Raw genomic sequence first — 72,089 nt, forward strand, 5'->3', positions numbered from 1 at the left:
TTATAGTGTATATTTAATTTTTTTATTATAATTTATTGTATATTCAATTTTTTTATAATAATCTATTGTATATTCAATTTTTTTTTATTGTAATCAATAAAGTTTTACATTATTCTTTACCCTCACATTTTTCTCTACTATTCAATTATAGTCAACTTTAATATAATTTTTTTTTCAGATCATGGCTTTAAACCCAGGACTTGTTGATCCCGATGTTTTGTACGACCAGTCCATTCATCGATCATATGTTGTATGGCGAGATCGTACTACTGGAGAAATGTCTTGCAGGTGTCGAGAGGCAGTTCTCCAGCGCACTATCGCGCCCCACCCTCGAATACTATCGCTCATGCGCACATCTGGATTCTATGAGGTTGCCAAATTATGATTTATTCAGTTGGATTGGCATAAATAACTAACAAGTTAGGTAAAAAAAAAAACTTCAATATTCAAATTTGCATATTTTAGATAATAATTTGGGGACATAATAAATCAAATCAACACTCAAAACCTTCACATGCAAATCTATAAATAAGACTGTATTATTGATATAAAGAACAGAAATTTTAATCACAGTAGTGAGGTCAATAGTTTAAAAGATTTTACAATAATGATCTTGGATTCCTTTTGTACATTTGGTACCAAGATTTTGATGGAATTTTTTTTTTCTTTTTTTTTAAAAAAATTATAAATAATAAAAAAATATTTTTAGAAATTGTTTTTATAAAATGGAAAATTAAAAAAAAAAAAAAAGAAAGAAAGAAAGAAAGAAGAAGGTGGAATGTGTAATAATAAAAAGAAGAAAAAAAGGAAAATTTGTACAGATCTCTCGCTCTCGCTCTCTCAAATCTCACTCTCTCATAATCTTGCTCTCTCTCTTACTCTTCCCTCTTTCGTTCTCTCCCAATACAAAATTATTTTTAACACATCAAATAATTATGAGTGTTATGAGGAAGGTATCCGGAATGAGGAAGGTATCCGGAAGGTCTCCAGAATGAGGAAGGTCTTTCGTTCTCTCCACATCAAATAATTATGAGGATGGTCTCCGGAATGATAATTAAATAGACTCAATAATAATTTTAGGCAAGGTTGAGGGTTCAAAGTTCAACGTGCAAATGTAAAGGGAAAGGGAAAGGTTGAGGGTTCAAAATTCGACCCATCTAGGTCGAATTTTCAACTCTCGACTTATTTAAAAAAAAAACAACAACAACAATATTTTTATAAATAGTTTGAAAACAACAATATTTTCCTAAATAGTTTCTAAAAGGACAATATATCCTTTTAATTTTCCCTCTATTAGACATTCTTTAAAATTAGAGATTGATTAGACATTTATTTAAGTCTATAGACCAAATAGATAGAAAATCTCAAAGTTCAAAAACTTAACTTGTAATTTAGCATATAATATAAGATGTTACTTTACATAGCATTTACTTGGTAACTAAAGATATATTCAATTCCACTCTTGTTAAAATGAGACATTAAAGTAGAATATGAACTACAAATCTTTTGGTCATTAACACATATTGTATATCAATTAAACATGCTCGCTTTGCCGAGAAATTGGTATTTTACTAATAATTACTTGTGGGTGTTATTTCATTAAAAAAAAATCTTTTTTTTTTTTTTTTGAAAAAAGGTTTTTGTAATTTATGATATTAGATTATTGTTGTGTAAATATAGAAATCTCACTCTAAGCTTTTTCTATATCTCAAGTATGACCCACTCCAAGCATATGGTTAGGTGGCTAAATATATTCATGTCTTCTCTTTTAAATTGTAAATTTCAATCCTTTAAATGGAATGCGCATATATATATAGATGGAATGACTCTAAAAAGATTCCTTATATTTTGATAAATTAATTAAAGTTAAAGTTAATATCGTCGATTTTTTTTTTTTTAAATTATTGCTAGTCCTTGTTTTTACACTTATGTCTCATGTCTCTACACTTTAATATATATTTTTTCTAATACAAAACTAACAAAAAGAAACACCAACTAGCGGAAAAATCTTAAATCAGACTAAAAGCTTAACAAAAGCCACTCAGGAAAGTTACTTAACCAAGAAAAAACAATACTCGTGAGGCCAAAGAGTGTAAACCATATTGATTCCAATCACGACGAACAACACGAAAATTAACGAAGATGAACAAAGAGCGCAGCTTCCAAATCTCTTCAATCTTGTGAAGGACTTCCAAAAACGGATCAATCAACTTATTGATCATATCAATTAAGAACTCACAACCGAAAAACATGGTTAGATCACCAACCCCATTTTGAAGAGCAAGATTTAATCCTTCAATTATCACACGAGTATTTGCACAAATGGGTGACAAATATAGGTCTAAGAAACCATACTGAATAGACTTAGTCCCTGTCAACTCATCAAACAGAATCAAGCCCAAACCTGTAACATCAATCCTCTCTAAGAAACATCCACAAACATGACAAAGGATCTCGACGAACCAAAGGGACTCGACCACGATCCCCTAGCTCCCCATCCAGTTTCAGCAGACAACACTCTAAATAAGCTTTTAAGATAATCAACAATTCATTTACACCTGAAAGCAACCAATGAAATGGCATTATGACGCATAACCTTATTTCCATCACCCCAAATCATTCAAATTTCAAACTCTACCTAAATCAACCATGGGTAAAGTCAAGAATTCTTGAACCCAAACCTACCTCCACTTCAATATTCTTAACTACATGAATGAAAATGTAATTTAATAAAAGTCACAATTAATTATTACTGAGGTGTGTTGTGTTTGTAATAATTATACCACTAAACTATCAACAACCAAAAATAAATGTCCATATAATTTTATATTTTTTAGAAAAAGAGAAAAATTTTGGCCTGCCATGAAAGTAAAGGAGGAAATTCAAGGGTCTTTTTCCCTTTAATTAAATTAAATGATGAATTGGACTCATATTTTGACTTTGTAAAAGTTCAAAACCGACCATAGAGAAAGTTCAAATTGCTTTCTTAAGCATTCATTTATATAAAGAGAGATTTTTCAGTCTTTCAATATCAATAATGATTTATATGAGTATTTTCACCTAATTTATTTTTCAGTTCAATCATAAAACGAATGATATATAAGTCTCAGACTTAACTAGTTAAACTATATTCATGGTTTTATTTCATTTAATTTTTATGTTATTATAGTAAATACCGACATTCTAATGAAATTGTGTATTTCATAACATGATGAACCAATATTTGTTGAAGGACAATATATATCTCTTAAATATCTGACCTCATAATTAGTGTTCAATTCTTGTTAAAATAAGTCTACTTGGTCAAACATGTCACACTAACTTCTACACAATGCCTTTTTGGGATACCCTTCAACCAAATCAAAACAATAGAAAGAAAAATGTCAAAATAGTGGATGTGCAAATAAAAGAATTGGGAAGGAACACAAGGGAAGATGTAGGTGAACCACCAAAAGCCATTATTGTGTGACATTTTAGTTCTCAGCATCATGTGAGGATTTGGTGAAGGAACCCCAATTCTCTGCCTAAGAAACTCATACCAAACCTCTCTCTCTATTCTCTCTCTTCATAATATTTGATTATAAAATCAATTCGAACGTTGCTATGATTAAGACATACACCTTCGACCAAGAGATTAGAAGCTCAAGTTCACATCTCATACTGCATATTGTTAAACTAAAAGTTGCAAGAATTGGATATTACTTACAAGGATGAAAATGCATCAGTTTTTTAACCCATTCTTTGAAGTAAAAATTTTGATATATATATATATATATTATTGCCTATTAAATATCAACTTATAAGTAATTTAAGTCACGTATTAAATTTGAACCTCTAATCTCATGATTGAAAGTGTATTTAACCTTAAACTATGATGTTCAAATTGGTTGTCAATAAATAAATTATTAAAAACATTTTTGTCCTTAACTTTCATAAAAAATAACAATGTAGTTCTTCAACAAGTAAATTGTTACGAAATTGTTATATTAATACGTAAGAATATGGCCCCAATACTTTAAATTTGTAGATCAATATAATCCCTATTGGAAAGATATTGTTGAGACTATAATCCTTATTATCCTCGAACAGTAACATTGGTGAGAATTTGGCCATTAGATTAATGTTCTTAAAGTATTCGAACTTAAAGATACGTAATCAATTTTTTAATTACAGCTTCTAGATTCTTCAGCCAAAATGTCCCTCCAACATATTACAGTGTCGCATGGGGAAAGAGAAACATGGTTAGCATTAACTATGACAAAGTTTGATGGGGATGCAAATCTGCCTTAAATCGGGGTTAGCCGATAATTTATTTGTTTCTAATATACATTGTATTTGCTTAGAAATATCATACATTCTTGTTTCATTTTACTAATTGTCTATCGTTCTCAATAAACATGTTATACATCGTATTTTATGTTACATCGTATTTGTAAATTTTAAATAGTATCAAAATGAGCTATTTGGTACAGTTGGTCTGATTAATTGTTTTGACCATTTATCCGATTGTCCCTAAATAAATAGGCTATATATGTGTCTCTTGGGAACGGATATAATGGTCATGGGCTGAATATAACGACATTAAGCCCAAAAATGGGTCTATACTGAGAATCAACAAAACCATGAAACCTAGAATTTCCGAAAATGGATTCCCATTCAACAAGTGACTCTAACTAGCTAACTACACATAGAAGCAATTTTCTTTAAAAAAAAATATATATCATTTTGGTCTATAAATTTCGAGAAATAGGTACGTTTAATCCCGCCATTTTAGTCACTGATTTTCAAAAATAGATTTAAAAGATCTCTCTTTCAAAAAAAAAAAAAAATCATTATGTTTAAATAAAAAGTTGACCAATGATGAAGTGGCCAGATGAGCTGAAAAAAATTATTTTTTAAATTTTTTTCTCAATCTCTATTCTCTCTCTTATTCTCTCACCTCCTCTCTATTGAAAAATTTTCAGAAACATTGAAGAAAGAAACGAAAATCTTTATTATTCTCGTCTCTCACCTTCTCCAACCCAAAAGCTTCCAGTTCAGCCAATGGTAAATAAAGAAATATGGCGATGTTTCCAATCAATTTTGAATGGTAAATGAATAAATTTTCACCAAATGGTAAATAAACACAGTAGATAACTAAAGAAAACTTGCTTCTAGTTCAACAAATGGTAAATAAAGATATTTATTCTTCTAGTTCAATCCAAAAGCTTCTAGTTCAACACCCCTTTGACCAGAGACCCCAAATTTCACCCGAGCCCTTGGCAATTGCCATTACTGAAAACACGGTAGATCAAGAAATAGGTGATGATCCTTCGTTTCTGTTGCAGTATATATTACTTTATTTTGTTTTTCTTTTCCAATGTTTATGGAAATCTAGTAACGGAGAGGAGGTGATCGGAGACTAAGAGAGAAGAGAATGAGAGAAAGAAAGATGGAGGACGGAGAGGAGAGAGAAAGAATAATGATGAGAAAAAAAAAATAGTTTTTTTTCCACACATCCTGCCACTTCATTATTTGACAGTCTTTTGTTTAAATTTAATGACCGTTTTTTAATAGGACGTTTTAAATATATTCTTAAAAATTCATGGACTAAATCAAAACATCAAGGACTAAATTAAGAGACCAAAAGGATATTTTTCCTTTAACCTACTTTTTAAGTCACTTGAGGAATCCCAAGATTGCAATTTAAGCTAGATTAATAATGAAGAAAGAAAGTACGAGAGAGAGAAGGCAAGTGTAAATAATCTTCCCTCCATCCCGAAACCCAGAGGAGAAACAGCAGGAAATTGAGCCCACAAACAAGACAACTGTTTGTACCACATTTCACTCATCCCTTCCTTAATCTCCACGAAACAATCTGAAACTAAACTAAACCTCGGGATAGAGATAGATATGACGATGGCAATGTCAGAATTGCTTCTGCAAACCCAGAAAGCCATTCCTTTCTCCACTCCCTCTCTCATCGTTTTCCCATATATAAATTCTTCCCATATTCGGATTCCCTTTCCAAAATCATTTCCAACTAACAAAACTAATCCTCCCAAACATTCATCTACCCATGTCTTTCAGCCCACCCCAACGCACAACGAACAACCACAATATCACAACCTTCCAGCTCTATTGGTGCCACCGATGCCACCGGACCGTCACACACGCCGCCGCACCCCCCTCGGAGCTTACCTGCCCCCGCTGTTTCGGACAGTTCATTGAAGAGATCCATCTCACCCTCCCTCAATTTGATCCCTCGCCAGCAGCCCGTTTACTTGAAGCCCTCTCACTAATGCTCAACCAGCCAATTCGTCTCTTAAACAACGGAACCCCAAATGCAAACCGTCGCCGTCCACCATTGCACAGGTTCGACGATTTCGACAGGAGATCATTTAGTGATCCTGAAGGAGACGAATTGCCTCACTGGCGAACACGGTGGCGCGGTCGAAGCCTGGATGAGAGGGACAATTCTGGCCTACCCCCAAATCCAAACCGGTCTCGAACTGTCATTGTTTTCGGTCCTCCCGACCAACTTCAGCCAATTCAACCGATATTACCACGGAGAGCTGATCCTAGAGACTACTTCACTGGACCACAACTCGACGAATTAATTGAAGAACTGACACAGAACGACCGACCGGGGCAGCCACCAGCAAGTGAGGAAGCAATCGAGAGGATTCCAACTGTGAAAATAACAGCAGAGCATCTGAAGAACGACGTGCACTGCCCAATTTGTAAGGAGGAGTTTGAAGTCGGGGGAGAAGCAAGGGAATTGAGTTGTAAGCATATATACCATTCGGAGTGCATAGTGCCATGGCTTCGGCTTCATAACTCTTGCCCAGTTTGTAGGCAAGAGATGCCACTGTTGACGCCGGAGAATGGAGCATCGGGAAGTTCTGAAGATGAAGAAGGGATCGGGAGAAGATGTACCAGGTGGTGGAGTCAATTGGTGTCATGGCCATTTCGGAATAGGTATAGGCAGATTAGTCCAATGCCACGGAACCGCTTCAGTGCTTCTCGAGGTGATGCCTAATTTATTTCTCTTCAAAATTACAGGAATGTCTCCAGAATAGGGATACTGATATCCGATTAAATAAAATATGTATGAGCTTAATTAAGGATGCGCATACAATAATTAGGGATCTATCGCTGACTGTGCATTCTTTAAAAAGCTGCAAAGTCCGAAACTCATAGGTTCAAATAGACCTAATCCATCTTTGTGACATAATGCAGCAGATCAAATGATGATAATAAAGAAAAGAACATTAGAAATTTGATGAACTTAAATTGAAAATAATAGCATGAAACGTGAACTTGTAAAAAAGTTTCTGTTCTTCCCATCACAGATTCTGACCTAGATATTTTATTCCATTTTTCAGAAATTAATTCAAGGGGTGGTTTGTCCTACCTCTCTTCCTTAGTCCTTTTAATGTCGATGTTTTTGCTACAAATAACTTGGATTTTACTTGAACCTCTTCGTTAGGAATGTAAATATATGTGTGCGTATATGAAGACACTGGAAAGGAAAAACGTACTCTTTAGATTCATTACCACGGTACACATTTGGTATGCATGCCACTCCATTGCCTTCTTTCAAATATCGTCTAATTATTTTCCGGTATAAGCAAAGCACTAATCAGATGATTCAACTCTTTGATCTGCAGGATTGAGATTGTCCTCAAAGATCAGTCTCCAACGTATATCATTTTGAATGTGTTAGCTCAAAGCACGTTTCATGTTCTAAACTAAAACATTTACCTGACACCCGTGGCCCATTACATGGCAGGATGTTGTTATTTCTACCCAATTTATACCATCTAATGCAATAAATATTCAACAATAAGCATAGAAAATACCAAAATTACCAAAGAATTTCTATGTAAATTTTACAAGGTCAGCGTTATTTTTACTAACACAAATGCAATTTTACGTTTCTTCCAAGGGAGGAAAAACAAATGCTAATACGAAACCAAAATTCATAATTCATATATTAGCTTGCAACTTTCACTCTGATCATTAAACCTAATACATTACCCAAACTGTGCGACTCATCAGCAATATTAAGCTGGTGGTCATCAATTTTACAAAACAAAGGGGAACGGCAGAACTTAATCACCAGCAAATGAAATCAGAGAAGTTAATGAAAATAAAAATAACTTTTAGAAGTAGTGCTAAAGATGCTTCACCAGGGAACCAGATCTTATAACAAGCCAAACATTCAGTTACGGCACCATATATCGTTTAAAAAGAATCTTGAACATAACTAGAGCCCTTACTCGCCTTCTGTCCGAGTTCTCTTCTTCAGTTGCTTGGAAGCACAGGCAAACAAAAATGTCAGCATGCATGTTTCACTTTATGGGAAGATCCAGCATGGAACCCTTCTGTGTATGCAGCGTTCTTAAATATCATCTGCAATAATATATACATCATAAATCACACGCTTCAGCTTTTTCTTTTCTTTTTTTCTTTTTCATGCGAAACAGCATTTTAAAGTAAGGTAAAAAGAAAAGCTAATGGACTTAAATGAAAAATCTGTAAGCAATTCAATTTTTTGAACTTAGAAATAGCAAGTGCAAGGCTCTTAAAGTTGTTTTACGTTGCTCCAGAAGAAGAAAACAAAATCACCATTTTAAGTAAAATACTCACAGAAAGGTTGTTCAACTCCGAGCTGAGATGTCTCTTAATGCTGTTTGACACCACGGCTCCCAACTGTTCTCCATGTTTATTAACAGTCTCCTCTGTCAGCTGTCAAATTTGACTTCGTCAGTAAAAGAACAATGACGACTGAGTGGATGCTAATACAAAGAACAGTATACCTCTGAGAGCACTATTGCCGACGTCTTATCAAGGATCTCTTCCACAAATTTTTCCACATTTGCATAGGATGGTCGACCTTTGGGTGCAGGTTTGTCCTTTCCAACTTTCACAGCGGTAGATAATTTGACTGTGTTCGCTGTTTTAAAGGGAGAGACTCATTACTTTTGCCAAAAGAAGATCATTTATTTAGTACAGCTGGTGTAACATTGCTAGTTCTTAAATGAGGGAGGAAGACAGCACATCCATCCAATCATCACGATTAATAAACAATCATAAGGCATTTTGACTTATTTGGCATTCTTCCATATAAAGATAACATCAATTAACAGATATATAATAAGGCATAAGAGATTTTCTTGATGTTATGGTCGGGCTATACAGCAGTTATGCAATCAGTGGACCTTCAATTATTATTTAGCAAGAGAAGTGGTTCCCAAAAGACTAGAAAGCGGTGGGAAAATAAACTCTAATACTCTACCTGCATAAGTATCAAATAAACATAAAGGCAAAACTACATAACCTTACCGAACTTAACATTTAGATACCCCAGTTCTTCAGTCACAAAGCAACAAAACCTACAAACAATTTCATCCCCTACACTGATTTTTTGTACTATATAGCTTATACGCATAAGCTTCATATGATACCTGCAACTGCTTTAGACTTCTTGTCTGTAACACCGTGATTTTCATTAGAATCTGCGTGAGAAGATACTTTCTCTGGAGTATCAGGCACAAGAGAAGAACCAGATGGAACAAGTCCCGCGAGATCTGGGGGTTGATCCTTTCCTACAGAAGGATTAGCCTGCACATAGGGAATTAAAATCAACCAAATAATCAACATTTTTAATCAAGTTAGTGATCAGAGGATACGGATTCACCTCCAAGTCAACATATGAAGGGTCTCTCCCAATCGATTGAAGGAACTTGTCGAGATTACTGGAATTGATGGCTGGAAACATCAATATATAAAGTGGATTAGAGTTTAACTTATAAAAGAGCAGGCAACGGTCTATTAATCGATCACACTTAGCAAGACCAAGAATGCTATATCATGGAAGATGAACATGGAAGAAATCCTCTTTTTTCTATACATATTTTTTTGATTGACCACTTTCATTGAGAAAAAATGAAAGATACAAGGGCAACAAAAACCAGCCCACAAAAAAGGAGGAGAACCCTCTATAAGAAGGGGGTCCAACTAAGCAAAAATAACACCTATAGTATGGTTAAAAAAGGTCTTCGAATTCCAAACTCAAAGAGAAACATGATAATGCACAAGGGACTAGCTAGAAAAGGTCTTCGAATTCGAAGCTCGAAGAGCAACATGAGAATGCACAAAGGGACCAAATCTCACAAGGGTCCCTCTCCACTCCTTTAAAAATTTTGTTACACTCAACCCATAACACCCACAAAATAACACCCCCCCCCAGCCACAGATATCAAGTCTTCTCCCCCCAAGGCAGGTTGGTCAGGGACTCCTCAAACAACACACCCACATCTCTGTGGTGGGCCCCCAGAACTCCAAACATCTAAAACAAAAGGTCCCAAACCAAACAAGAGAACTCACCATGCCTAAGAATACGGTCCAGGTCTTTCTCAGCCTTCCAACAGATGATGCAACACAAGGGACCCACAAGCAAGGGCAACTTTCTCTTAAGAAGATCCATAGTGTTAGCACGGGTATGTAAGACTTGCCAGTTAAAGAACCTCACTTTCCTAGGAATCTTAACCCTCCATAAAACCAAAAATACAAATAAACCTAAGGGAGAAGGATCAATCAACTGACAAAAGAAAGACTTACACATGAATCCTTCCAAAAGGTCAGGACTCTAAAACCTCACATCACTTCTCTCCCGCCTAAAAAGGTAACCCTCAAGTAAGGAAAGGAGATCAGTCACCTCCATCATGTTCTTTTTTCTATACATATAAAAGGGGAGAAAAAGTTTTCACTTCAAAAGTTAATCAAGCAAGATAAACATGGAACAATACGATATTGTCAGACATGCCCAAATACACAAATGAAATAAGCCATCAGATTGAAGAGCAGAACCTCATAACATTACCTAGCAAGTGGAAAATATATAGCAACACAAAAATCCAGATTTGGGCAGCTATAAAGGCGAAGTCTCGACAATCTATTCTTCAGGTGAATAAAGGAAGAAAAATATTAATGAAACTACACCTCACTTACATATTGAAGTTTCGTTTGACAGAGGGTGGAAGAAGCAAAATTCTTGACTTTTAAATCCCTGGTCCAACAACAAGGCGACATCCCTGCACGAGGAAAGGGATACACTGACATAACAACTAGAGTAAAATACAATAAATAGATGGTCAATTCAGGCAAAGTTAATGTGCAAAAAATAAAAAGGCAACATGGCAAACATGAAATATGTTGCCCTATGGATTATCACATGATCCCAGGTCCTAATGTCGGAAAAAGTTAGCTCTTCTAACAACTATTTATAGATTGTATATTTCTAAATTTTCATGTACTGTTCAAGTCATAACTGGATATATCTGAAAGATTTCCTAGCAACAATACACATAACAACAAAGAATAGAAAACTACTGACTACTGAGAATGAAAATGAAACACGTCAAGAATAAAATTTCCGTAAACTGTTGATAGATGCATGGAAATAAAACTCAATGACTAAAGAATACATTGATTAATGCATACCGTGCTGTTTTATTGATGAGTGCAAATGGAGTAACACAACCCAGGGACACCTGACCCAACAGATGAAGACAACAATATAAGTAATTAAATGAAAGTTATCTAAATAAAAATCTATAACTGTACAGTTGAATTGTAATCATCTCTATGCAAAGGTGCATGAAACGTGTGGATTAATTGGTGAAACACAAAGTAACTTTTGCGGTCAGAATCCTGAAAGCCATGCAAAAATGACAGAACTAAATACCAATTAAATTCACATAACATGCATCCTAGATGATACTTGCAATTTGTTGACTCCTTTACGGTTCACTACATGCATCCCCAGTGTTACCAATGATTTTTTTGCAAATAATTAAATAATTAGTACTAAACCGGTAGTCTTCAAGGATAATTAGATATTATTGATTCCCTCAGTTAATAACCTTCTTTTTCACGGCCTGGGACTCTTGAAACTCTCAAATTTTTCGCTTTTGAGTCTTACACCTTTCAATCACAGACAGTTTGTTATATATACATTACTAAAATCATTATATTTTAGTACTACTTACTTATAAATTTAAAATCAATTGTGTTTTATATCTAAACTAAAGATTTACTCCTCATACCGCTTCAGGTCATCTCTAACCTTATACTATTCAAATGCCTATCCTTCATTTAAATCAGATACTATCAATTGAATCAAGCAAAAAATTCACAAGTGCAGGGTACGAGTACCTTGAGATTAAAAACAATTAAATAATGCTATTTAGTTAAAGATTAAGGGTATTAATACAACTTATGAAAATGCAGGGGTATTATTTAAATGTACCAACAGTTTCCATGATTCCATCCACGTACTAACGGAAAGGGTATTGTTTAACATTCTTTTTACGTTTAAGGGTATTAATGAAGCTTTTGAGAGGTCAATTTTTTTTTATATAAATAAAGTACAATGGTAAGTGCAGTTTTTAATTCTTTTTTCTTTTTTTGTTTAAGGGTATTATTGAAACTTTTGAAAGTAAAGGGGCATTTTGAAACACAATACAAAGTTTGGAGTATTTTCTATAGTTTAGCCTTTTTTAACAAATTAATGACAACTAAGATGGTCTAATGCACAAGCTCCAATAATTGAGCTCATTACTAACAAAACAAGGAACATGAAAACAAAAAACCACGATATTATCAATATCAATTTGTTCAATAAATAAGGCTGTGCAAGATCTAACAAAATAAAGTGAAAGAATTATCTCAGCCTGAATTTCCCTGAAAAATGTTGTTTCTAACCTTAAGTTTCTCACCCAATGCTTCCTCAGGAGCCATCCTCAGACCTCCTTTACCCAAACCAAGTCTCGCAGATAGAACTGCATGACTAAAATGCAACATGAATCACATCGCACTATAAATATATGATCATAAACTTTTTCTCTTTAAATACCAAGCACATATGACGGAGGGTCAAGACTTATAGACCCTCAATATAAGGGGAAAAAAGTTAACAGGAATCACAGGCACTAGTAAAGTGTACAGACCTTTTAGGTCCACTTTGGCGTCTGCCAATGCAGAAACAATATAGTATCTATTCTTTTTGTCCTGCAAATTAGCGGAAAGTATTGCAGGTGTTAAAAACAGACATTGCAATATAGAATGCATGTTCTAATAACTACTATTCTGAAGCAGAAAAAGTTTGTTCAGAAGTCTACCTTCAAAAAAAGATTCTTACTGAGTCCACCCCCCAAATTTCCAACATATTTTGCCTGATGTGGATTTGGTCATATATTCCCGTTAGTTTCCATATAAATTAACATTGAAATGATAAGGTTGGATTTATAATTTATTCTCTTTTTTCTTCCATACAGAATTACAGTTACCTGAGCTTCAACTGTTAATACAGCAGGATGTTCGTACCTGGAAAAATCAATTTGAAGATCCTACAGAGAGTTATTAATTAAATATTACATTAGCGAGAGAAAAGGAGATACAAAAAGATAATTTAATCGTCAGATATCAATCTGGAAACGATGAACAATTAAGCCAAGAAGCTCATTCCCCAAACTAGGTGAAATCACTATGAGGCGTCGTACAAACTACAAATTCCGACAGAAACTATAGTATTCGTCTGCCACTCCATTCTGAAAGCTACTCCAAGCAAGTGAATTATAACGCGAATCTCAAAACAATAAGAATTATCAGTGCTCTACAGAAACCCTACGACAGTTCTAACATTCGATCAGGAGAAAGAAACCTATGCTCTCAAACTCAGGACGAGATATAAACTTAAGCCATTTAAATTGATTGAGTACCTGCAACAGCGCAAGTAACTCTTCCCTGGTGTACACCTCCTTCGCCATACTGAAGCAGAGAACTCGAATTCAGAGCAAAGAAGCGCGCCGGAGAGAGAAGGAGGTTTTAGCCAACATAAGATGGAAGGCCTGCGGAAATCCAAACCAATCGACTATCGAGTTGCGAAGGTCCCCCAGATTGCTAGGGATCCATGACGCAATCGCTGATTTGGGCTTCTCTTTGCGGTCCAAGTCGATCGACGACCGAAAACCTAACAACGACATGGAACCCCTCGTTGCGTGTTATTGAAGTCTGACAGCACGGAGGCCCAAATTGAAGACTTTCTATTCGCAATCTGGCCACGCCGCGTCAAAGCTCGGCCCATTCGATTTTTCAACGGTCAAAATATTTCAAGGTCGACAGATAAATGGTCAAAATAGAATGGTGTTTTTTAAAAATGTCCGAAACTATTTCAGTCTGGATAAATGTCCAGAGCTCCATGCCACCGGATCCATATCGACAATGATGGTAATGCTACTATCGGTAATAGCCCTTCTTTTCTTCTTCATTTATCTTCACCTATTCGAATCGTTGTATTTGAAGCCGGAAAGACTTTGATCAAAGGACCATAAGCAAGGAATCGACCGTCCTTCGCCTTTTTTCCTCCTTGGAAACCTGTAAGAAATCAAGAATATTGCAACCCTAAAATCACTGTTGGGAGCTTGAAGTTGCTAATCGATTACTGAGGAGAGATTTTATTGGCAGAGATATACCCATCCATAATTTAAAAATTGCAATGGATTTTGCTAAAATCATGGAAAAATATATTCAGTGGTACTTAAGCATTAAATTTGAGGGTAGAATTAGAAAATTAAGTAGGGAGATGAGCCCTACACATTACGTTTTGGCTATAGACAATTGAAAAAATGGTCATTTTTTCAATTGGTGTCCCATTTTAGCTATTCGATACAATTTCTAACTCTCAATTTTATCCTTAGATCTTTAAAAAATTTAGATCTTATCCTTTATATTTCACAAATTTTCAACTACCACTTTCAATGAAAAAACAAGCAAACAAGATTTTAGCTTAATCGATATCTATATGTGCTGAGAACCAGAAAGAGACATTAAATTATTGTTTTGATTATGTCCTATTTTGATTTCCTAGTTTGATACTTTCATAAATCTAAAATTTAGACCTGAACTCACCACTAGTTTAATATTGATTTTTTTTGTCAAATGCTTATTGATAGAGCTATAAAAGTACCATTTCCCTAAGCTTAATTTAGGCTCATTATCAGATTTTTCATGTAAATTATGCTATTTTATAGGTATTGAACACCAAAGAAGAAAAATCAACAATTTGGAGTCGATTGGGGTTAATTTGAAGAAAATCGGAGTTAAAATGAGCATCTAAGCTTTAAATGAGGTAGATTACCAAGATTCCCCTGTGTGCAGCGTAGCAACCCTCTGGAAAGCATGAAGTTCCGCTTGAAAGCAGTATCTTCAAATCGCCCGCAACGTTGCTACCCTGGTCTTAAACTGCAATGCTATGCTGAAAGACAGAACGTGAAGAAGCAACGCAGCGTAACAACGCTACGCTCAAGATATTGATGGGATTCCACTGTGTGCTTGCCTGCCCAAGCATAACTTTCCTCTAAAGGAACCCTTAACGAAGAGCATCCATGAGCGCATTCGAATCTTTCTGATTTCATTGTGACCGAAATACAACATACACATTCTAACAGATAGTTATACAAATTGACACTAATTAAGAGTATGCTTCGAACAATAAAACATAAGGGAAAAAGTTCTCGTACCAGTTGGAAACTCTATTCAAACGTCAAACTCAAAGCAGTGGAAGAACCTTTACACAATGTATTGCCCAACAAATCAGTCAACTGCGACAGCATGATCGTCTACACGAACAGTCACGAACAAGTAAACAGCGGGGATGACACCACCAGTTGGAGCCCTTGGTATTCTCGGAGTGAGAATCCAAAGTGTGGTCTTTGGTGAATTTGGTAGAGGTAGGAGGAAAGACAGATCGTGTATATGTCAATCAAATGGAAGAGAAAGAGCTATCATATAACAAGGGATGCTTATCATTTAGATGAAGCTACACAATCGTGTAGGTTTTATTAAGCGATCATTTAATAAAAGGTAGACGATCGCTTAGAAAATGCGACACGCTATGCGATCGTTTAGGAAAGCTAAGCGATCGTTTAGGGACAGGCGGGCGATTGTTTAGGTGCTGGTGTGCGATCGTTTAGACGATAAGACTCTATCGTATAAACTCTCAAGCGGCGATCGTTACGTTTTCACACAGATTGCGAATTTTTCAAACTTTTTGCAAAATGAAACAAATTTTCATTTTATTCTTCGATTACAATAACCGACTTCGAATTCTTCCACTAATGCACGATCGAGGAGAGGTTTTCGGCAAATTATAATATAATTAACCAATTTAATAATAAATAAATATAATCATATTATATTCTTACCCTATAGTTTGATATCACATATCTACTATAATAATTTCTCCTTCACTTGATATAAATCATATTTATATCTAATTTCCTCCCAAATTAATGTATCTCATATATTTAGCCAATTATATCATATATAATTAACCAGTTCAATTATATCATATATAATCAAACTCCCTCTTGTCAATTTGAATATTTCAAACTGACCCAAATACTGATTCTCGACATTATACAAGCTACCCAGGGGACCTAATGAACCTGTGGCTCGAAGCTCCAATGGTACGTGAATAGTTGACTAAACTCTTTAGCTACGAGATCCACTATCCGTTAATTGTCAGACATTCACTAAAGACCAACAGTTGAACTCTTTTTACCACAAATATATTTATGTGTCCATCGGATATAACCAATCATGAGTACAATGATCCTTCACAGATGCTCGTAAGTATAGTTGAGCCAATTTACCATTTTGCCCCTGTAGTTACATCTCACTCCTTAAGTACCACCGGTTCCTCTAATGAACAATACAACATAGTCCAACTATGAGTGAATACCTATCGAGCCAAGAGAAGATGTGGGGCGCCTCGTTCAAGCCCTGGAATCAACCCTTAAGGGAGTTATCTATCTACTTACCCAGCCTCCGGGAAGGAGTGAATTCCATCTTATGTAACTGAGTTCCTAGCTCCCAAATCAGACGAATCCCCAAAATGGTAGGTTTAAATCGGAAACCTGGCCACTCGCACCCATACAAATCAAAGGACTGCCCTCAATAGCAGGAGTTCCCAACTCACTCAGGATTGAGGTCATGTTACTTATGGTCATCCTAGTGAAGTGAAGTCTCTGTCATGAACGGTGTTATATAACGAGAGTTAACACTTTGTGGTCTGATCTTATACAAACATTTTGTATAGGACGCCCATGCTCGCATGTCCCCAACACGAATTATTAGGATCAGACCATTTGTGACAAGTCACAACACTTGTGAACATTCCACAAAGCGGGTCGCGTGCGTAGCGTTACCAGGATAAGGTTTCAATCTTTTATCCATATACTATAGACCATTTTGGTTATCACTCAAGACATGATCCACTTGTATGTCGCCACATACATGTTTGAGTCACATACAGATAACCATGGATTTATGTTTATTAGTTTGTGGTAAAGCAAATAAAATAAGTAAATGAGCAATAATACAATATGTGAAATAAATATCATATATTAACAACACAAGCGTTCGTACAAACTGTTTACAAACTACAGGACACGAGACTTGGCATCAACCCCAACAATTTCCCATTTATCCTAAAACGAAGTGGGGTGTACAATAAACTAGTACAAAACAAAAAACTAGGGCATAAAAGTCCAGTACAAGCAAATCTCCCACTTGCCCTAGTCCAACTGTGGGCAATTCTGTAGACCCATGCTCCGTAGGTGACCCTCAAACACTGTAGCCGCGAGTGCTTTCGTAAACGGGTCAGCAACATTAAAATTGTCTGGATTAGACTGTATCGTCTTATCTTCTCAACTTCTTGAAGCATCTTAGGACACATGTCCTTAGACAAAGTGACTCTATGCCTAAACGGCAGTAGGCCCCTCATGGAGTCTTGGATCGAGTACTTGAGCAACATCTTGTCAAGGTACGATGCCTGCGACAGTGCTAGCACTTTGTTCTTACGATCCTAAAAGATCTGTATACCTTGAACAAACTGAGCCTATCCTAAATCTTGCATTAGGAATTGGGTCGCTAGTCAGTTCTTAACTGCAGTCAGTAGACCTACATCATTCCCAATGAGTAGAATAACGTCTACGTACAACACTAAGAAGACTACTGAAACGTTGATGATCTTCTTGTAGACACAAGGTTCATCAACGTTTTGGTCAAAGCCATATGACTTGATCGCAGTATCAAACCGTATGTTCCAAGATTGAGATGCCTGTTTCAGTCCATAAGTGAACCGATTCAGTTTGCAAACCTTTTGCTCTTGACTTTGAGCTATGGATCCCTCGGCTTAATTCATATAAATGGTCTCCTCAAGATTGCAGTTAAGAAAGGTCATCTTGACGTCCATTTTCCATATCTCATAATTATAATAAGTTGCAATAGACAGGAGGATGCGAATCGACTTTAACATGACGACAGGCGAGAAAATCTCCTTATAGTCAACTCTCTCTACCTGGGTATAACCCTTTGCCACAAGTCAAGCCTTGAAGGTCTGTGCCTTCCCATCAATACCTCATTTGCGCTTGTAGATCCATTTATAATCTATAGGGCGAATTCTATCAGGCTGATCTACAAGATCCCATACCGGGTTGAAGTACATCAACTCCATCTCTAAATTCATGGCCTTGTTCAATTCATCCCGATCAACATCCTTCATTGCCTTCTTATAAGACAACCGATCCTCAATGTTGCCATCTACTACCATAGCAAGGATTTTCGTGAAGCACAGATAATGAACAGGTGGGTTCGCAACCCTCCCATTATGTCGAGGTTCTCTCAATTCTTGAGGTGGAACCAACTTAGTAGATGAACTCCCATCAACAACTCTTGTTGATGTAGCAGTCGCTTCAACAACTCTTGTTGATTGAAGTTTCAGTAGTTTCATTGAAAAGCTCATGTAACACCACTTTACTTCGTGGACTGTGCTTCTTTATATGATACTCCTCCAGAAAGTAGTGTTTGTTGAAATAAACACCCTATTTTCCATCCGATCATAAAAATAACCCCCCAGTGTACTTTTGAAGTAGCCTACAAAGAGATATAACCTCGACCGTGGTTTCAACTTCTTGGGATTAGCCTCAAGCACATGTGCAGGGCAACCCCAAATGCGGAAGTGACATAAACTAGCTTTACGCCCGTTCCACAACTCCAGAGGTGTTCTTGCAACACTCTTGGAGGGAACACAGTCGAGTATATATACTGCAGTCTCCTCTGCGAAATCCCAAAACGAGTCTGGTAAGGAAGCGTAACTCGTCATCTAGCGAACCATGTCTAACAAGGTCCAATTTCTCCTCTCCGCTACACCATTCTTCTGAGGTATACCCGGCGCTGAAAGTTGGAAAACGATTCCATGTTCTATCAAATAGTTCTGGAATGTCGAGTCCAAAAATTCTCCACCTCGATCCGATCGAAGTGTTTTAATCTGTCTATATAATGCATTTTCAACCTCAGCCTTGAACTCTTTGAACTTTTCAAAGGATTTAGACTTTCGATGTATAAGATAAACATACCCGTACCTAGAGTAATCATCAGTGAAACTGATAAAATACTCATAGCCATCTCGAGCTCGCATGTTCATAGGACCACAAAGGTCAGAATGTACTAACTCAAGAGGCTCTTTGGCTCTATAACCTTTTCAAGTAAAAGGTCGTTTAGTCATCTTACCCTGAAGGCAAGATTCGCACACGGGTCAAGAATTTTCTTCTAACTCACTTAGAAATCCATTCTTCACCAATCTCTCAATCCTATTGAGATTGATGTGCCCTAAACGTAGATGCCAAAGTTGGGCATTTTCTTTTGGCGAAATTCGTCGACGTTTTGATTGAGTTCAGTAGTTCTGAACATTTCAGTATTATGGAGGGAATTAATGGCTAACGGCCTTAGCACATATAAATTCGATTCCAGATTTTCTTTGCAAATAAAAACACCATTTTTATGAATAAACGCTTTATTCATATTAAAAGAGATAGTATATTTACATTGCAATAAACACTTTACAGAAATAAGGTTCCTTTTTAGTTCGGTAACAATATATACATCATTTAAAATAATAAACCTATTCTGTAAAGCTAACTGGAGATCTTCCACTGCCACAGTTGAGATGACGTGCCCGGTGCCTACTCGCATCGTCATTTCACCAGCATCCAGTTGTTGCGAAGATCTAATCCCCCTAAAAAGAAGAAACAACATGGTTAGTGGCGCCTGAATCAATTATCCAGGCAGAATCGTCATTCTCCACTAAACAAGTTTCAAGCACAAGTAAATCACATTTACCTTTATCCGCCATGACCTTAGCCTTGGCTACTTTCTCCTCTTTTAGATATTCACGACAGTTCCTCTTCTAGTGTCCATCTTGGTTGCAGTAGAAACACTTTCTCATAGTAACTTATGGACGCCTCTTTGGGGCGACAGGCGGTGGGTTAGCAGGTGTCTTCCCTTTACCCATTCTACCCTTCTTCTTTTTCCCCTTTGCAGAGTTAGAAGCAGAAGGTGCAGACTTCATTCCTGAGGTTAAACCTCTATGGAACGTCCTGGATGTAGGATTGTATCAATTGCAGTAAAAGCACAAGGATCATCTAAGCATTCAAATTCACTAATTTTGACATAATATAAAGCATGCTTCTGCAACAAAAAGAGGTTTTAAGACATATCTCTTGTAGAATTTCTTCAAAGCTTCTTCTCCAGCTGCAATCTTCTCCATATCTTGTTGTAGACCATCTCAAGATCTTCCCCACTATTCTCTTGGTGCTCTAGATTGAGTTGTGGGACTCAAAACAAGCTTGAATCAAGGGATGAAGGAGAAAAACTCACTGCAACAATTATTATTGAAGAACCATTCTTCAAACCGAATTTTCTCTCAAAACTCTGTAGATTGTATGCCCGATTTTCACTCCAATCTTCTCATTATATTGCAGATCAACATGCAAAGAGAAAAGTTGCATGAGTTGTAGCTCATGCTTGGAGACAAGGCAAATATTTGCTATATGTGTGAGCTAGTTAAGTGATGGATAATGGAAAAACCCATTTTTCCATTTGTGTTTTAGTTTTCTTTTCCTTTTTCAATTTTATCCAAAAATCAAATTTTAATTTAAAAAATCTATTTGGTTTTAAAAATGAAAAATTAATCAATTTTATAAATTAATAATTAATAAATAAAACTTAATTAATTTAATATCCAATATTAAATTAATTTTAACACATATGCATCTTTATATATTTAAATATATAAATTCTTCTATTCCATTTAATTCTAAAATTAAACATATAATTATATCTCATATAATTACTAATTCCATTAATTCTAGTTTGAACGTTTGAAATTAACCTATCACACTATTCTAGACTTAATCCGTTACGAGCTAGTAGGGGGACCTCGCAGACCTACAGATCATGGGCTCCAATGATCCGAGATTAATTGGCTAAACTCATTAAACCAAATTGACCTTCATTTATTAACTATGGGTCACTCCACTAAAGCCTATAGTTGCACTCTCCTCATTGTAGATATATTATCTCTACATGATTTAACCATAATCAGTAAGTCGACCCTTCACAGGTTGTTCGTAATAACGGTTGGGTCAAATATCTATTTTACCCCTGAGATTACGTCTTATTCCTCAAGTCCCTACTGATCCTCTAATGAACAACTGGTTTGTGATCCAATCAAAAAACCAAACTCTCTCAGCCTAGTGAGAGGGTGAAGCTCCTTGTTTAAGACCTGGATTCAGTACTTAAGAGAACAACGTTTCTCATATCCCTAAATCGGGTAGGTGTGAACTCTATCTTGCACCCTATGTCCCCAGCTATCTATCCGATCTTACCCCTGAAATGGGAGTCTTATTGAGCCGACGTTGTTGAGCTAACCCTCAACTATTCAAATCTAAGGGCAATCCCGAATAAACAGGAGTTCATAGTTAACTCAGAATTAAGATTGAGTTACCTAGGTCATCTAGATGAAATAGTCAGTTTTAAACAGTAAACAATGTTATAAAGTAAGAGTGACTTATTTCTTGGTCCGGATCTTATGCAAACTCATTGCATAGAACACCCCCACTCCTCATGTCATAACATGTACGAATTAGAATCACATCGTATGTAGCACTTTACAACTCTTTGTAACAACTACAGAGTAGACCATATCCAATGGTGTTACCAGAATAAGGTACCCAACCTCATTCATGTACCATAGATCATTTTAACTATTTACTCGAACCCGATCCACTCTTATGTCTCCATATAAAATTTAAGTACTCATACAATAGCCATGGGTCTTGGTTTATTGGATTTAGACTTTCATACAATTTATGAGATCACTAACAAGTATATTGATAATAGAAAATGTTTATCATTTTACAAACTGCGAGTTTTATGACATAAAACCCAATACTGGAGGATGAAGCAACATTTGCCTCACCATTCTACCTCTCCTTAATTTTCAGTAAAGATTGGTATGTCTGCAACTCGTTGAGGAGAGTTGTAAGGTTATACTTCACTTTGTTAAGAATCACATTACTAACAAAGTGCAGAAAGCTCTCCGACTAAAAATGCAGGATTATGCTAACCCGGTTGCCCTCATCAATGGTAGACCCATTCAACTCCGCCACATAAAAGTGGACCATCATGTTTAGCATATGTTCACGAACAGAGGTGCCTTCCTCCATTTTGGAGTTGAATATGTATTTAAGAGTCCCATGCATAAGCTGTTCAGATGGTTGTCCAAACATCCCCCACAAGGACTTCATGAACTCACATGTTGAGACTATAGGCTCATGTTTCTTGGCCAAGACTTCAGAAAGACTTGCCAAGATGTAGGCTCGAGCCTTCTCATTCACCCTTGTCCATCGCTCATATGCCTCCCGAACATTTTGAGCGGCATTAGAAGCTGGAATAAGAGGACAAGCCTCCGTGAGAGCGAATATGAGATACTCGATGATTAGGATCGTCGTGATCATATGTTTGTATGTTGCGAAATTATCGCCAGTAAGTTTTTCGGCGCTTAACAATGCCAACGTGGTTGTTGCCATTTTGAAAATGTCACTGAAAATACGAACAAATCTTGATTAGATTTTGCTAAAGCACTTTTAAACCAATCAGTTTTGCAAAGCAGTTTCAAGTACCCTAAGTTATGGACTTCTATTTTGCAGTGAGGTAGGACAAACGCCACCGGTGGGGTGATCAGTTGCCCCTTCGCTGGGATGAGACATTCTCAACCATTAAATAGAACCAACTCTTGGAACTGAACCTAACATCCACTATTTTTTGGTCCATAATTGTTGACTTTTAACTATTCCGCGTAAGTGTAATCCCTCGCTTTCGGTGCCAAAGTCCCACCCTAATGTGCTTACCGTAGGGAAAAGACAGATTAGGACAAGAGACTGAGTTACCTTATCCTCTTACAGGAGATCAAATAAAGAAATGCACAAAACTGCCATCCTTTAGGGGGACACTCCCAGGGTGCCTCAAGGTGATGCGTAGTAACTTTATTCAACCTAACGAGGGAGACCGAGGGGTATGCAGTCGCACTTTTCGCTCCCACTTACTATGAACACTCTTTCCATCCATCTTGATATTGACCTACCCAAACACCATCCATTGGGGGGACATGCCAAAGGTGCCTCGAGGCCGAGGATAGATCTCACGGTGTGGACTATTTAGGAGAAATGTGAAAAGTTTAAGTGAAGCATCTTATGCTTCAAGTACCTCTCACTGAATGTTCTCCTTAGGGGTTCATTAACCTAGACAATCCAGGTACTGATTTTAGTTTAAGTCGTCTTTTTAAACTCTACTCATAAACAACGTTTGTCTATGAAATATGAACAAGTTCAAGTAGTCACATTTAAACATTTTAATGGACTGTCCTTAACTTGCATGCATGCATCAAATCTATCTAATTCACCTTTCCAGGTAGGGGTGTTACGTTTCCGTCAACTTAAATAACCAGCCTAGACAGAACCCGCCTTAGACAAAAGGTCCCTTATAGATAGATTTGCTACAGTTTAACCTTTTATTAGCCAATTTAATCCTATTAAACTGATTAAAAGATTAAAGTCTTAGGGTTGTTAATCATATTAGAACCGTGATCTTAGGTCTATGTGATCCAAGTTTTAAATACTTTAAAATCATGAATTAAACCTAAGTGAGCATGCATGTATTTCTTATTTCTTTTAGTTCTAATTTCTCTTTAACTTTTAAAAAGAAATAACTAAAACTATTGCGCACAACAAGACGTTTATAACATTTATAAAATAACCTATGTGTCATGCTTCATGCAATATTCGGTCATTACTATATAACTTTTATATAACGCGTAACAACCAAGCAAACATGCTATCATTCACCCTTATACTATAACAATTATAATATAAAGATGATGCATGTCAATGCTTTTTATGCATGCATTATATGATGCATGAGCATGCTCTTACATAATTAAATCAAGCTTCTCTAAATTATAACAATTACAATAAAGAGTTGATACATGACCATTGCATAACCTAAGGTGGGATTTACTATATATGCATACCATATGACATATAAAAAAAACATTCATCATATGTAATAAATAAAGAATTAATGGATCGGGATGATCCTTTACAAAAACTAGAATGAAAAAATCTTATCTATTACATTTTTCATCGAGCAAACCGGTTCACAGGCGAACCGGGTCTTGAACTGCCAGGAGGTCTTCATCGTGTAGCAAACTCCAGCAGGTATACGATCGTTCAATGCGCACTAGACAATGAGAGCATTAGTAAATGATCGCGTAGACAACGACGAGACTGCAAAGCCTGATCGTCCATCCGATCGTGTAGCGCGGCGACATGATTTACTTTGTCTTATTAAGCGATCGTTTAGTTAGTTACTAAGCAATGAAGCTTGATGACCTAAACGACCGTCTAGCGCATGCGCTTTAAACGATACACGAGCATCTCATCGTCTACACGATGCACGCAACCAGGCAAACGATTTACCTTACGATACTAAGCGATCGTTTTGTCAGTTACTAAGCGATGAAGCTTGCTGGCCTAAACGATCGTCTAGTGCGCTCGCGCGTTAAGCGATCTGCGAGCATCTTATCGTCTACACAACGCGATACTCAGCGATCGTGTACTCGATCGTCAACCCGATGCTTTCAACTCTTAATCGCATACCCTATCGTTTAACCGATACGTTCATCAGCGATCACGTACGCCTTCATCTTTACGATACAATCAACAGCGATCGCATAGAACATCTTCTACACAATGCATCAACCCTAGATTGCCTCCTTCCTCGAAGAGCCGCAACGCTTGCCCAGAACTTCAACGAACGACTCAAAACTTCAAACAAACTTTGAATACAGACTCGATAACGATTATTAATGCCCAAAAATGCAGGGGCCTTTACAAATAACTGCAAATGTAAAAGGATCTAAATAAAACCGAGGCTAATCATCCCGAAAACATCCATTAATCTGGCACATCTACATCAGATTTAACAATTAAACAACGTAGAAATGCACCCACCATGAATGTATTTGTCATTTCGTTCCAACAGATGAAATCAAAGTATCAGAACCTGGCTCTGATACCAATTGAAGGATCTCATATCAATGACTTCCATGAGTGCGTTCGGATCGTTCCGATCTTACCGTGACTGAAATATAACATTATACATTCAACATACAGTTATGCAAATAAATCTTAATTAACGGCATGCAATGAACAACAAAATCATATGGGAAAGAGTTCCATACCAGTTGAGAACTATCTTCAAACTTCAAAACTCCAACGCAACGAAAACCCTCCAAGTGATCTACCAACGCTCGGTGGGAACGTCGACTGCAGCAGCACGATCAACGCGAACTCATGACCGCAACGAGGACGACACCACCACTAATGAGCCCTGGGTATTCTCAGAGTGAAAACCCAAAGGGTGGGCTTTGGTGAATTTGGTAGAGGAAGTAGAAAACACAAATCGTGTAGGTGATAAGCAAGTGGGAGGGAAAACAACGCTATCGCATAACAGAAGTGCTTATCGTTTAGGAGGAGCTACACAATCGTGTAGGATTTATTGAACGATCGTTTAGAAAAAGGTACACGATCGTTTAGTAAACGGCACACTATACAATCGTTTATAGAAGTTATCCGATCGTGTAGGATATAGCGTGCGATCGTCTAGCGCAAGGTGGACGATTGTTTAGGCGGAGAAGAGCTATCGTATAGTCTCTTGAGTGATCGTTTACTTTCACCAATGCGCGCTTCCGAAATTCTTTTGACGGTTTCTCTTCGGGGTTTTCGATTGAACAATTCAAAAATGAAAACAATTTTCATTTTAACTAATCGGTTCTAATAACCGACGTTGTCCACTAACCCACGTCCGAACATGAAAATTGGCTTAATTATCATATAATTAACCAATTAATTAATTAATAAATATAATCATAATATATTTTTATCCTATGGTTTGATAACACATATCTACTATAGTATTTTCTCCTCTACTTGATATAAATCATATTTATATCTAATTTCTTCCAAAATAATGTATCTCATACATTTGCCAATTATATCATATCTAATTAAGCAGTCCAATTATATCATATATAATCGAACTTCCTCTTGTCAATTTGAACATTTCAAATTTACCCAAATACTGGTTCTCGAATTTATCCAAGCTACTCAGGGGACATAATGAACCTCTGACTCGAAGCTCTAATGGTACGTGAATAGCTGATTAAACTTTTTAGCCACGAGATCCACCATCCGTTAACTGTCAGACATTCTATTAAAGACCAACAGCTGAACTCTTCTTATCACAGATATATTTCTGTGTCCATCAGATATAACCAATCATGAGTACGATGATGACCCTTCACAAATGCTTATAAGTACAGTTGAGCCAATTTACCGTTTTGCCCCTGTAGTTACATCTCACTCCTTAAGTACCACTGGTTCCTCTAATGAACAATACAACATAGTCCAACTATGTGTGAATACCTCTCGGGCCAAGAGAAGGTGTGTGGCGCCACATTGTTCAAGCCCTGGAATTAGCCCTTAAGGGAGCTATCTATCTACTTACCTCTGCCTCTGGGAAGAAGTGAATTCCATCTTATGTAGTTGAGTTCCCAGCTTTCAAATCAGACGAATCCCCAAAATGGTAGGTTTGAATTGGCGATCTGGCCACTTGCACCCATATAAATCAAAGGACTGCCCTCAATGGTAGGAGTTCCCAACTCACTCAGGATTAAGGTCATGTTACCTATGGTTATCCTAGTGAAGTGAAGTCTCTGTCATGAACGGTGTTATATAACGAGACGTTAACACTTTGTGGTCAGGTCTTATACAAACTCTTTGTATAGGACGCCCCCGCTCGTATGTCCCTAACACGAATGATCAGGATCAGACCATCTGTGACAAGTCACAACACTTGTGAACATTCCACAAAGCGGGCTGCGTCCGTAGCGTTACCAGGATAAAGTTTCCCTCATTTATCCATATACTACAGACCATTTTGGTTATCACTCAAGACATGATCCACTTGTATGTCACCACATACATGCTTGCATCACATACAGATAACCAGGGATTTTATGTTTATTTGTTTATGGTAAAGCAAATAAAACAAGTAAATGAGCAATAATACAAGAAGTGAAGTAAATATCATATATTAACAACACAAGCGTTCGTACAAACTGTTTACAAACTACAGGACACGAGACTTTAGGACATTAACTCTAACACAGATAACCAGGAATTTTATATCTATTGGTTTGTGGTAAAGCAAATAAAACATACAATTGTGTAAAAACAGATGTGAAGTAAATATCATATATTATACAACACAAGCGTTTGTACAAATAGTTTATAAACTACAGGACACGAGACTTTAGGGCATCAACCCCAACACCCTCACCCTACGCTAGCCTTATGCTCAAGGTCTGATCTGCAGCTGGAGCGTTGCAACGCTACTATCAGCATTGCTACGTTGCGATTATAGTATAAATTTGTTTCTTTCCAATTTAGGTAAAGAGAGAGGAGAGTTAGGTCGTCTTAGAGAGCATTTTGCTCAATTTTGGCCATTGTAGGCCAAAACTCATGAGATTTCCTTCAATTTTGGTTTGTAATTGTAAATCTTGGCATCGTGATTCGGATTTGATGAACGACTAAAGGCCACAACATCAGCTTTTTTAGGTTTATAGGGTTTTCCTTGGATTTTATTAGATTTATTATGAACTATTCTTGGATCTTACTGTTTCTTATTGATTTTCTTTCTTTTGTTTAATTTATAGAACAAGCATATAGGTAGATTGAATTGACAACTCAATTTTTTATATGTTTGTCTTTTCTATGCATGATTTTTAATGTCTATAATTGCATGGTAAGCATGCTTAATTCAGTAGCACTAGATTTTAGTTTAAATTATAACATGATTTCTAGTCTTTTAGAATCACCTAATTGATAACAAAACCTAAAGATTGAAAATGCATTAGGTTAATATTTGGTCAATATTGCTTAATGCTCTAATCAATCAAAAAACGTAATGCAATTAACTAAGTAAGTTGCTTTTATAATGAGCTTAGTTTACTTAGGGATTTACGACATGTCGATTCTTATTAGGGAATTTGTTCATTCGATTAGGCCTAAGAAATAGTTAATTCAAGAATGTTTCATGATTAATCAATGATTAGATTCATAAAAAACTTGACAATCTCTAAACCGGCGGAGGTAATCTTGTGTCTAATCTCTCTCTTTCTCAATCTATCTTACTTTTCACTAATTTTAATTTTAGCATTTAGTTTTTCTTGTCAACAACACAAAACCCCCGTTTGTTGAGTCGGCAGTAATATGTGAGTGAGGATATTCCATATTAGGACCATAAAATGTTTAGTCCCATTATATAACGTCGTTCATAATAGAAACTTATACTTCACCAGGATGACCATACATAACATGACCTGAATCTTGAGTGAGTTGTGAACTCCTGTCTATGAGGGCGATCCTTTGATTTGTATGGGTGAGAGTTGCCAGATCGCCGACTCAAAAAGCCTACCATTTTGGGGATTCGTCTGATTGGGGAGCTGGGAACACAGTTACATAAGATGAAATTCACTCATTCCCCAATGTCGGGGCAAGTAGATAAATTGCTCCCTTAAGGGTTGATTCTGGGGCTTGAACAATGTGGCGCCACACCATCTCCCTGCCTAAGAGGGGTTAGAGCATAGTTGGACTACGATTTATTGTTCATTAGAGGGATTAGTGGTACTTAAGGAGATAGATGTAACTACAAGAGCAAAACGACAATTTTGGCCCAACTGTACTAACGAGCAATTTGTGAAGGGTCATCATACTGTTGATTGGTTATACTAATGGACATAAAAAATATATCCGTAGTGCGAAGAGTGCAGTTGTCGGTCTTTGGTGGAGTGTCCGACAATTAACGGGTGGTGAATAATTAGTGAATAATTTAATTAAAGAGTTTAATTAATTATTCACGTACCATTGAAAATTTAAGCTACAGGTCCATGAGGTCCCATCGGTAACTCGATAGGACTAAATGAGAATCAGTTTTTGTATCAATTTGACTTATTCAAATTAATTGAAGGAATTAATTATATATGATATAATTGTTATAATGTATTTGATATATTATAATATAAACTTTATTTGAGAGAAAATAAATATTTGAATACGATTCAAATAACAATTATGTGAATTGGATCCATATTATTAAATTTAATATAAATGTGATTTATATTAAATGTCATTAATGAGAGAAAAGAAACTATAGGTTATATTCTATATGATACAATATTAAAACTATAGGTTATATGTTATATTTAATATAACATATAGTTTAATATATATTATATGATAAGGTAGTTATCATATTAATATATATTAACTTATTTATTTAATTAAATATATTAATGAATATTTATTTATTTTAAATTAATTAAGGGAGGGAGTTGTAACTCTCTTCCCCTTTTTTCTCTCATAATCTTGGAAGTGGGAGACTGAATGGTCAGTTATTCTTCTTGCTACAAAAACACACAAGGTTAAGGTTTGTATAGTGCTCTCGGTAGAATTTCTCAATGATCTCTCTTCCTCTCAATCTCCTTCTTTTCCTCAAAATCCAAAATAAGCCAGTGCACTCACTCCTCCTAAATTCTCTACCTGAGGATACCGAGGTCGCCGTTCATGGCAGTGTTCGGGGATCCATTGAAGATCGTCTTCAAAGGTAAGTGTTTATGAAACTCTAATCTATTTCTTTCTTTTTCATAAGCATGCTATATTTTTTTTGTGTGTTAAATGCATAATTGTTTTTCTTCTCTGTAAAAAATTTGTTTTGTAAAATTTTGGGAATTGAGACGATCCTGCTTCCGCTCAAAAGATCCTTTCATTAGGGTTCCTTCAGGTCCAAGATCCTAGTACAGATCACATGTATATAAAACCATGGTCTGAAAGTATATTATGGACTATGGGGTTAAAAATCGTTGTCTAAAAGTATAGTATTGACTATGGGTTTTAAAAACTATAGTATAACTTTTATCTTTACACTACGTTAAATAAAACCGATGGTCCAAAATTCTAATACACACCATATATATATAACCATGGTCAAAAAGCATATTAAGGACTACGGGTTTTAAAAACCATAGTCTAAAAGCATAGTATGGACTACGAGTTTTAAAAACTACAATATCAATATTATCTTTATACCATGTTAAATAAAACCTATGGTCCACAATCCTAATACAGACCACGTGTATATAAAACCATGGTGTAGAAGCATATTATGAACTAGGAGTTCTAAAAATTGTGGTAGCAGTATTGTCATCACACCACTGTCATTAAAACCCATGGTCTAACATCCACGTATAGACTACATGTATATGAAACCATAATCTAAGAGCATGGTATAGACTATGGTTTTCAAACCGTGGTATCAACATTTTCTTTTTGTCGCGGTCATTAAACCCACGGTCCAAGATCCTAGTATAGACCACATCTATATAAAACCATGGTCTAAACATTAACATTACACCATGGCTAACGTTACTAAGATTTTCTTTACATAATCATTTTACTATAGACCACAATTTGGTTGCACCATGGTTGAAAGTGTATCTTTTTTACCAAACTTAATAAACCCTGTTGTTGTCATAGACTACAGGTTTTTTAAAATTGTGCAAAAAAATTTACGTTACACCATAGTCAATGAAAATTCTGGTCATGGTTCATACTATAGACTATACAATGGTGTAAAAATGAAATTTATACCACAATCAATTAAAACTATGGTAAAAAATAAAATAAAAATAAAATAAAGTAATTTAGAATATTCTAAAAATTAAAGATAAATAAATTTAACGTAATTTTCATAGGTTAGTGTGAAGGAATACATAGAGAGGGAGAAAAGCGTGCGTGACACTAGGGAGCTTGGTGAGTGCCATTGTTCTACCGAGTTGCAGGTTTGCACAAGCGTCTTCTATTGATTTGTAGCTACCCATTTGTATTCATCTTGGTAAAGCAGTCACCATTATTTGCTGTTTTGTTGCCACCATTTTTATTATTGTTAGTCGCTGCCTTTGTGTATGATAAGTGGGTTTTTTTCTTTTTTGGCCTTTATAATGATCTTTTAACACTTTTATTCATATTAGATGTGATTGATCCCCCAATAATCAAATCAATAGGATTTCAATTACAAAAAAAACCTACAACTCCCTCTACAGTTGCTTTGATATCTTCCAATACAGCCAATGAAATTATGTTAAACTTAGTTATCAATGTATATTAGTTTTACAACTTCCATTCTTGGTTAATTTGAAAATTTGAAAAAGAAGATACGCTGGAAATTCATGGGTGATTTGTTCATTTTTTTTTGTTTTTCTAAGACATATTTCTTATATTTGCTGATATCAACCAAGTTTTTCTATGTTATGTAGAGTTTTCATGTTAGTCTAAAACTAGTCTTAGCCATTGCTTTGCACAACATACCAGAGGTATTTATTCTCTTGTTACATAACTAACATTTATGATTTTCTCCGAAAATAAGTGTCCAAATCATATTTAACATTTTTCATCAATGGATTATATTGATTGACAATCTGATGATGTATGTAATCACATAGTCTTTGAATAAATAATATGACATACATGGAGTGGAGTAGATATTATAATCAGTTTGACGAAGAAGGGATTGACAAGCTATATGGTGGGTTTTGATATTAGACTCTTCGTACACAGATTAAACCATTACTAGGTTTTATGAATGAAAAATACATTTAGATATATAAAATTAATCGACATAAAGAAAATTTAAAAGATTTGAATTGGATTTATGATAAAACAAAAGGAGATTTTCAAAAATAGAAAAATAAGAGAAACTATTTATACAAAGTAACAAAATTTAATCTTCTTTAATAGAGGTTAATAGAAGCTAATAAAAGTTTATCAGTGTCTATCAGTGATAAAAATTGATAGAAATCTACCATTACTATGTGATAGATGCTTATAGAAGTCTATCAATGTTTATCATTTTTTTTTTTTTTTGTTATTTCTGTAAATAGTTTAACATTTTTCTATCTGTGAAAATTTTCCTAAAACATATCATATGAGATTTTGAAAAATAAGATAAAATTAAAATATGTAAATAACAAATTAGGAAAGAGATAATTTGTTAATTGAAATTTGAAAATCCTTTTTTTTACTTCATTTAATAGCATAATTAAGTAAGTTTAATTTGCTATAGTTTAGCGAATCTACAACAAAAAGAAAAAAAAATGAATTCAGTCCTAGGAAAACAATTTTTGAAGGATAAAGTGAAAAAGAAAAAAAAAATCTTTTACTGGATAGGACTTCCATAAAACGAATGAGATTTTGTACCAATCAAATGAGATTTTGAAAGATGAGGTAAAATTCAAATATGTAAATCACAAATTAGGAAAAAGTAAATTCGATAATTCAAAATTGAAAATTGAAAATTAAATATCAATTTTTTTTTATTTCTTTTAATATCATAATTAAGTAAACTTAGTCTAAATGGCTCTAGTTTAGTAAATCTAAAAAAAAAAAAAATGTCCTTGGAAAATAATTTGTGAAGGATAGAGAAAAATAAATCTTCTATTGAATAAGACTTTCATATAATGAATGAGATTTTATATCAATCAAAATGTGATTTTGAAAAATAAGGTAAAATTAAAATATGTAAATCACTCATTAGGGAAAAGAAAATTTGATAAATGAAAATTGAAAACAGGTAAGTAGTTTAACTTTTTGTTATTATATGTACATAGGTCTATGATATGTGCATTTGTTTGATTTTTAACATGGGTCGTAAAAATATTTAGATCTGGAGTGAAATTGAAAGGAAGGAAATGAATTACGTGGAACTCTTCTATTAAAGTAAGTAGTAACTTCTTTTCATCATTTTGATACAATTATCTCATAAATTTACATTGTTTTCCTATTTAAATGCTTATTATTTATATAGAGCCCTCGTCAACCTGGATTTATAGAATGTGGATATTATGTAGTGAATTATATGAGGGATATTTTGATGGATCAACAAACCAAATCTCTTAAGAAGCTAGTATGATATGAGCTATTTAACACTCATTTGTTTATGTATATCATGAATACACAAACGAATATATGAATAATTTTTTCCCTCTTTTTTGTAGTTTATTAGAAATAAGACATATTCTCATGAAGAGATTGATGGAGTTCGCAATGAATAGGGACAATATCTACAACAATACATAGTTGTACAAAAATGATGTCCAGTCATTTTTAATTTGTGACTAAATTAATCTGTATTAAACCTGAACGTTAGTGTTTTTATATATCTTTTATATATTGAAATTTGCATAAGTTTTAGTTTATAAAATTAGTATTTGAATGAATGGAATTTTTATATTAATTAATTTTTTAATTAATTGTAATTTTTAAAAAAATCAAAATGTGATTTGGTCCATTATTGTATAAATTACAATACATTTCGAGTGAAATATATTGTTAAAAAGCCACATGAAATGTCATATATTGTCAATCTACATTAACTATGGTGAAATAATACAGGTCTTGGTTGATATAAGTGTAGTTTATCGATAAAAATCATGGTTAAATGACTAATGCGAACCGTAGTGTATACAACTATAAACCACAACTAAGGTTAGCTATGGTCTATAATATAAACCACATTTAACGTTTTTCGTGGTCTGTGACAATATAGACCATGACTAACATTAATTGTGGTCTATAATATAGACCATGTCTAATGTCAGTCGTGGTGTGGAATATAGACTGCGGTTAATATTAACTGTGGTCTATTTTATAAACCACAACTAAGGTTAACTATGGTCTATAATATAAACCACATTTAACGTTTTTCGTGGAAAATGACAATATAAACCATGACTAACGTTAATTGTGGTCTATAATATAGACCATGTCTAATGTCAGTCGTGGTGTGGAATATAGACTGCGGTTAATGTTAACTATGGTCTATATTATAGACCATGTCTAATGTCGGTCGTGGTCTATGGTCATATAAACCATGACTGACATTATGCGTGGTCTATAATATAGATCACAGTTAATGTTAACCATAGTTTATACTATAGACTATGCTGGAGTAGACCACGATCACAAAATCGTGGTCTACTCCAATAAACAACAGTCATATGACCATAGTCAATATTAAAATTTGTAGTAGTGGAATTGAAACTAGCCAAACTTTTAATATAACGAAATTTGAGGAATCCAGTCGTACAACCACCAGGTTGCAGATGTTGGATAGAAGAAAGAACGGTGAATTGGCAGCTTCTCAGGTAGAATCAGCCGTGGCAAGGGAAGCAAGAAGATTGTGGATGTGTGGAATCATATGTTAATCTTTTAAAAAAAACTGATACCATGAAACGATACATGAAGAAGAGAATAATATCTCTCATTGATAATTACTTTCTCAACGTGTAGGATATTTATAACAATCAGATGCGAATTAAAACTTTAAAATAAACCTATAACAAAATAACTATTCTTGACAACAACTTAAAAAATACTAATAACACCTACATGATAATTCCCAAAACATCTATAATATAATTTATTTTTTAAAAAAAAATTCAAAATATAAAAGTGTCAAAAAAAAAAAAAAAAACCTTTGGTGCTCCCTTAGATGCACCTAGCATCCCAAGTATTATCCAATGCATTTTTGTTTTTTTAGAAATTTTTTTTTCTAATTCTATTTTTACGTAGTTGATAAATAGATAATATCGGGATTAGGTGCACCCTAATCATTACTTGAATCATTGCTTGAAATGATGTTTATTATTAAAAAGAAAAAAAAAAAAAAAAAAGTGAATGGGGTGAAAGTGAAACTTGATAATGCGAATAGGGGAAAGGCAAATGGGGTCCAAAAAGATATTGGAAAATAGTTGAGTTTTGTTGGGGAAGAAACACCGTGGTCCTTGGGATTACCCAACACAGTCCAAATACAATGTGTAACATCGCACCAACAATTCAGGATGGGACTCCCATCATTTTGTCACTCAACATCTTCACGTTTCATCCATTCATTCCCCTTCTTTTCATTTTTCTAAGTCGGTTTCTTACTCTTTTTATTTCTTTTTCGACAATAATTTTTCATGTTGCAATCACAGTCTTTATGACAAGTGGAAAATATAGTAATATTTTATAATAGCTTCAAATCTCACTAAACGTCATCTCTATATGAAAACAAAATTCCAACGAAGATTAATATTGCCTAAAATAATTCAAAATAAGAATTTTTTGCTCCAAATGTCAAAATTTTACATTATAAGTTATTACATACATATATTTCTTTTATCTTGGTTTTTTAATCTAAGATGGAGTAATAGAGGCATTTCCTGTTCTTTCCATGGACACAATACCAAAAGTTGAGGGAGAAAAATAAAATATTTTTTCAAAAATTAAAATTAGTATAAAATAGATATATAAGTTGACAAAATAGCTATATACAACAAAAATTAGGCCGTATTTTTAGGAAACAGTTTTATTTTTGTATTGGAAAATGACAAAAAAAAAAAAAAACGGATAAGGGTACTAATAAAATTGAAACAGAACAAAAATAAAATAAAATAGAAAAATAAAATGAATAGTGAGGAAATAGAACAAAAAGGAATTTAAGCCACAGCTTGGCAACAAATATGCAGTGAACTTAATTAAACACAGAGACCGACCTTTGCTTGTATTAGTGATTGATTTCCATTGTTGATGGTGACACTGCTGAGGGCTGGCTGCACCCAAAACTTAAAAAGAATTGAATTTTTTTAATTTGTGTCGGTTAGATATTATATTAAATTTGTCTTTATCCATTAACTTAAAATTTTTGATCAATTAGTAATTTAAGATGGTATTGGAGCATGTTGCTTCTTGATGTCTCAGGTTCAAGTTGCAACGTTATTTTCTCTCCAATTAATGTTCATTTCCACTTGCTTGGCTCTTCTTCATATTTCAAATCTGCAAGTGAAGGGGAGTGTCAGATATTATATTAAGCTTTTTGATCAATCGATGATTTAAAAGTGTCTAAATATGTTTGTCCTCTTTAAAATATATCTAATAAGTTTTTTAATTTTTAATTTTGTGTCTAATATATGTTTGCATTTTAAAAGGATCTAATGAAGTGTAGGTCAACACATCCTTAGACTTGGGCGCTCACTCGATTTTGTGTGAATAGATCGTTGATATATTAATTTTAAATTATTAATTAAAGAGTATATTAGATGTAAAAACTGAATTTTGTGTTCGACAAGATATCAAACCGAATTTAAGGATATACTTGGCATTTTTTTAATTTTATAAAATTATTTGACAAAAATTAAAGATCTATTTAAGTGTGTTAAAAAAATTCAATGACCCAAATACTCAATCAATCCAGCCCAACTTGTATAATTTGAGTTGGTTTATCAACTCAACTAGGTTAGATTAGATACTTATTAGTTAGATTAGATTCAAATAAGTGAAAATTTTATGGATTGGGTTGGTTCATGGATTTACATAAAAACTTACAACCCAAATAATTAGTATTGGATCTAAAAGGTGCTTAAGTCCAACTTAACCCAACTCACAAAATTTTAAAAGTTAGAGAACTAGATGCAAACATAAGTGCTAATAAACTGAATTTGTAATTTAACATGATATAATTTATTTTATTTTTACGAAGAAAAAAACCAAAAGTTGTCAAGCACTTCGAATATTAAAATGGATGGTGTTGGTACCGGAAATCGCACCAACGGTGAATTTGTATTTCTTAAGGGAGAGTAGCCCAATATCCTATAAAATGAACAAAGCTAAACATCGGTGATGTTGAGTCAAATCCATTCTCTAACGCTCAGTTAGAATCATGTTTGAAAATGGCTCGATTGATAGAAAATACGTATGAGTTTTTAAGCATACCTTTTTTCAATCGTAGCTTGGAGATTATATAAGTTGATCTTTTAGTAATTGAAACTAACACGACCTTTACTCTTCCAAGCCACTTCCAGACTTATCTTCTACCGTTATTCATCCAAATCATCATTGCTTGTGCCCTTATACATCTCACCCTTTAATAGGCTCCGCTCTTAGCTAAATATCTAATACTTGGTTAACTAACTATTATTTGTAATATAATTAGATCTATTTAATACAATAATTGATTGATAAATAATTTAGTTACATGAAATGGAAATCTTGTTCGTCTCCAAAACAATGATCTAAAAATGGGTTTTCGAATACAAAAAGTGTGGCTCACCCATCTCTAAACCATACAAAAAATCCTCATATTCCTTACATGCATGGCTTTGCATGGCTAAACCATGCAAAAATCCTTCTCCAAAACCACATGTATGGTAAAAAAAAATGACCATGCCACTTGCACTCTATTTGGGCTTAAGCCCAGAAAAAAATTCTTGGGCTGCCACGCCGAATATGAATGTATATGTACGTACTATTTTGCAAGCTAAAAGATGTACACCACAATATTGCTCCCAAAGGGTTAAAAACCACCTAAAGTCTCTTTGACTCCACCTCTTAGCTTAAGCTATTTTTTTTAGGCCGACTTACTTTCTTAGCTCGTTTCTTAACTCAAATAGGTCAACCTAGGTGGTTTTCTTTAAATTTTGGCCTAAACGAAATACATTGCCTATAATGGGTTCTTAATTATCTTTGCTCGAATCTTGGCTTTAATTTAATTAATCAGATTTAATTTCACCCTCTACGGTTGCTCCTCTCTCGAACTGGGCTATGTATAGCTTTTAAACAAAAACTAGTTTGAGAGCTCTTTCTCAAAATCTTAAAGCATCCATTGTTTTAAGCTCGACCTGAAGGAAATCTAAACTGAGATCTCCATGAGCAGAAGCAAGATCTTTCCAAGTCCATTGTACAAGAATACAAAGCATTCACAAACATACAAAATAGTTATGCATCTTATAATAAATTGCAGCATGTTACCTTAAACAAATACAAAATGATAGACATACCCTTGAAGAACTCTTCTTCTGGAAATCTTTCGCTTTCGCTGTCCAGCCAAACCTCTGACTTTCGTGAGCAATCGGACAGTTATCTCTCGTTGTCGCTCCAATCATCTGTCTAGCAATCTCTCGCTGTTGCTTGACCCCATGAACAAACACCCTTCGACACTACCACTCGACAACCTTGGTATTCTCGGAGTGAGAATCCAGGAGTGTGGGCTCTGTGTGAATTTGGTAGAGGGAAGGAGGAATCCAACGACCAAACTACATGACTAAGCAAGTGGGAAAAGGAATTTTTCTATTGCATAAACTGATAATGCTTGATCATTTAGTAAATCTCACTTACGTGAGAATCGTCTAGCTGATCATTTAGTCTCTCGCTCAATCGTTGACACGATCGCTTAGACTCTCGCCTGATTTCTTAGTATCTCGTTCAATCGTTTACGCGATCGTGATCGTTTAGCAAATATCTCGCTATCGTTTAGTCTCTCGTGAGAGCTATCATGTAGGCTCTTGTGAGTAAACGATTAATGAATTACTTAATAAAGCAATACCTACAAAATGAAAACACTTTTCATTTTTATCCTTCAGTTATCAAATAACTGAAATTAACCTCCCATTTGTACGTTAATAGAGAAAAGAATAACCAATTCAGCAATTATCTCATAATTATTTAATTATAAATAAATATAATAACTAACTTTTCATATTATATTTATAACATACAGTCTTGATATCACATCATATGTAATATTTAAACCATAGTCTTTTTCTCCTTTATTTAATATAAATCATATTTATATTAACTTCCTTCAATTAATGTATCTCATACATCAAATCAATTATAGCACATATAATTTAACTAGTTTAATTATATTATATAATTAAACACCCTCTTGCCAATTTGAACACTTCAAACTGACCCAAAAACTGATTCTCAACTTGAATCCATTGAGCTACCAAGGGGACCTTATGGATCTGTAGTTTAAAGCTCCAACGGTACGTGAATAACAGGCTAAACTCTTTAGTCACGAGATTCACCATTCGTTAACTACCAGGCACTCACTAAAGACCGACAGCTGCACTCTTCTCATTACAGATATATTCTTGTGTTTATATAACCAATCAACAATGTGATAACCCTTCACAAATCACTCGTAAGTACAGTTGGCCTAATTTACCGTTTTGCCCCTGTAGTTACATCTAACTCCTTAAGTACCACCGATTCCTCTAATGAACAATAAGTCATAGTCCTACTATGACTGAGTCCTCTCTTCCAAAGAAAGGGTGTGGCCACTATGTTCAAGACCCGAAATCAGCCCTTAAGGGAGCCATTTATCTACTTACATCTGCTTCAGGGAAGAAGTGAATTTCGTCTTGTGTAATTGAGTTCTCAACTCCCCAATCAGACAAATCTCTAAAAAGGTGGGCTTGTTGAGTTGGCAGGTCATTCTCACCCATACTAATCAAAAGATCGCCCTCATAGGCAGGAGTTCCCAAAACACTCAGGATTAAGGTCATGTCACCTATGATTGTTTTAGTTATCAACGACGTTATATAAAGATACTAATCATCTCGTGGTCCGGTCTTATACAAATTTTTTGTATAGAACACCCACATTCGCGTGTCTCCACATGAAAGCTCAGGGCCATACATGCTTAAGTTTACATAAAATAACCACGGATCTAAGTTTATTAAATATGAATAAATATAAATAAAATAACTCTTGTTTTATTAATAATAATGTGTACAAATTGTTTTGAACTATGAGACTCCAGGAGAATTAGAACACCAATCCCAACACGATCTTGGTAATTTTTTTGTTTTTTGTACCGGATTTCCCTATAACAAGGATTTACTTGGCCATCAAAATTCACCACACTTCATTCTTTCACCTTTCTCTCATCGTTCTAAAGTAATTTCTTATTTGGCTTATCTTTGTTCATGAAGAACATTCAAGCCTTTGATTTTGGGGTTGATGTGTCAACCGACTCCGATGATGTCGATTTTTTCCCACTCAAAGGTCTTGAAATCGTATGTGAAGGGGGTGTGGGCTCCGAAATAAAGATTTGGTTCCCCGCACTCATTCCTCGAGTTCATTAACTATGAATATCTCAAATTCCCTTAGAAATAAATTTAGGATTTCTGAATCGGTGCATATGAGGATCATTTCCTTATGCGAGGAGCCATTTAACCCATCTTTAGGTGAAGTAGCTTTTTATCCTACTATGTTTACCTACGGAGTTAGACTTCCTCTCTATCCCTTTATTCAACAATTTCTTGCTTATGTAAACATGGTGCTTATTCAACTATTTTCCAATTTCTACTGTGTGCAATTAGGTTGTTATGTTCTTTGGCTTCGGCTAGGGAACCTAAATCGAATTACCATGGAGGAATCTTCATACTCTAAAAAAAAAAAAAAAAAAAAAAAAACTTCATCTGATTCTTATTATGTTACTATTCCCAAAAGAAATTCCATTATTTCATATCCGACTACCACAAAAATGTAGAATAAACTATGGTTTTTTGTCAGTGGCGACTGGCTTGCATCAAACTATGGAGGTCCTTCTTTCCTGGTCCCAACTGAGCTTCTGACTTTTAGTAAGTTTCTCACATGTTCATTTGATCGGGACAGACTTTTACAACTTACTTTGAGAATTTTTTTTTGTATAGTTGATCGCAAGCCCGCCTTGATTAGCGCAACCATCACCTTTTGAGAGTCAACCCTCTCGATTGACAACCTACTCTGCTATGATCTGAGCTTGGTTCAATAATAATTTCTTGATATCTTTGAGCTCGGCCTATCAACACATACTTGTTTTGTTGGTTCTTTTTTTCCCTTTTTTTAACACGAATAGCTATGGAGAATTACTTTGGAGCTTTATGTGACCATTTTTTGTTTAGAAATGGCTTCCTGCAAGGCCCGTAGGCTCGCCGTCAAAACATGAAACATGAAAATAAAAGTAACATGAATGTAAACCTGTTGGCTCACGCATGTCTAGCAGCCCGTAGGCACATCATCAAACATGATAATAACATGAATGTGTTGGTTCATGCATATCTAAGGGCCCATAGACACACCGTCAAACATGAAACTAGACCCGTAGGTCTTCTGAAATAAAACATGCATCAAGGCGAGACAATAAACTGCTTTAGTGGTCTATTCATGCGTAACATACATAATATCAGTATTGATTATAAATTCGAACATGCTCATAATACTTATAACTGTCATGTAGCAAGTAAAACATAATGACAAAATCATGCTTCAAGAGTCCATCAGTTAACTTTATAATTCTAGACTAGGTCACTTTGCATAAAAGCACCGATAATAGTATCACTTACCTCAACTTGGTCATAAAAGTCAAAGTTGTGGCTTGGTCCAAGACAAATTTCAAAACTTGATTCAATTAGCCCATCTGATCAAGAATTAAATCCAAAATCAATAACTTAATTTTCCATTACTACTCTCAATCCAAAAGAACAACCAACCAACAACTTACCCAAAACTTACCGATCTTTACCAATTTTTTGCAAAACGAAAAAATGGTCTCTAGCTTGATGGTCAATGCCTCAAAACTTCCAAATCTTGAATCTAAGTTTCACACCAAATAGAGGTTATTAATTTAACCCAAAATCAAATGGATAAATTTCACCTACCAAATTATAAGGAAAATAAATCTTACCAAGGTTTTTCTCAAGATTCCGGCAAAGATCGGGCAAGTGACAACTGATGGTGCATAGGCTCGTGGCTACCATAGATAGGCAGCGGGTGTCGCTGTTGGACGGTATAAATTATTTAAGCTAGCGGCTGGTAGTGAGGGTCTTGCATAAGGAGGGTTTGCGAGAGTGAGAGAGAAGAGGAATTTCTAGTTTTATAGATTTTATTCAGAAGCGATTACGAACAAAACAGAACTTCAAACAACGATCCAGCAATTTAAAATGAAATTCTATATGTCTTGAACAAACTGACCAAATTTGAGCACGATCCAACGGTTCAAACTCCGGCAATCAATAATTTTGTGGAAACTGTCCCTGAAAAACCGAATTGCTTTCTCCCAATTTTTTGCCTCTTTTTACTCTCATTTAATTTCGAAAAAATCTCAATTCTTTTATATTTTTTTTTTCAAATTTTGAAAAGATAAATAAAATATTTTCTCACAATATCTCCAATATCTCCAAATATTCTATTAAATTTATAAATCAATTAACTTTTCAAATTATCTTAATTTATGCTCCAAAAACCAAAATTAAAAGGCATAAAATCCATCAATTTGATTCAAATCAAATCTTTCTAAATATTTAAATCAATTCAAAACCACAGGAAATTAATTATCTCTTTTAATTTTTTTTAAGTTGGCCCTAAAATCCAAAATCAAAGGGAAACAAAATTCAATATTTTCAAGATAATAATTATTTAAACAAAATTCAATATCTAATGAACAAAATTCAATATCTAATGAATTAAATTCATTTTAAACAATAAAAGTTTTTCAATTATTTCAATTTAACCCCAATTTTTCAAATGAAAGGGAAATTTAAACTCAATAATTTTAGATAATTAACTTAAATTTTTCTAAAATTCGGGATGTTACGTTCTTCCCTCCTTAATAAACTTTCACCCTTGAAAGTTCAAGTTCTTAAAGGCTCGTGATACTTAGTTATTATCTCATCCTCATGTTTCCAAATTTCTTTTTTAGACCGATAATTCTGGCAACGAACTTTTAATTAGCATTAACTCCAAGTTTCATAAAGTCTTCACTTCCTATCATGAATTGTATAACTTATCTAAGATAATATCATGTTACTCTTTAATCTTAAAACAAACACATATCACCATTTAGACCCTCCTATGCACGAGTCGGACAATCTCACTTAAATAAAGCTCTTGAAGTCCCCATATACTGTAGAGCATTTGTCATTCTAAAATACATCACCATAACCTCATAATAGCTGTACCCATTACTTGACGCCAATTTATAAGATAAAGACCTTCATGATTGCATACATCTATATTGAGAATGTTCACACTCCATAGAATGGGTCACTTCACTACCCATGCAACAGAAAACATATCTCTCATGGCATCTCAAGTCCAGGATTCAGAATTCGGATTCAGCACCTAATTGCCCTAGCAATCCCCTGTAACCGAGATACGCTATCATATTCAATCCGTAAAAGTTGATACAAAGTCGTGTGAATCATCTTTCTTTCCTAATAAACAAAGCCGGTGTGCTCCAAGGCAAAATATTAAGGCACATATGAAACACTTTGCTAAATGGTTCTTCTATCAGTAACTTAGGCTATTCCAACTCTACTAGAGTCCTTCTATGGGGAGCCTTAAGGATAGGAGTTGCCCTCAACTCAAGTTAATCTCTAATGCTAGGAGGTCATTTTGGAAGATCAAATTTACTCAACCTTAATACTCATATAGCTTGTTTTTACTTGAAGCTAGATTACTTTCATCTGCAAATCAAATCGATGGCTTCATTAGTTCTTTGTTCTAGATATTCATGTCTATAATCAAAACCTCTAAACCTTACTAATACCTTTCAACGTCTTTCCCTTCTTTAATGAGGCCTTACCCCTTCCATTTATTTAGTTTCTAGCAATTATTGTTACCAAACATCCTTTCATAAAACATTATTTCCTCCGACTCCATTATAATTTGAAGAAGATTGCTAAGCACTCTTCCCACGCATGATAGTCTAGCTTAATCAAATTCTCATACTAAAACTGTGTTCCATGACGAATAGCTTAGGCAGGATATCCATTTAACCAACAAATACTAAGATCTATAGTTCCAAATAGTAACGAGATGTTCACACCAACTCTAAAGGTTCGTAAACACATATTTCCTATCTTGGAAACCAAACCAAACCTTTGTTCTTAATCTCAAAACAGTAATTCCCGTTACCTTCTCAAAACAACAAAAATTTCTCAAATCCTTTCATCTTCCCTTATCTTTTCCAAGACCAATAAATCCAAGAGGCTCTTTTCCACTTTCCTAGTGAAATATATCTATATCCAAACATGTGACTGTTCGAATCTCGTTTCACAGTCTACGATCCAACAACCTAAACAAGCTATATTTTTTTTCCGAATAATGCCTACTGTAGTTCGAAGTTCCAAATGGTAATAAGAGATTCCTCCTTTACACTAAAACCAACGCCTTGTATCCATCCATATCATGTTTTAAAATTCAAACCATACTTAACTATATGGGAGTCTTGAATACATTAATTTCTATTTACCTCTCCAATTAAAAAAAAAAAAAAAAAAACTTTCCTTGAATACTTTTATTTTTCTTCATATTTATCCTTGCTTAACCCAACAACTTGAAGCTTTTCACTTCCAGAGTGAAACATAATCCCTAAATCAAGACATGTGACCCTTTATAACCTTTTCCAGAAATCTAAAATTTCATTCCAAACTTGAAACTTTAGTAGGGTATCCCCACAAGATAACATTGCTTTTAAACTTCAAAACGTTTATCCTTCCTCTTGGTACAGTTAATTAAACTTGAACCTTTTCATTGCAACAAACACATAGTTCAAACCCAAGCACCTTAAGAATTTCCAATCCAATAACTCGCTTTCTCCCATCCAAAGGCAATGATAATTTTAACCATCTTGGCATTCCTCGACCAATTCATCTTACCTAGGTCTTGTAAAGAGTTCCTCATACTATCGCTTTATCCTCCATCTAGTGGTTCTTCTTCCTTTTAAGCACGTTACATAAAGAACCAAAACACCATACATTACTTGCTCCACCAACTTCAATACCATGAAAGTGATCACGACCTATTAATCCTTTCAAAAAATTTCTTGGAACATTTTGACTTTATATCTAGTAATCCTTAATAGAATTTATAGTCTCTTCTTCACCTCTTTCTTATCTTATAAAGAAACTTTAATCTTGTAACTAAGAACGTGTGGCTTGTGATAAAGTTTCTTGTAGCACCACTAGTCTTATTCTCGTAATACAAAATTTAACATTATTCCCTAGTAAATTTCCATTTCACCTACCTTATTCTATAGCTTAACCAAATACATCCATTTCTTTCTTTCATGTCATAAGTGCATAACACTTCATAGTTCTATCAGGTTTCAATATCCCTGAACAGAAATATATGTCCGTTTCTAACAATCCTTCCATGAATTAAACTAACGCCAAATGGCATAATTATGACCCTTCTTTCTTTCCATAACACGAAAACAAAATAGTAATCTTATATTAACTTTTTTCAAGTCGTTAAACTAGCAAAACAATCAGTCAATACATAAAGCTTAGACATGAAGGCTTTTAAACACATCTTCTATAAAATATTTAATGAAAGAACATACCTGGTAAGGACGAAGAATCCGTGAATAACCATAAAGGACACAAAACCAAGACTTACATCGTAAGTCAGTCTACAAAACCTAAAACTTAGGCTCTGATATCAACTGTAACGACCCGGCCTTTTTAAGTACTCTGACAAGGGTCGTTCCTTATAACTACACATTTACATTCTAAACATTTCGACCATTGGGAAAAATAAATTTCATTAAAATAATAAATAGAGTTTTCCAAAATAAATAACAAATAAGTAAAACCTTTGTTCGGGACCCCTAAAATAATGAAGAAAAAAAATAACTTAAACAAATAAAATTTTGACCAACATTGAGTTTCAAATCAAAACTTTTAAATAGCTTGAAAATATAAATAGATCTGAAGCGATTTACATGTCCCATATGACACGATCACAGGTCCCTCTCGTCACCCCCTAGTCTGTTCCTATCATTACCTGAAAAACATAAATTAAGAAAGGTTGAGTATAAAATACTCAGTAAGTGATCCCATTACCGGGATCAGGTTATGCATCCACGAGCAAAGAAAAAATAGCTCGTGGCTCATACAGCTACATCGATTTTTTATGATGAAAGGAAAACCAAAAGACGTACTATCTTGCCTTGAAATGCATGTCTAGCGGCCTATAGACACACCGTCAAACATGATAATAACAAGAACGTGAACCCATCGACTCACGCATGTCTAGCGGCCCGTAGGCACACCGTCAAACATGATAATAACATGAACGTAAACCTGTCGTTTCACGCATGTCTAGCGGCCCGCAAGCTTGCCGTCAAAATATGAAACATGAAAATAAAAGTAACATGAACGTAAACTTGTCGGCTCACGCATGTCTAGCAGCCCGTAGGCACACCGTCAAATATGATAATAACATGAACGTAAACCTGTCGGTTCACGCATGTCTAGCAGCTCGTAGGCATACTGTCAAACATGATAATAACATGAACGTAAACCTGTCGGTTCACGCGTGTTTAACGGCCCATAGGCACACCGTCAAACATGAAACTAGACCCGTAGGTCTTCTGAAATAAAACATGCGTCAAGGCGAGACAATAAACCGCTCTACTGGTCTATTCATGCATCACATACATAATATCAGTACTGATTACAAATTCGAACATGCTCATAATACTTATAACTGTCATGCAACAAGTAAAACATAATGACAAAATCATACTTCAAGAGTCCATCAGTTAACTTTATAATTCTAGACTAGGTCGCCTGGTACAAAGGTACCGATAATAGTATCACTTACCTCAACTTGGTTATAAAAGTCCATGCAAATAATTTCTTAAAACCTTTGGAGAACTTGAATCAACCTAAAGTTGTGGCTTGGTCCAAGACAAATTCCAAAACTTGATTCAATTAGCCAATCTGATCAAAAACTAAATCCAAAATCAATAACTTAATTTTCCACTACTACTCTCAATCCAAAAGAACACCCAACCAACAACTTACCTAAAACTTACCAGTCTTTATCAATTTTCTGCAAAACGAAAAAAATGTCTCTAGCTTGATGGTTAATGCCTCAAAACTTCCAAATCTTAAATCTAAGTTTCACACCAAATAGAGGTTACTAATTTAACCCAAAATCAAATGGGTAAATTTCACCTCCCAAATTATAAGGAAAATAAGTCTTACCAAGGTTTTTCTCAAGATTCCGAAAAATATTGGGCAAGTGGCGGCTGAAGGTGCGTAGGCTCGTGACTACAATAGATAGGCAGTGGGTGTTGCTGTCGGACGACATAAACTGTTTAGGCTAGCGAGTAGTAGTGAGGGTCTTGCATGAGGAGGGTTTGTGAGAGTGAGAGAGTAGGGGAATTTCTAGTTTTACAGATTTTATTCAGCAGCGATTACGAATAAATCAGAGCTTCAAACAACAATCCAACCATTCAAAATGAAATTCTATATGTCTGGAACAGACTGACCAAATTTGAGGACGATCCAACAGTTCAAACTTCGGCAATCAACAATTTTGTGAAAACTGTTGCTGAAAAATCGAATTGCTTTCTCCCAATTTTTTGCCTCTTTTCACTCTAATTTAATTTCGAAAAAATCTCAATTATTTTATTGTTTTTTTTTTTTTCAAATTTTGAAAAGATAAATAAAATATTTTATCACAATATCTCCAAAATTTTCAAATATTCTATTAAATTTATAAATCAATTAACTTTTCAAATTATCTTATTTTAGGCTTCAAAATCCAAAATTTAAAGGTATAAAATCTATCAATTTGATACAAATTAAATCCTTCTAAATATTTAAATCAATTCAAAACCACATAATTTTTTTTTTAAGTTGGCCCTAAAATCCAAAATCAAAGGGAAGAAAAATTCAATATTTTCAAAATAATCAGTTCGAATATCTAATGAATTAAATTAAATTTAATCAATAAATTTTTTTCAATTATTTCAATTTAACCCCAATTTTCCAAATGAAATAGAAATTTAAACTTAATAATTTTATATAATTACTTAAATTTTTCTGAAATTTGGGATGTTACATAACTCGTTAACGGTGTAGTGGTTGCTATTTCACAGTCCAGTCTTATGCAAACTTATTGCATAGGATACCCTCACTTGCATGTAATTACACAAACATGTTGGATCATTACGTTTGTATCAAATACAAAGTGGATCGTATCCATAGTGTTATTAGGATAAGGTATTCAACCTTATCCCTATACTATGTATCTTGAACATCGATCCTTGTATGTCTCCACATACAGTTTAAGACTCATAGAACAACATTGGATGTTAATTCACTGAATTTAGGGTTATTAAAACAAAACAAACAAACAATAACATTTATTGAATTAATATCTATAACTCGTTATTGATTACGACCAATTAATAACATTTACTATCTATGAGTTTTAGGGCATAAAACCCAACAACTGTCAGATAGACGACGATTATCTTCAATATGGAGTCACGATGGCTATAGACATTGTTAAAGCAAAATACCCTAACGTCGACTACAACTTCGTTCAATTTGAAATTAATGCTTGGCGAGACAATGAAAACCAAAGTCTCAATAGTGTGGATGTTTTTGCGAGCCAAATCTTGCCAACTCTCCTCAGTATTACTTAACTGACACATTCCTCCAGGGTGTCCCTGACTTTCCTGATTCAAGAACCTTGACAGAGCTTGGTGATATTGGAAGCATAGATGAATGGTTTTTTTTATCAAATTCCTTAACTTGTAATTTTTGTTGCCTATCATGGTTTTTTTTTAAAAAAAAAAAAAAAAAAAATTATTTTAATTTAGAGCATGTAAACTTGCTTGCAGCTCGAGTTGTAGCTTTACTAAAGGAAACTTGCAATTTTAATGTTTTTTTATGGAGCTTTGTATCAAGCTTCTCTTCACAGCTCGAGCTAATGAAACTTGCCTTAACTTTTTACCTTCGCTTGCAAGTCAAGCTCGCAGCTTGACCTATCAAAGTTTATAGTTTCAACCTTTATTTTGACAACATAGCGTACTCTTTGCTCCACACTCGTGCACGAGTAATTTTATATATCCTATTTTACATGGCTAAAAGGCATACACTACAATATTGCTCTCAAATGGCTAAAAGCCACCTAAAAATCTCTTTGACTCCACCTCTTAGCTCGAGCTATTTTCTTAGGTCGACTTGCTTTTTTAGCTCGGTTTCTTAGTTCAAATAGGTTGAGCTAACTAAGATCATTTTTTTTTTTTAACTTTGGATCTAGCGAAATATATCGTCAATAATGGGTTCTTGATTATCATCATCCGAATCTTGACTTTAATTTAATTAATCATATTTAATTTCACCCTCTACAGATAACTTTAATGGGGTGATTGTAGAAACATCATGTTTTATTTCATCATGAAAATAAAATTATAACCATTTGAATCAATTATTTGTTGGAGGGATATTGCAAGTGAAAAAGGTTCGATAGTCAGTTAATATATAAAATTAATATATATATTGTGAATTTTGGTTATTTCTCTAAGTTTTAATTACTTGAACTTCAACTCCTCCGAGTTGAACTAGAGTATGTTATGAATTTGGTCTTGTTGCTCTTTGAAAATAAAATCTGGGTATATATATATATTTTTTGAAATTCAAACTTTTTTTCTTGACATTCTACTAGGTAATAAGCATACATACACTAAAATAATTACTCATCATTCTAAAAATATGTATATGAATGCACCGTAATAATTAAAATACTAATAATTACTCATCATTCTAAAAACATGTATATGAATACACCGTAGTAATTAAAATACTAAAAGCATACCACTACAGAATATTTTTAAGGGTATGCATTTTATCATCGATTTATTTTGATTTTGACTTGTTTTTTAAATAAAAAATCGAATCAAACTAGTGGATTTGTTTGATTTGGTTTGGTTTTTGCTTTTTTTCGTTGCACTCCTATTATTTATAAAACTTTTTATCAAACAACATACTATTGATGAGATTTTATCAAATTACAAAGATAATTCAGACTTTTAAAATCGTAGAGACTAAATTTAAAATTTCTCAAAATTATTGAACTAAATTTATAATTTAACAAAAAAAAAAAAAAAATCCCTCCTGTTTTTGTTTAACAATATATTTCCCTAACATAAGTAATTAAAGAAACCTGTTGTCACACACACGTATATTTAGTGATCTATTTTGGGTAATTTCCGAAATTTAGGAGAGATTTTGTAAACGATAAGAAGGCTATCAATCAATCATAAATTATTTATGTCACGGTCTAATCTAATCCAATAAATTGACGTCCGAAAACTGGGAAACAAAAAAGCTGGATTCAACATAGTAACTACGAAAAGAAGGCCCATCAATCTCACTATAACTACCCTACTCTATAAAACAGGCAATCATAATTCCTATTTTTGGTATAATATTTTCCGCTCTATTTTCAATTATTTTAAAATACGTTTGTTGCTTTCCATGATAAATATTGTAATCCAAAGCAAAAACAACAGATGGATTAAAAATTAGGGTCTTTTTAAATATTAAAAAATATTTAAACATATTTACGCTTCATAATAAAATTTAAAAATTTTAAATTTGGGATTTTCAAACCATTAATAATAATACGTAATAAAATATAAAAACATAGGTTCGGTTGATTTTGTATATTATTATTGAATAATTAACTTAATATTTACAAGAGTGAATAGACAAATAAATAAACATCCATAACAGACAAGAAAAAAAATACAAAAAAATAATAATTGGCATAAACGCTAATTAACTCTAACCCCCTCACTCAAACTTAAAGTAGTAGAGTAACAACCAATGAACAAAACTCCCAAATCAAATCACGGTACATGTGGGTTGACAAATAACTAAAATACATAGAACTTCTGGACTGAAGACATAATCCACATAGAACTAAACATACCTTCAAATTGTAGAGGCTAGACTTTCGATTTAACCAATTTTATTACATATTTTAAAATTAATATTCACACATTAATCAATAAATATATATTTTTTTACTAGTTCAACTTAAATTATTTTTTTAAAAAAAAATTGAAATGGAATGAGAAACAGCAAGAAGAATATGTATTTTTCAAAATAACATTCAATATATAAAAATTACAAAAACCGTGTTCAGGGTATATTAGGTAAATACAAATTCTTTTTGGAATAAAATAAAAAATCATACCATTTTTTAGGTAAATATTTTAAATTTTAATGGTGTTATTTTTTTACGCAGTACTATTAAAACAGTTGTAAGTCTTTTTCCCTCTCTCTCTCTGTTTTATTATTATTATTATTATTATTATTTTATTTTTATTTTTTTTGTGAGGAAACAGTTGTGAGTCTTTGACCAAGTACATATCTCTTTATTATAAACAGATTTTTCGTTTTCCTTTTTTTTCCCTTTTTAAACATTTATTTATACACGATATAATAAATTCTTTATTAGGTTTTAAAAATAGCTCCCTTTTAATATTTCCACCTATTTTACATCGCGCCGCTTCTCATATATTAAATATATACTGATGATGATGAACATTACTCAATAGAAGAACAATTACAAATTAAAAGGTCCAATCATATAATAATTATAATATAATCAACAATTAATAACAACGATTACTCATTACAAAAATACATAAACGTTTTACATCATAAAACCAACTTCCACAGAGATTAATTTGGGGAAAAAAAGTCCAATCTCATGTGAATTCGCTGGTTAAATTCACCTATGAATTAATCACACTAAAAAGAAAGAAATATATATATATTTTTGTCACGGTCAGTAATATCTTCAAGCAATTTACGAAGATTTTAAATTTAAAAGAAAAATAAATATAATATAATGTAGAGTTAACTAACGATAATTTCGAGTTCTTATGGTTTTTTTTCCCTTCAGCAGAAGCTCCACAATCTGATGTCGGTTTCTTCTTCGTAAAATTGGTCGATTTTAGCCTCAGGCATTGAATCGAAATCGAACCAAGTTTGGTCAATGTACTTCGGTGACTGAAGGGCATCAAAGTAATTACACCAAGATTCCATTTCAATCGTCGGGTGATCGAATTGATCGTAAAAACTCTCGGATGTCACGATGACCGACACGTCATCATCAGGCTGATCGGACGGCGTGGAGGACATCGACGGTGACGAGACGGCGGAAGACGGAGGAGTGACGACAGCGCCGAAATTTTCCGGGAAGCCGTTGGCGGCGGCGGCGGCGACACGTTGGATTGATTTGGGAGACATAATGGCGTCGTCGGAGGTATCAATGTGGTGGAGGTGACGGCGGAAGTGACGGTTGTTGTCGGAAAATGGAATGGAGTTAGCAATTTCTGGGAAGTTGAGGCTAGCGGAGGCGCCTTTGAGACATAAAAGTGCCGCGTCGTATGCACGCGCCGCTGCCTCCGGAGTTGAATAAGACCCTAACCAAATTCTCGTCTTTTGATTTGGCGCTCGAATTTCCGATACCCATGAACCCCAGCTCCTCATTCTGACACCCTTGTACTTCTTTTTACATAGCGGCGGCGCCGGAGATGATTCCACCGCCGTCGTCTTCTCAACTTTCTTCACCATTTATAGAAACCCAAAGATTTGAAAGAAATGGGAAATTTTACAGTTAAAAGAATGTAAGTGTTTTTTGATTTTGGTGTGAAGTGAAATAATGGAATGTGATAGCAAGTGAAGGGAAAGCCCTTTCCCTTTGAGATTTATATATAGATGATTTGAAAATTGAAATTGGAGTGTGGATCTAAATGGCTTATCTGTTAGTCAATCAAAGCATGTCACTCTACACATGCAAGAATGGGGGACAGATGTTTTTCTTTTAATTTAATATTAATATGGCTGCACTACAATTACTATTTTGCCCTTTCTATTTATCCAAATGAATGTGAAATCTAGCTTCTTGTGGCTGGGATTGGGAAAAAAGCTAGCTGCTTCAAGTGTATTGAATTGGTCAAAAATGTTATTTATTCTTTTCTGATTTGTCTCCTTTTTGAGATTGTTGTAATCTTGATAGTCCATCATTTTCATATACCCTCAAACAATACGTCCCTTCCTGTTCACGTTTGATTTGTGATTTGAAATTTTATTTCTAAAATTCGATTATTTTTTAGAAAACAAAACATACAAATTTTATTTTTAGTGTATCTAAAAAACACATTTGATTTTAACTTCAAAATTTTAAATTTGAGTTTGGTTGTGAATTTGAAAATGTAGTAAAAGATTAATATGTATTTAGCCAAATCTATTTTTTAAAATAAAAACCGATTTAAAATAATCAATAATGAAATATGAATGTGTGATTTATTTGACGGAAACTTCTCTAGTTGTTTTTTCTTTTTCTAAGATTGTATCCCATGTTTTCTAACTTTTAAAACAATGGGAATGACCTTTTGTTGTTTTTAAAAATATGTCATTTTTTAATTGTTTTTTGTACCCGTTTTTAAAAATAAGTGTACCAAAAGTATTTTTATTGTTTTCTTGATATATTTTTGAAAAAAATTTTGTCACATAAAAACGAAGGCATGCGACAAATCAAACGTTCTTTTTGTTGATAATCTCACGTTAGAAAAATCAAGGGATCTCACACTTCTTATAAGATAAATGAACTACTTCTTTTATAATCAATTGGTTTTGAGAAGGTAATTGAGATAGATATCATACTATCAAATACTTTTTAATAAAATGTGTCGTAGATTAAAATAAACAGCCAAAATAAATATACTTTAATCTCAAGTTTAAATTTTACCAAATTAAAATCAAAATGAACAAATTATATGGATGTCAATTTGAATGGAAACACAGATATCTTGATTATTACATTAAACCCCGATGTTTTGATTAAATAAAAATTATGTGTTTCCTTGGATACCAAAAGATTTGAATTTATTTTTTCCCCCTTCACGGATTTCTATTTACTGCTACGGAGTCAAACTTTTATGTTTTTAAAATATATATAATTTTTAAAAAACTGCAACTTTCAGTTAGACGACCAAGAAAATGCTTCATTTCATATTAAATACATATTGTAGAATTCTATGAATAGTAATTATTATTATTATTTTATCTCATGGGACTTAATATTTGCCATTTAACCCCAACTCACATAAGCCTCCCCAAGCTACCCAACTTCCAACGAAACCTTTTAATTTTTAGGGGGGAAATTAAGAATTAAGAATTCTAGAAGAGCAAAAATGTAATTTCAAGCTACATTAAATGACGTACATTGTGTGTGTTTTTTTTTAATAAATAAATTAATGATAGATGTACGTACATGAGAAATAAAGAAAGAGAGACAAAATCATAGGATAATAGTACCAAATACGCAGCTTCCGAGATTTTGCACCCAAGGATCTTCATCAATGCAAAATCTTTCTAACAAACCTTTTTTTTCCCCATATACCCTCTAAAAATACATCTTTATAATTTATTTAATTTGAATATAGTTTTAATCGTATCATTTCAAAACGACGTGTTTAGTGTACGAGATATAAATTTGATTTCTAATTGATCCTTAAATATGTTTCTTTTTATAGAAAAGAATCGACTGATTGGTTTAAAATTACACGCTAACAAAATAGTATGTTTTTACTACCTACATTTTATTTCATATGAACTAGTAAATTATTCTATTTAATAATCATGTATAAATTAATTTCAAATTTTATTGACAAATTTAATTAAACTCAAACTCCTTGTGGAAATAGAGAACAATATATGTCACTTTTGAGTTATCAACTATTAAATAACAAAAATGTAAATTCGAATATCAAATTAAAAAAGAGAGAAAAAAATGTATTTTGTCTAATTTTTATGTGGATCTTAAATTTTAAATCATTACATTTTAGGTCCCGTTTGATAATCATTTTATTTTTTTTTTTATTTTTTTAAATTAAGCCTATGGATATTACTTCCACATCCAAATTTATTTATTTGCTATATACTTTTCACCAATAGTTTAAAAATTCAAGTCAAATTTAGAGAACTAAAAAAGTAGTCTTCAAAAACTTGTTTTTATTTTTAGAATTTGACTAATAATTCAACAATTGTATTTAAGAAAAATAAAAATCATTATAAAAATGTGAATGAAATAGGCTTAATTTAAAAAAATAAAAATAAAAATCAAATGGTGATCAAACGAGACCTTAGTTGTTAAATTTTGAGTTTGATTTTAATTTAATCTATTAGATTTAAAAAAGTTACAATTTTAGCATTGAGATATGTGCGTTCTTTCAATTCGGTCCATAGACTTTAAGATTTACAAATTTCACTAGATATTCACTTAGTATTTAGTGTTAATATTTATTAATTAATTTTAAAAAAATTTAATAATTGTTTTTTCTTCCCTATTAAATTTAATTTTTGATTTTTTCTTATTGATTATTTTAAATTAATAAATAAAAATTAACATCAAAGACAAAAAGTGGATATTTAGTAATACATCAAAATTAAAATTGTAATTCTTGAAATCTAAGTATAAAAATGAAACATATATCAAATATTAAAAAATAAAATTATAATATTTTGAAATTTAATGACTGAATTAAAATTTAAACCCAAGATCCACTAACTAAAAAAACCATTTTTTTTTCTCTAAAAAAAAGGTGGTTTTAGAATCAAATACTAAATTATGATTTGAAAAAATAAGGGAAAATAATAATAATAAAACCTTTACTAAATAATAATATTAATAAAACGAAAAATGAAACTGAAGAGAAGACGCGGATTCTGATGGAGCTAAAACAGCTGTTGCTCCACTGTCATGCATGCAGCTGAAAACGCGTTTTACAACATCACTTATCTTTAGTAATTTTTATTTTTATTTTTATTTTTCTAATTTTTGAAATTGATTTGATATATTAGAAACAAAAATTAAAAATTAAAAAAAAGAAAAGAGAGAGATAGAGAGAGAGAAAAGAATGACGTCTCAACCGTTTTATTTTTCTTATAAAAACAGAATAATAAATAAAAGAAATGTGGTTGCATTAGATGACTTGACCTATTTACCAATGCATATTTGATAATAAATGATGTGTGGCCAAGTTGTGAATTTAAGATTCCGACGGGTACGTACGGCCAATCAAAATCATAAACCTCTTCATTTAATGTTATTATATTATCTTTAGGGGGTTTTTAGAAAAACAAAATATGCACACAAATACAAATAAATAAATTCGCGAGGGGGCAAAAATAAATAACAAGGGGAAGAAGAAGCTTTTTATGGAAAATGACCTGCTTTCCAAGCTGGGCCAGTGGATCGAAAAATTGACAACGGAAGCTGCTTCCTTCTAACTTGCTTTGCTTTACACTCTCCACTTTCCACTTCACGTGAAATCTTCATTTATCAATTTGAAGCTTTTTTTACTTGTCAATTGTATTTAGTACATGAAATATATAATCCTTTTCAATTCTCGTTGCTTCGATCTATCATTTTTATAATTTTAGAAAGTTGGATGCATTTATAAATAGAAAAAATTGTAAATACAGCAATCATATCTAAAATATTGTCAGATATATATAACATCATATAAATTAATATACAAATATATATCTACAGCTTTTGGAGTCTATTAATGGTAGATTTTACTATATTTGTAATTATTTAAAAATGTTGTTATGCACTTAATTATTAGCTCTAAAAATGCTACCCTACCCTCTTTAACATACCTTTGAATCTATTTTCAAAATTAACATATAATATAAATAGTAATGTATTCATACTTGTGAAATGTACCAACAAACGAATTATTTAATAGATGAGTGGCATAATTTCAAAGGTGTAACGTGCATACATACTTAAGTGGGATAGTATTGGAAACAACTATGTATATTTTTTCCTTAATAAACAAAACACAACAACAATTTTAAAAAATGTTTATTTTGAGCAAGAAAACATGATAAAGAATGATCATCCCAAATTTGGGATTGAAATCCTAATATAGTCCAGCGAGCAATCTTTGTTAGCAAATTAATGCAGTTAAGTGATATGTTAATGTACTTAAAATGTCTAAAATGTCTAAATTAGAAGTTCCATGCAACAATACCTCCTTCATTAAAGTCTTAATGATCATGAGCTTTCCTATCATTAATGGATTCTAATAATAATACAAGGGTTGGATTATCCATAGATGTGATCTTTAGTCCGACCTTAAATAAGGGAGTACATATAATAGATGACAAAATAACCGTGAACAAACAACTAATAAATAAATGATGTTTAGAAATCAACCTAAAAAAAAAAAGTTGCAACCAAAACATATTTTGGTAGTTTAGGTCCGATTTAGTAACAATTTGTTTTTGGTTTTTAGTTTTTAAAAATTAAGTCTACAAACACTCCCCTCCCATCTCTAAGTTTCTTATTTTGTTATTTATTTTGTACCCATCTTTTTAAAAATCAAGCTAAAATTTGGAGAGAAAAAAAGTAGTTTTAAAAAATTTGCTTTTGTATTAGATTTTTCCTAAGAATTCAACTATTATACTTAATGTAGACCATGATTAGAAAATGAGACAATATTTGTTTAATTTTTTAAGATAAAAAAATAAAAAACAAAATTGTCATCCAATGAGACTTTAAATATTAGATCGGAAAGGTATTAATTAAAATGTAGATGAATATGAATTTTCAATGTTAAAAACATATTTTAAAATTTACCGTAAATGAATAATGTTTTGAAATTTGATTCAAACAAAATTCTTCCTGGCTTTTGTGAAGTACTTTTGTAACCGCTGCTTAGGTTTACGTCATGTTCACAATACTTTACACTCAGTTCAACCCATAGAATGTGACAAAAATCAATCACACTACAAAAATTAATATTAACAAAATCAATACACATTAAAATCAACTACTCCCTGTATAATAATTATGAAAATGTGAGATACAATCTCCAAGTTTAAAACAATAAATATGTGTTGATTATTGTTAAATTAAACTCATTTTTTTAATTAAAATTGTTTAGGCTGTTGAAATTTTAATTGTGTTTTAAAATTAAAACGTTTTGTCATTATTTCTCAAATATGAAACTATTTTTTCTTAAAAGAAAAACGTTTGGCTTTTCATCTGTTTCATCTTCTTCAAAAGCAAGAGAGCTTCCAGATTGAACTCACTCTGTTCTTCATTTTCTTATTGATCTGATACTGAGCAACACTTTTTCTCTCGATGTTGGGAATGATTTTGGCCTTTGGTCCATAGCAAATGGAAACCGTTTTAACTAATTAATTCACAAAACTAATTTTATTACTGTTTTAACATTAATTCCTCGATTAATTATAAAACAGTTTTTTTCAATTAATTTTAAGATAATTCTTACTTTTTCCTTAAAAACAACTCTCGGTTTCGGAAATAAGATATAGAATTTTATCTTTTTCATCTTGGTTCTTCACTGGTTTTTGGGAAAATTTCATTGATTCTAACCCGTTTCTCCGTCGGGAATTGTGTTAACCTTGGGGAGTAACCAACTTTAACGATTTAGTGTCGAGGTCACGCTGATTTTACATACAAGGCAATGAGCTCATCTAGGATACAAAGATTATTAAAACGGTTTGCAACATATCTATCTATGATATACAAGACTGTAAGTTTTGAGTACCTAGGTTTTTTGCTCTAGTTTCAATTTGGTCTCTAGATTTTAAAACATTGCACATTTAGTTCTTAAGTTTTGAGTTCAGTTTAGTCTCTAAATTAAAAAATGTTACAGTTTCACTCTTGAGATTTACGTTTTTTTTTTTCAATTTGGTCTTGAGTTTCAAGATCTTACATTCTAATTTCAAATTTTCATTAAATACTCACATTTAATTATTGATGTCAATTTCTATTAATTAATTAAAAATAATTACGAAGTAAAACTTTAAATAAACTTTTAAAAGTGATAAAAATAGTGAAACTTAATTAATTATAATTCTTTAAATAATTTTTAATGTATTAACATAAATTAATTTTAAAAATGGAGAGTGAATATTTAGTGATGAATTGAGGTTAAAAGTGTAAATCTTATAATATAAGGACTAAATTAAAGTAAAAATTCAAATGCCAAAAATAAAATCGTAACATTTTGAAATTTATAGGCTAGATTGAAATCAAACTCAACACTTAAAAGAACAATATGTAACATTTTGAAATTTGAGAACTAAATGAAACTAAACACAAAATCTAAGGACTAATAAGATATTTTGTAAAAGAATAAAAAAATAAATAATAATAATCATTTTGACATGTTATAATTTACTTTGATTCCCGCGGCATAATTCCACGGAATCACGCACGAAGCTTCCCGTTTCCCTCTCAAGAAAGAGAGATTTTTCGTTTTCAAACTTACAGCTTGTATAATATTAATTGATTTGACGCTAATTAATAACTCATTATTTATTTATTATTTAGAACAAAAATAATAAATTCATGTGCCATATGTTTTTATATAATCCTATCATTAGTTTAATTTAGATTTTTTTTGTTTTTGTTTTTTTTTTTAAAATTAAGTTCATTCATTTCTTACTATAATTTACATCTTTCTTTAAATACAATACTTGAATTCTTAGTCAAAATTTAAAAATAAACAAATTTTCAAAAGCTATTTTTTTAATTTTTAAATTTTGACTTGATTTTTTAAACAATTGATAAAAGATAGTAACAAATGAAAAATTTTGAAGGTAGAAATAATGTCATATACTTAATGATTAATATATCTAAGTTTTGTATAATATAAAATTTTAATTATAAATAAGCTTGTCGGGACCCAGTCGACAACTAGTACCTCGGATTTATACGTGTGTGAAAAATGAGAAGGGCTTTTTGCCTCTAATTAAAATCCAATTTCCAACACAAATTTGTTCTTATAATTAGGATTTGATTATGTTGTATATTTGACAAGTGATTTTTAGAAAAACACATGAAAAATTAGGAAAAAAAATCATTTACAGTATATCAATTTAGGCCATTTATTTTAATTATATTTTAACACTATTCATTTATTATTATATGGTTACACCAATATGAAATTACTATAATATTAAAGAGAAAATGTCGATCTCAAATATTGATAATAACATAATGTTTCCATGCACATGAGTGATTTTTTATCATCTCAGGTTTTTTAATTTCTTCTATGCGATAGCTTTTTTAATCGTTTTGATGTTATTTTAGAACAAATAATTTTATTATATAATTTAATAAATTAAATGAAGTGAAAATAACAACTATAAATTGCCACTAAAACATTTAAACTAACTCAATTATAAAAATTTAGAGTTCAAAATAGATACCATTATAAATTTCAATTGCATTTTCCAACAGAAATGGAATATTATTACCGAAATGATTTTTTTTCTCTAAATATTTAATAGGCATAATTCCTCCCATATTATCCATTTATTTTAATTGCCCACCTCGAATATAATAACATGCCACGTCATGGTCTACACGGAAAACATAGTTATCCTAGAAGTAGGGTTGCCTATTATTTTTTACCTCTGTTTTAGTACATAAAAGAAACCTGAAGAAAAAAAGTAGGCTCGGAATGACATTATAAATGCATTAAAAAATTAGGAAAATTATTTAAAATATTTATAAATAATAGTAAAATATCACAATTTATTAACGATAGATTGTGATAGACTATCATTTACATCTATCATGACATAAATAGACACGAATATTCGTCTATCATGATCTATCACCGATAAACCTTAAAATTTTGTTATTATTTATAAATATTTTGATTCATTTTCTAATATTTGAAAACGACCCTTAAATTTATCATATATTATATTAATTGGTTCAAATTTTAATTGTCTATTAAAATCACCTTTTTTATTATAAAAAATTCTTTAAATACATAGTATTTTAATTTGTACCTAATTAATCTATAAAATATAAAATCTAGCCAATTTATTACACACAAATATAAATGTTTAAAGACATTTACATGTTAGATACTTATCCATTTTTTCTGAAAAAAAAAAAAGAAAAAAATCATCCAATTCAAAAATTAAAAAACCATACAAAATTTTTGATGCTGAATGGACTAATACTCATGATCATACATGAGTATTACAATTTTTTTTTGTCACATTTCCCTATATTTCTGGCAAAAATTTTAAACTATTTTCATAAAATTAGTATTAACGTCATGAATTTTTATTGAAGTAATAACTTAGTCTTTCAACTTTAATATGTAGCGTGTTAATCCTATATTTTACAATTTTTGACGATTTAGTCAATAAGAAAATCATAAAAATCAAGTAACAATTTTTTTTTATTACATGTGACTTTGTCTTTATATTTTATAAATGAACTTGATTCCGAAACCAATTGTCAATCAACACCCATAAAAAAATTCATTAAATGATACTAATTACTTCACCATAACAATTAAGATGTTAAAAATTATAAATTATAAGATAAATAGTTACTTATTAAACATCTAGGGATTAATTCTTTTAACCAATATTTACCTCTTTTTAACTGACATTTAACTTTTAAACTTTTCGTTTCACACAACAAAATATTATTATATATAAAAAAAAAACCGGCGAATTTATTAGTCGGCCGTACTTCTGACCTTTTTTATGTCTGGAAATCTGTAGGTCACTCAGTGTACCCTCAAGCTTACAATATGAAATCCCAAACCAGCTGTCACGTCTTAATCACAGGATATTCCAAATTAAATAATAAATTATATATATATATATATATATATATAAATGAATGTTTGTTTTCCCCAAAACAGTTCAGAAGTGAAACAAACAGTATTATCCGTACGCAATTCCTCAAAATTAAACTAATTCACATGAAAAATAAATAAACTTTAATTTCACATTCCCAAAGACTAATTTAATTAATATGTTATTAAATTAATATAATTATGTTCAAATTCCGATCAATGTCTTTTTTTTCTTATCTCACATGTTGTCGCCACCTCGGTTTCGTACCTCCAAAATTAATTTCCGTGGTGCGAAATTATTTATAGTTTATAGTTTTTTTGTTTTCTAAATAATTAATTGAACCTTGGAAAATTAAATTATATTCGTTTCTTCATATGGTATATTTTCTTTTCGTACGCGCAGAATAAAAATAGGACTTCTTTTTGTTGTTGCGTGGAGTTGGGAGGAAGTTTCCTTTCCCATTATGTGTATAAATTTAGTTTCTTTATTTAGTTTTAATGTTAAGTTATTCTAATAACTTGTTATATATCTTTGATTTTAAAAAGACACTTGCATTTGCTTTTCTTAATCTATTTTTAATGAAAGTAGGGATTCCAAATTATAGAGTAGAATGTTGGTTAAAATTGGATGGGTAGGTAAAAGGAATTCATCGGTAAATTACCTTTTTAGTCCCCGAAGTTTGAAGAATATATACGTTTAGTCTTTAGATTTTTAAAATATACATTTTTAGTCTCTAAATTTTTAAGAATATGTTTAAAAAGCCCATACATTAATTTAATTATTATTACTTTAAATTAAAAATTAATATTTTAAAGATTATCTCTTCCTTTTAAAATTATTTTTTAAACATATTTTTGTAATTCAAAATTTCATATAGTTATATAAAATGAATTAAAAAATAGTTTAAGGACATTTTAAATCTATTATTAAAAATTTGAGGAGCTAAAAAATACATTTTGAAAACTGAAGGACTAAATGCACTTATTCTAAAAAGTCAAGGTCTAAAAATGTACGTTTTAAAAACCTAGAACCAAATGCACTTATTCTTCAAAATTTGAGAACTAAAAATGTAATTTGTTATTTATAATTATTCCTTTAAATTATTATATTGTATCAATTGAATTTTCAAATTGTATAAATTTAAATTCTAATTCGTTATAAGTGAATCAATTTAGACCATTTATGGGTAATTTATAACCATTTAAACCATCTCAAAATCATATAAATAACATTAATCTTTAAAAAAAAAAAAAAAAAACCAAAATAACAAAGAAAATATTGAAGTCTTCTGGCCATATACTCTTCACTTGTCCCAAAGCCATAGAAGTATGGCACTAATCCTTGAATATCCTTTGATCTTCTAAGATTTTAATGGCTGCTTTATTAATAGATGGTGCGGCTTTGATGATGCTTGTTCGATGGAAAATCTTGAGCTAATTGCTCTCTTGCGCTGGTTCCTATGGAATGACCGAAACTCTCTTATTAATGAACAATCGATTATTCCTCCTAATATTAAGAGTAAATAGGTTCTTAGTTACCGTAAGGAAATCATCAACAAGTTTTGTGAGAGAGGAAATTATTAAAGAAACTTACACAAAAAGTCCATAATAAGCCGACAGAGCTGATCGCCTCCTTTTAAGGGCTTCATTGTTGTTGGATATTTGTTTAGTTGGCTTTAAATTTTTCTAAGGTAGTGGTTTCTGCAGTTTTCTTAAATAAAATCTTAACATCTGTTTGTGACATTAGATTATTTTTTTGCAGAATATTTTCCTTTTTTAGAAATATCCAGTTGTAATATTTCGTCCGATATTTTCTTTTATTGAAGCGCGACTTTCCTATTCCAAATGGGGATTTGTTTCCTTTCTTGGTTTCGATTATTTAAGGAGATATAAGATGAACATTTAGGGCTACCGCTTTTGTTAATCAGGCAAGACGCGTTCTGTTCTACGACCATTGTTGTGCAACGTTGTGTTTTTGCTTGTTCCTCGCTATTCCGCTGTGCAAGTTCTTTCATCAATTAAAGTATAACATTTTGAAGTAAATTATAGAGGAGCCTAACCCATTGCTGCCAAAGAAGAGATTCTCAGTCTTAGGGGGAACCTAAGATTCAACTTCGATAAGGAGTCTTCATCTTAGGGGGATCTTAAGATTCATCAGAGAATGGAGTTCACTGACTAAGGGAAAGATATCTCAGTGGGAGGAGTCTCACACACTATCAGAATCTGAATTGTCTAACACTAATATTATCAGACTTAGGGGGAGCCTAAGTACACTTGAGAGGGAGTCTCGCATCTAGAGGGAGCCTAGGTAACTAGTGAATTGAGCTGTACGTGAGTCACTTTAGTGATTGTGGATGACAGATAAGTACTATGTTGTAAACTGCTTAACTCTTTAATATTAGTAGATTATCTTTCCTGGGCACACTATCCTTAAATGGAGTATCACCGAACTAGGTTACCGACTTCTATGTGCCTTTACTTGTTTACTTGTTGTAGTATTTTTATTGTTACAATGTTTGTCATTGCTTTTTGTTTAATATTCGTATTTCAAGTGGGGAATCATCTTATTTCTTTTTCAATTGGTATCAGAGTGCGTCACTTTCATCTTAGGTGCTTCAATCATGGATGGGATCAAAGAAGGTGGCTCTACCATTTATCCTCCAATTCTAGATGGAGCAAATTATACATATTGGAAAGCTCAAATGACAACCTTTCTGAAGTCGATAGATATCAAAACTTGGAAGAATGTGGTCTCATCCTACCACCAAAACTAATGATGGAAGGAAAATCTTGAAGCCAAAGTCTCAGTGGTCTGGAGAAGAAGATGAAGCTTTGTTGGAGAATTCTCGTGCCTTGAACGCCATATTTAATGGTGTAGACATCAACATATTCAGACTAATTAATACTTGTATCCCTGCTAGGAAGGCATGAGATATCTTATCCGTTGCTCATGAGGGAACTTCTAAAGTCAAGATGTTAAGGTTGCAATTGTTGACATTGAAATTTGAGAACCTTAGAATGCATGATGAAGAATCCATTGTTGAATTAATGCTTGATTGCTAGACATTGAAAATGAGTCGTTTTCCCTTTGAGAGAAAGTTTCGGAAGAAAAACTTGTGTGGAAGTTTCTTAGGTCTTTACCTTAGAGATTTGACATGAAAGTCACTACCATTGAGGAAACTCAAGATATAACAAAGCTGAGGGTGGATGAATTATTTGGTTCCTTGCTTATGTTTGAGATGCCTTTAGATGGAAAGTCCGAGAAGAAGAATAAGGAAATTGCTTTTCAATCCTTAGTTAAAGAGGGACTTGTTGAGCCAGATAAAGAGTCATAGGATTCCTTTGTTGAATCTATATCACTTCTTTCAAAGAAATTTAATCATGTTCTTAAATATTTTGGAAATATGTCTGACGCCTCTAACATCAACAACCTTGGTGCTTCTTCTCCCCCTCAAACAACTCAGATCTCTGAATAGTAAGAAAGAAGCTGACAAGTCAGATACTTTCGTTTCTAAAAAAGAAAAGTACTTCAAATGCAGATAGTGTGACAGTTATGGTCATATTCGGGCTGAATGTTCTAATTTTCTGAAGAAATAGAGTAAAGGCTACGTTTTAACTTTGTCTGATGCTAAATATGAAGACAACAGTGATTCAGAGAAAGATGGCAAAGCATTTATTAGTAACATCTTTTTTAACACCTCATTATGTGAGAATACTAAGTACGATGGATTTACTGAAAACGTTCACGATGTCGCGAGTCAAGGGTCTGCAGATCCTTCTTATCATGCACTTTTTCTCAAACGACAAGATGACAGAAAATCCCTCGATGTTCAAAAAGTGAGAATTGAAACATCGATTGTTGACAATCGCAGCCTTGAAACGTGAACATTCTCAAGTTAAAGTTGAGAAGAATTTGTGTGTAAAACATCGAAATGTCGAATACTGGTACCGAGTCTTTGGAGAAAATTTTGACGAAAGGAAAGAGAGTTGATGATAACTCTGGGTTTGGTTTTTCAAAAGGTGGAAGCCAACATAATAATCAGTCAAATTCTAAAGGGAAGCAAGCATGATAGGTCTTGAAGAGAGAGATATTTTTTTTACGTTAATTCCCTTAAAATTGTGTTATTTGTTTACTTTTAATATTCATTTTGTAGGTAAAATAGTCTCGAGAGCAATTAGAGTTTATTTCAAGAAGTTTGGACTAAAAAGGATGAAGATACAAGGAAATCAACAAAATCGAAGAGAATCAAAATAATTACCAAAATGCCATCAGAAGCAGCATCATGTGGATTTTGCATGCAAGCATAAAATGGAGAATGCAGATTTTCCATTATCTTCATCTTTATGCTTACATAAAAGCCATTAACTTCTTTTCATTAATTCTCCAAGCATGAGCTGCAAGCCATGAACTTCACTTCTTTGCATGTTCATCTGCAATATATAAAGAAGATTGGAGTCATTTGAGGAGAACTAATGTAGAAATTTTGAGAAAAAAATCTCTGTGAGAAGAAACTATTCTTCTTATCCGGCTGTTGTGTGTTCTTCACTGTTCCTCACCATTTCAAGCTATTCTTGAGTCCCACAACTCTGTCTAAAGCTCCAAGAGGATAGTAAAGGATACTTTGAGGTGGTTCACGGTGATCTCTAGTGAAGATTGCTGCTGTACATTCAGATTCTTGGAGAGTTCTTCAAAGGTATGATCTCAAAACCCTCTTTTTAAAAAAGCATGCTTTAGTTTATGCCAAAATTAGTAAATTTGAATGCTTATAGATCCTTGATACTTCCGTTGCATAATATTTAACTCCCTCCCAGAAGCGTTGAGCAACACTTGAAGATAGAATGCACTCATTTGCTGCAAAATAGACCCGCGTTGCAACGCTCTGGAGATTGACAGAATTGTCCACGCGCGCGTGTGCCTTGTGCAACCCAACATCAGCCAAACGTCTCGACCCTAACCTAATGCTTATCTGCTTTTTTACGATGTAGCGTTGCAATGCTAGCCTTAGTGTCGCGACGCTACACCTGCAAACATAAAAAATTTTCTTTCATTTTTTCGTAAAGAGAGGCATAATTTTCATGGAGTCCGGAGTTTCTCTCTTCATCTATTGATCTCCTTGATAATTTTGTTTCCAATTACTTAGATTTTTATTTCTTTCTTTGATTTTAAACAATGTAATGAATTTTTTCATAGATTTGTCAATGGATTTGTGAAGTAATTTCTTCAATCTTGTTTCTAGTTTCAAGGATTTTTGCAATCTTCTTGAGTTTTCTGCTTTTCTTTACAATTTGCATTCTGGATTTGTGGATCTTTGAATCTGTTTTAAGTTCTAAAAGCATGTTTAAGGATCTTTATCTTTTAAGCATGTATAGGCAAGATTCTTAATTTTGCTAATTGGATATGTTGCTTGAATGTATTCATATATAAGAATGTCTAGCTAAGGTCTACCAAGTGGCAATAGTTAATTTGGGTCTACCAAGTTGCAATAGTTAATTCATATATAAGAATGTCTACTAAGGTCTAGCTAAGGTCTACCAAGTGGCTATCTTGATGATTAATCAAAAAAATTGAATTCTCGAACTTAATGCATATGTTCTCTATTCTATATGGACGCGATTGAACCCAATAGGATTAGAGACATATAGGTTGATTAGAGTTAGGCCTTTCCAACTTTAATCAATGTTTAGAACACTTTCTTGATTTGATTTTTACTAGCTATCCGCCTTTGTAGAGGTTAGCCTGCTCGAGTCAAACGAGTAGTTGTGTGCATAATTTATTTGCATAATTAATTCGTGGAAATCAATGATAGAATTTGCAAAGAATGTCTAACTTGAACTAGAATGAGACCGATAAATTCTTGTTTACATTTATTCTCTTTCTTTTAATTTCAAGTATGTTTCTTGCTTTATCAAAACCCCCATTTTGATCGCTTTCATAGTTGAATTTAGCTTTAAAAAAATTAGAAAAAAGCCTTCCCTTCGGATCGACCCCATACTTTCCATTTAGGTTTCGATGATTTATAAATATTTTTGTTTCAGTTAGAGTCGAATTAATGACATCGATTCGAGCACGAATAAAGCAAAAGATTGAGTTTGTTAGAGCTCAAGATCCAAAGTCCTATGGTTTTACAGGTAGTTCCTCGAGCAATTCTATATGGCAAGGCAATCGTTCATTCAGAACAAGATTGATTTTTCTCTATTGTAGCAAAGTGGGCCATAAACGTCCTTTTTGCTATCAATTATTGGAAATTCTTTACAGACCCACTTATCCCATAAGGGCTCATTACTTCTCTTAGAATTACTGTCAGAGTCAGACAAAACTAAAACAGGTTTGGAGAGAGAAGAATGTTCAGAATAAATGTAATGTTGTATTGACATCCTTCAAATCTTCTACTTAAAGAGTTTGGTACATTGATAGTGGAAGCTCTCAACATATGACTGGTGAGAAGAGTTATTTATCTTATTTCAAATTTGTCAACTCAAGAAAGGTCACTTTTGGAGACAACGCTTGTGGTAAGATCATTGGGAATAGGGGTATTCGTGGGTTGGGTTGGGTTGGGTTTAGGGATATTTTAGGCCCAACCCTATGCTTCAGTTCGTGTATTTTTCTAACCCAAACTAACCTTTGTTCAATTATGAACCCAAACCAAACCAACCCAAAAAAAAAAAAGGGTTGGGTTAGTTCGGTTCCATCGGTTCCCTTAAAAAAAATGGAGATTGACGAAATATTTCGGATATTTGATAGGCCTCCAATTTAATAGGTGAATCATATAGCATTTGGTAGTTCCGGATAAGCGATCGCGAGGTCTTCGTGGGTGATCGTCTAGTGTTACTCAGCGATCGTATAACACTAGGTAGGCTATCGTATAACAATTTGTTACTCAATGATCATGTAGCAGAGCTAAGCAATCATGTAGCTGAGCTCAACGATCATGTAGCATTTGGTAGGCAATCACATAGCATTGGGTAGGCGATCGTATGACATTTTGTTACTCAACAATCGTGTAGCAGAGCTAAGCGATCGTATAGCATTGGGTAGGAGATCGTATAACATTTTGTTACTCAGCGTTCATGTAGTAGAGCTAAGCGATCGTTTAATCGAGCTCAGCGGTCGTGTAGCCGAGCTCAGTGATCGTGTAGCATTGGGTAGGCGATCGTATAGTACTTTGTTACTTAGCGATCGTGTAGCGAAGCTCAGTGATCGTGTAGATAATTTAAGCGACCGTATAGTATTTTGTAAACGATCATTTGGACTTGTTAAACGATCGTCTAGTCTCTGGGTCAGTTCGGTTCTCCTCGATTTTTTCGGGTCTTCGATTTTTTTGAACACCCCTAATTGGGAAAGGAAAACTTAATTACCCGGGTCTTCCACCATTGAAGGATGTAATGTTGGTTGAGGGACTTCGCTTATTGCTAATCTTATTAGCATCAGTTAGCTATATGATCAAGCTCTGAACGTGAGTTTTACCAAAGACAAATATTTTGTCACAAACGATGTCAAAGCTCTTGCCATGATAGGTACATATTCTTACGATAATTGTTATATGTGGAGTTTTGACAATACTTCGCAAGTGTCATCTCTTCAGACAAGATGAAGCCAGCCTATGGCATAAACACCTTGGGCATGTGAGCATGAAAACTATACAAAAGCACTTGCTAAAAATTCTATATGGACTCCTTTCATTACCTGCCTCCACTGGAATTATTTGTGGAGATTGTTAGTCAGGACAACAATCTCATACTTCGCACAAACAGATAAGTCACTCGGGTTCGACCCATATACTGGAACTTCTCATTTGGACCTTATGGGTCCCATGCAATCAGAGAGTCTGGAAGGCAAACCATATGTTTTAATTGTCTTTTATGACTTCTCCAAATACACGTGGGTACCTTTTCTTCATGAAAAATAAGATACTTTTACTACTTTTCAAGCACTTTGCCTTCAATTACAATAAGAGAAAAATTTGAATGTGATATGAATTAGAAGTGATCATGGTAGGGAATTTGAAAATTCTCAATTTACTAAGTTATACCAATACTCTGGAATTCATCATGAATTCTCGGCCCCTATTACTCCTCAGCAGGACGAAGTTGTAGAGAGGAAAAAAACGGACACTTCAGGAGATGGCTCAAGCGATGTTACATGCAAAACATCTGCCATTCCAGTTTTGGGCAGAAGCACTAAACATAGCATGTCATATCCACAACAGTGTTGTTTTACGAATAGGTACCTTAAACACAATTTTTGAAATATGGAGAAGGAGAAAATCGATTGTGAAATTTTTCCCATCTTTGGAAGTACTTGCTACACTCTTGTGGACAGAGCGGCTAGACGGAAATAGGATTCCAAATCAAATGAAGGGGTTTTTCTTGGATATTCCACAAATGGTCGAGCTTATCATGCCTACAATGAAGTCTATTGATGTTGTGATCGATGATGATAGAGGCTCCTTTGACTCTACTTCTATGGAAAAATAAGATTCCAACACTACTTTGCTTGTCAATATTGATGTCCCTAACATCTAGTCTGACATGCCTTTTAACATGATTTTGAAAATCCTTGTGGAGGATTATCAGAATGCTTCTAAGCATGTTAAAGCTAGTAACAAGCAACCTTCCAGTAGGATACGTAAAAATCATCCCTCTAATAACATAACTGGTGATCTTGAAGAAGAGGTGACAACTAGAAGAGAAAATAAAGTTAATTACATCAAGATGATCAGTAATATTTTTTTGGATGTATGCCCTAAAGTCTCATAGTTATATGTTAGTTGAATCATTGTCGATTAGTTTTATGAAACTTATGTAATAATCCATTAAACTAAAATCCAGATTATCTTGTATAACATAAATATGTATGTATAGACATACAGTTGGGTCATGTTTAAGTAAAAACCTAAACAGTCTGTAGTAGATGGATAAGGCTGGGTACCTTGTCTTGGTGACACTATGAATATGCCCTACTTTGTAGTTGTTATAATTGTTGTAAAGCGCTATAAATGATCCAAACCTGATCATTCATGTGGAGACATGTAAACAGGGATATTCTATACAAAGAGTTTGTATAAGACCGGACCACGAAATGAATAATCTCTCTATGTAACACCATTGATTGACGAGACTTACATTTCACCAGGATGACCATAGGTGTCTTGCCTTGAATCCTGAGTGAGTTATGAACTCTTGCATATGAAGGTGATCCTTTTATTTGAAAGGGTGAGAGTGGCCAGTTTCGCTGACTCATTATGCCTATCATTTTGGAGATTCGTCTAATTGGGGAGCTGGGAATATAGCTACACAAGAAGGAATTCACTCATTCTCTGTTGTTAGAGTAAGTAGAGAAGTTGCTCCCTTCAGTACTGATTATGGGGCTTGAACAATGTGACGCCACACCCTTTCTTGGCCAGAGAGGGGTTTAGTTATAATTAGACTATAACTTTTTGTTTATTAGAGGGATCAATGGTACTCAAGGCGTTAGATGTAACTACAGGGATAAAATGGTAATTTTTGCCTAACTGTACTTACGAGCAATTTGTGAAGGGTCGATGTACCATTGATTGGTTATATCCAATAGACAAAGGAAGATATCTATAGTGCAAAGAATGCAGTTGTCTGTCTTTAGTGGAGTGACCGATAGTTAATGGAAGTTGATTAGTTTAATCAAAGAGTTTGATTAATTAATTGAGTACCATTGAAGCTTCAAACTATAGGTTCATAAGATCCACTTGTTAGCTCATTTATGGTAAGTGAGAATCAAATTAATTTGGATTTATTTGAATTGTTCAAATTAATAAAGGGAATTGATTAAGTAAGATATAATTATGAGATATAATATAATGTATATGATACATTATAATATAAAGTTTTATTTGAGAGAAAAATAATTATTTGAATATGATTCAAATATTAATATGAATTTCATCTATATTAAATATTGTTGATTAAGTGAGAGTATTTGGTTTGTTTACATATATATATATATAATATTACATCAGTTAATTTATGTATATGTGTTTTAATTAAAGAAAAATTAGTTTTTTTTAAATTAGAGAATTGGTTTTAAAAAACTTTTTCTCTCCATATTCTTTCATTAATTGGCATAACGAAGAAGAATGAATTTATTAATTTAAGTATATTTATTAATTAAAGAAAAATTTATTTTTTTGTTTAATTAA

The 72,089-nt window shown here is 33.1% G+C and overlaps 2 protein-coding genes and 1 pseudogene across 9 annotated transcripts; 1 reads left to right on the forward strand and 2 right to left on the reverse strand.

Moving 5' to 3' along the window:
* Positions 1–5,684: 5,684 nt before the first annotated feature.
* LOC120085857 (RING/U-box superfamily protein) lies at positions 5,685–7,872 on the forward strand. 3 transcript variants are annotated; one of them, XM_039042079.2, is made up of 3 exons: positions 5,685–7,010; positions 7,368–7,554; positions 7,653–7,872. In XM_039042079.2, exons 1-2 carry the CDS (start codon positions 6,059–6,061, stop codon positions 7,469–7,471), a joined length of 1,056 nt encoding a protein of 351 aa, XP_038898007.1. In that variant the 5' UTR covers positions 5,685–6,058; the 3' UTR covers positions 7,472–7,554; positions 7,653–7,872. The 3 variants fall into 3 exon arrangements, with proteins under 3 accessions (XP_038898007.1, XP_038898011.1, XP_038898008.1); XM_039042083.2 differs by having other exon boundaries at positions 7,472–7,554; XM_039042080.2 differs by lacking the exon at positions 7,368–7,554.
* Positions 7,254–14,070, reverse strand: LOC120085858 (YbaK/aminoacyl-tRNA synthetase-associated domain-containing protein). Of its 5 annotated transcripts, none has more exons than XR_005484057.2 (14): positions 13,770–14,070; positions 13,338–13,397; positions 13,170–13,223; positions 12,999–13,059; positions 12,754–12,830; positions 11,491–11,540; positions 10,999–11,081; positions 9,686–9,756; positions 9,453–9,609; positions 8,805–8,941; positions 8,635–8,733; positions 8,269–8,397; positions 7,747–7,805; positions 7,254–7,646 (listed from the first exon to the last, which is right to left on the reverse strand). XR_005484057.2 is itself a non-coding variant. In XM_039042084.2 (12 exons), the coding sequence occupies exons 1-12, from the start codon at positions 13,815–13,817 to the stop codon at positions 8,323–8,325; spliced, it is 972 nt and encodes a 323-aa protein (XP_038898012.1). In that variant the 5' UTR covers positions 13,818–14,070; the 3' UTR covers positions 7,948–8,322. The 5 variants fall into 5 exon arrangements, 1 of the variants encoding a protein (XP_038898012.1); XR_005484058.2 differs by having other exon boundaries at positions 8,265–8,397; XR_005484056.2 differs by lacking the exon at positions 7,747–7,805.
* A 37,745-nt stretch (positions 14,071–51,815) lies between these two features.
* On the reverse strand, positions 51,816–53,056 carry LOC120086713 (ethylene-responsive transcription factor ERF014 pseudogene; annotated as a pseudogene). The gene has a single exon (XR_016531779.1). The product of XR_016531779.1 is annotated as an ethylene-responsive transcription factor ERF014 pseudogene (transcript).
* Between the last annotated feature and the right edge of the window lie 19,033 nt (positions 53,057–72,089).

The sequence above is a fragment of the Benincasa hispida genome, chromosome 9 (assembly GCF_027475165.1).
Source record: "Benincasa hispida cultivar pf3 chromosome 9, pf3_genome.v1.1, whole genome shotgun sequence".
NCBI classification, from domain to species: domain Eukaryota; kingdom Viridiplantae; phylum Streptophyta; class Magnoliopsida; order Cucurbitales; family Cucurbitaceae; genus Benincasa; species Benincasa hispida.

Coding starts and splice junctions, on each gene's coding strand:
- LOC120085857 (XM_039042079.2), top strand. CDS start 6,059: ATGTCTTTCAGCCCACCCCAACGCACAACGAACAACCACAATATCACA. Junction 7,011..7,367: donor CCGCTTCAGTGCTTCTCGAG/GTGATGCCTAAT, acceptor TCCATTTTTCAG/AAATTAATTCAAGGGGTGGT.
- LOC120085858 (XM_039042084.2), bottom strand. CDS start 13,817: ATGGCGAAGGAGGTGTACACCAGGGAAGAGTTACTTGCGCTGTTGCAG. Junction 13,060..13,169: donor GTAAGAATCTTTTTTTGAAG/GTAGACTTCTGA, acceptor GCTAATTTGCAG/GACAAAAAGAATAGATACTA. Junction 12,831..12,998: donor CGCCAAAGTGGACCTAAAAG/GTCTGTACACTT, acceptor TTAGTCATGCAG/TTCTATCTGCGAGACTTGGT.